Source organism: Scyliorhinus canicula, chromosome 7 (assembly GCF_902713615.1).
Source record: "Scyliorhinus canicula chromosome 7, sScyCan1.1, whole genome shotgun sequence".
Lineage (NCBI taxonomy): Eukaryota > Metazoa > Chordata > Chondrichthyes > Carcharhiniformes > Scyliorhinidae > Scyliorhinus > Scyliorhinus canicula.
In genome coordinates, this window is record NC_052152.1 from 92,179,147 (window position 1) to 92,251,235 (window position 72,089).

Sequence of the window (72,089 nt, forward strand, 5' to 3'; positions counted from 1 at the left end):
CTCTGGTATACTCTCAGATTCCTCTTCCGTATATGCTTTCTGATATATCCGTTTTATTTCTACATCTTTCTGTTGTAACTTCGCCAATTTTTCTGAACTAAAAATATCCGCCCCATCCTCCACCTGTTCTTGTTATTTTTCAACCATCTGATCAAAAATTGTTTCTGATAATTGCACTTCAACTTCATCTTCACTCTTTGATTTCTCCTCTTGTCTTAACCTGTGACTTTGTGACCGGGTAACTACACAATACGGAAAAATCCCAGGATATTCGTCCTTCAACACTTCAGTTGTCTGATTTTCTACTGGCTTATCAACCACAGTCGGCATCACTCCCACCTGCGATCCAGCTATATCATTACCCAAGATAAACTGTATTCGTGGACAAGATAGTTTCTCTATTACTCCTACTACCACTTCACCACTCTTCACTGAACTTTCCAACCATACCTTATATAATGGAATGCTACTCTTCTCACCCTGGATTCCCCATATCACCAGCTTTTCTGGCAACATTCTTCCCAAACTACATAATTCCTCATCTCTTACCATTTAAGATTGACTAGCCCCTGTATCTCTTAAAATTGTGACTTCTTTACCTGCTCCTCCTGATACACATGAGTAAACTTTACCCACACAAGTAAATTATTTAAAGACATCTGGCACCTTCTTAACAATTACTTCTTGAACAGGCTGTACAATCCTTTGCACCTCCTTCGCTTCCCTTGAGCTTTCCTTTACCACTCTAACAAATCCCACTGTCTTATCCTGTTTTATCACATCAGCCTCCCCAGTGTTTTTCTTCAACCACCAACACTGTGACTTTACATGGCCTAGTTTATTACAGTGAAAACATTTGAAACTTTTCATTTCTTTTCCACCCTCCTGGATTTATTTTTTAATGTGAGGTACACTCTCTTTATTGTCTCCTATCAGATCATCTTTACCTTTACAACTTGAGTATTTCTCATGTCACCAGTTTCTATCCCTCCCCTCCATGGCATCCAGCAGGGTCTCAAGTTTCGTATCGGCAAAACTGGGTGTGCTCTTTGGGTGGCCGTCTTCTTGGCTGGAATGAGTGTGGCTGCGACTTATCAGGCTCTCAAGTGCCAATCCTGACCCTCTGAATCGGACGCTATTATGGATTGGAAGTGAACTAGTTCCACGTGGCGCCGGTTCGAGCCCATTAACGGATCCTGAATTGCTGGTGCCGCTTTTGAGGTTGTAGAACTCCACTGATTCAGTCTGACATCAGCATTTAGGGCTGGATTTTCTGCAGCCTCACGCTGAAATCTCGTTTGGTGGGGGGGCGGAGAATTGACTTTCACAACGAAATCGGGCCTAGCGCCGGTCCAGCGATTCTCCGGGCCCTGAAAATCAGGGCGTTCGTGTAATACTCCGCAAGGCTCAGGGGCCATTGCCAGAGGCCCGCCCAGCAATCCTCCACTCCCAACCGGCCAAATTCCCGACGACGTGGAACTAACATGGTATTGCCGGTCAGGATTCTCACGTGGCGCCTGCGAACTCAGTCCGCGGCCGCCCTAGTGGAGAGCGGGGAAATTGGGCACCGAGGGAAGACTTATGGGTGGCTGGGGAGTGCTTGTATGCGGGCGGATCTTCGGGCGCGCGGCCGATCGGGGGGTCTATATCTTACAGCTGGCTCCAAGTCCGTCATGGCGCTTGCGCGGCGGCTGGAGGCCGCCACCGTGCGCTTGCGCGGACTCGAAACCGGAGGTTCGGGGGCTGGTATCCGCAGCTAAAGCTGCGTGAAGGACTCCAGGTCTCTGCTGGGCCCCTGCAGGTGAGTGAATCGACTGCCATTTTTTTGAGGAAGCCCGGGAGTGCAATGCCAGCGTTTTTGTTACGCCGCCGCGGGGACATAGCCCCATTTTGGGAGAATCCAGCCCTTAGTCTCTCAAACAGAGAATCCTGCTCAAGTTATTTGAACGTAGTTCTCATAGAACCCTGGTAGCTTTGATCCAGATTAAATTAGGCCTGGTTTTGATGGTTTGCTGCCATATCTTTAAATTTGTAAAGCCATTGGGCCAAAGTGCAAGAGGATGCTGCATGATACACTTGATTCCAGACAGATCCAGCTCCCAAGCACACAGGACATTGGGTTTAGCTGCCGGCATGATTCCTCTGGGTGCACGGCATCATCAATGTCACTCATGTGATCAACAAGGCAGCACCTGGTCACATTCCTCAACAGAATGACTTCCATTTTCAGCTGGTCAGTGACCATAACACGAGCTTCCTCCATTTGTGTGCTCGCTTTCCAGGTAGTTGCCATAACGTCTTCACTCTCTGCCAGTCCATGATGTCACAACACTTCATGCCACCCTAACCCGTTCCAACCAAACACTTCATTTCAGGGCACAGGGGCAGCATGGTGGAGCAGTGGTAGCACTGCAGTCTCACGGCGCCGAGGTCCCAGGTTCGATCCCGGCTCTGGGTCACAGTCCATGTGCAGTTTGCACATTCTCCCCCATAACCCGAAGATGTGCAGGCTAGGTAGATTGGCCACGCTAAATTGCCCCTTAATTGGAAAAAATGAATTTGGTACGCTAAATTTATTTTAAAAAATAGATTTCAGGGCACAAATGGCACAGAGCCATATTGAGGGGTCAATAAGTACCCTGAGAAGGGCAGCACGGTGGCCTAGTGGTTAGCACAACCGCCTCACGGCGCTGAGGTCCCAGGTTCGATCCCGGCTCTGGGCACTGTCTGTGTGGAGTTTGCACATTCTCCCCGTGTCTGCGTGGGTTTCGCCCCCACAACCCAAAAATGTGCAGAGTAGGTGGATTGGCCACGCTAAATTGCCCCTTAATTGGAAAAAATAATTGGGTAATCTAAATTTTTAAAAAAAAAGTACCCTGAGCACCACCTGTTCTCACGTTCAGGAGCAGTATGCAGCCCAAAGCTCCTCAGCTGGTATGCCTCCTACCCAGAGGGTTGGGAGAATGTATCAGATCATTGAAGTTCTTCCGAAACTGGAGTCAGCTTCTCGGCCTACATTTCATCCACTGGCTGTGGTATCTCTGCACTCCTTAGTCTTGGTGGGTGGTTTCCTCCAATGCCTCTCCTAAGGAGCGGATTTCTTATGGCCTTGAGTAGTGCCTCTAGGTCCACTACTTCCCTGCTCCGAGCTGCGGGCCCCTAATCTAATGCCTTCTAAACTGAAGCTGCAGCACTCAAACAGCAGTGCAGTCGTTGCTGCCATGGTCTGTTTAAATCAAGCTCACATCTGAGTAATCCCACAGCCACTGACTGAATGCCAAACCTGCCTCAATGTCAGTCAAGCGAGTTGATGTGACCATCAATTCACTCGCAACACGATTGGAAGTAAACTGTGGTTTTAATAGACTTACAACTGAGCCTGCCTGCGACCAGAAGAACTGAGGGCAGGCTCGCAAAGCTGCAGCACTTTATACTTCCGGTAGTGGGAGGGGCCGAGGGTGTAGCCCTGTACAAGCTCCTCATCTCCCCTTGTGGGCAAAGCTGCGCAACGGCTCACAGACAGATCCCACAAGGACACAATACAATAGTGTGAACACAGAGCCCACAAGGACACAATACAATACAGTGTGAATTACATTCACCACATTCACCCCCTGTAAAAAAATCAAGTCCGGCGGGGGTAACAGGTCTGCAGGTTGAGCCAGTCCGGTGGCCGAGTCGTCCTTTGGGATCGGCGGAGCACCGGGGTTGCAGCCTCTTCAGGTGGCTGGGTGGTGACGGTCGGTGTGGATATGGGGGTGGACTCCGGGGGTGTTTCGGTCCGAGCTCCGTTCCTGACCGATGTGATGGGCGCAGGGGGTGCGCAGGAAAACTATAGGCATGGGGACGCAGGGCGTGGGGAGTTGGGTGGGGTGTAGTGTGAGGGGTACCTTGGCGGTGGTGGTGGTGGTGGTGAATCCTGCAGTGGGTCCATTTTGTGTGTCCGGACGTCCTTCCGGAGGAGAACCGGGCCCGGTGTCCTCAACCAAGATGGGAGCGAAGCCCCCGTGGTAGTGCCCTTTGTGAAAACAAATAGTCGCTCGTGAGGTGTCTGGTTAGTGGCAGTGCACAGGAGGGACCTAATTGCATGGAGCGCATCAGGGAGGACCTCCTGCCAGTGGGAGGTCGGGAGATTCCTGGACCGGAGGGTCAGTAGGACGGTCTTCCAGACCGTCGCGTTCTCCCTCTCCACCTGCCCGTTACCCCTGGGTTTATAGCTGGTAGTCCTGCTCGAGGCGATGCCCTTGTCGAGCAGGTATTGACGCAGCTCGTCGCTCATGAAGGACGAACCCCTATCGCTGTGTACGTAGCTGGGGAAACCGAACAGGGTGAAGACACTGTGCAAGGCTCTGATGACTGTGTGGGAGGTCATATCGGGGCATGGGATGGCAAAGGGGAAGCGGGAGAATTCGTCTCTGACGTTGTGGAGAATGGCCCTTTGAAAACGATGCTTAGGCGTTCACCTTTACCAGGTGGGCCTTGTCTGGTCTATAGAAATGCGGTTTGCACTCCCTGCAGATCGGGTTATCCCTGGTGATGGCTTTTACCTCCTCCGTGGAGAAAGGCAGATTTCGGGCTTTGACGTAGTGGGCGAGCCGGATGACCGGTATACACCGTGGAGAATATGCGGTACTGGGCGATCTGGTTGACCATGTCTGCAATTCTGGGAAGGGGGTACGCATCGAGGTGCATGAACAAGTTAATGGTTTGGCTGTAATCAACCATCATCTGGAACTTTTCCCTGGTCTTGACGACCACCACCTGAGCTCTCCAGGGGCTGTTACTGGCCTCTATGACTCCCTCACGTAGGAGCCGCTTGACTTCGGCTCGGATGAATACTCTGTCCTGCAGGCTGTACCGCCTGCTGCGGGTGGCTACTGGTTTACAGTTAGCCGTTAGGTTAGTGAAGAGTGGAGGGGGGTCGATTTTTAGAGTCGCTAAGCTGCATATAGTGAGAGGAGGTAGGGGTCCGCTGAAGCTGAGTGTGAGGCTCTTGAGGTTGCATTGGAAATCGAGCCCGAGTAAGAGTGGGGCGCAGAGGTCGGGGAGTACGTACAGCTGGAAATTAGAGTAGCTGGCGCCCTGAATCGTTAGGGTCGCGACGGTGCGCCCTTGTATTTGGACCGAGTGCGAGCCCGAGGCGAGGGAGATAGTTTGCTGTGCAGGGACGATAGCGAGCAAACAGTGTCTTACCAGGTCAGGATGTATGAAGCTCTCGGTGCTCCCGGAGTCGAAGAGGCATGGTGTCTTGTATCCGTTGATTTGGACGGACATCATCGAGCTCTGGAGGTGCTTCGGACGCGACTGGTCCAACGTGACTGCGTTGAGTTGCGGGTAGTCGGCGGCTCAATCAGCAGTGCTGGAGTGGCCCCGTGATGACTGTCCACGGAGGTCGTAGTCGTCGAGGTGAACATTGGGTGATGGCCAATATGGCGGCCCCCATTGATCGCATGTGGCGGGTGATGAAGAAGATGGCGTCCAAGATGGCTGATCCCGTGGATCACACGTGGCGGGCAGCGAGGAAGATGGCGTCCAAGATGGCAGCCCCCATGACTCGCACATGGCCGGCCGCATGGGGGAGGATTGCCAAGAATACCAAGGCCCCCATGAGTCGCACATGTCGGGCGGAGGCGGAGTCAACAGACACGCTGCAACATTACGGGGTCTGCGGGCCTGCAAATTTGGGGAGCGATTGTTCTGGACTGCGGGGGAGTTAGAGGGTTTTGATTTTGCCAGGCATACTCTGGCATAATGTCCTTTTCGCCCGCAGCTGCTGCAGGTCACATTGCAGGCCGGGCAGTGTTGCCGTGGGTGTTGGAGCTGGCCACAGAAATGGCCTGCTGGCGCTCCAGAGTGAGTGGGTGGCCGCGCAGCGCAGGCCTGGGGCAGTCGGTGGTTGGGGGTCCACGATGGGGTCGCTTGGTCCGCGGGGAATGGGTTTAGACTGCGGAACGCAACCTCCATAGTAGTTGCTAGCTCTACCGTGTCCTCCAAGTTCTGAGCCCCTTTCTCGAGTAGTCGCTGGCGCACATAGTTAGACCGGAGCCCCGCAACGTACACATCACGGACAGCGAGTTCCATATGCTGTGAGGCAGTTATAGCCTGAAAGTTGCAGTCCCAAGCAAGGGCTTTTAAGTCACGCAGGAAGTCGTCTAGCGACTCTGCGGGGCGCTGGCGGCGGGTAGTGAAAATATGCCGTGCGTAGACCTCATTTACCTGCCGCACATACAATCGGTCGAGCATAGCGAGGGCCTCAGTATAGGAGTCGGTACAATTAGGTTGCGTAGAGATGCGATGGCTCACCCGTGCTTGCAGTAGGCTGAGTTTCTGCTCCTCTATAGTCTCGGAGGTGGTCGATGCAGCCAGGTAGGCCTTGAAACACCGAAGCCAGTGTAGAAAAATTTCCTTCGCCTCTGCAGCCTGCGGGTCGAGTTCTAGTCGATCAGGTTTGAGGGCTGATTTCATAGTAGTTTTCTTAAGTCTATTAAATTGATGTGACCATCAATTCACTCGGAACACGATTGGAAGTAAACTGTGGTTTTAATAGACTTACAACTGAGCCTGCCTGCGACCAGAAGAACTGAGGGCAGGCTCACACGGCTGCAGCACTTTATACTTCCGGTAGTGGGAGGGGCCATGGGCAGGGCCATAGGCAGAGCCGAGGGTGGAGCCCTAGAGTCCTCATCTCCCCCTGTGGGCAGAGCCGCGCAACGGCTCACAGACAGAGCCACACAATACAGTGTGCATACAGAGCCCACAAGGACACAATACAATACAGTGTGAATTACATTCACCACACAAGTGCAATTGAGATACTCAGAGACGATTACCGCTTCCCCACTGGACGAGAGTTCGGCACCCAGGAATCATCCTAATTTCTGATTCCCTTCTCTGCATCAAAAATCTTGCCCTGTGTGTCATGTTTCCGCTGCTCTCTGTAGAATATTGAATCAGCAAATAAAGGTAGTTCAGTTTCTTTAGACTACAAATAATATTAAGCACAAGTACAATTCAACATTTTCCCAATTTTGCTCACTCGTTTAAGATTTGAGAAAAATCAACAATCAAGAGTTGGGAAACTTAATGTGCGCATTATAAACAGCCCTTAAAATCATAGCTACAGTTTATCAACCAAGCAAAACGTTCTAGTTCCTGCTATCTTTGGAGAGGTGGAACTAGCTATTGAGTTTCAATTTCATTCTTCTGATACAAGCGAAACTTTATCTGAAGTGCATGCTTACTCCTGGATATCACTGCTCCTAGATCGACAATAGGTAATACTCCACAGGCACTCGACAAAAACGTTCTTTATTTGCAAATAGGATGAGGTAACATTCAAGACATTGTTGTTATTCGAAGAATATTCGATCAGTTTCTTTTGAAAGGAGATGGAAATTTACTGAGACAAACGTGGAACATCTTAGCAAGAACAGAAAAAATGGTAGGTGTTGTATCACTTCCACTTTTTTTACCATGTGTTATTCTTTCGGAGGTTTTAAGTAATCTAGTGTATTTTACATTTTAAAAATATAAGTATTGGGCTTGCTAGTGATGTTTTTTACCTCTGTTTTTGGCAATGTTAAATTTAATTTCAGAAGTATCTTTTTGGCAATGAATGTTCCTTATGTTGTATGTTTTCTCAATATGATACTTTAACAGAGTCTGTTTCTTTTTGTATAAGAGAATGCAAGTTGTTCATTGGTGAACAGAAGCACAATAAACAGGGGCCTTCTAAAATAATGGTCATTTCTCTTTAGCACAGAGAACTTGTGTTAAATGAATGTATGCTGAATGTCTGCTCTGAAGAATGAGTGGTTTAAATAGTTATCTAATTTCTTACCGCTGCATTGCATGGGGCTGGACTTTGCTATATTTAGAGTCCATGTCCCCTTAAATAGAGAGAGGAAGGTCAGCGAAAGTTCTCCATCCTGAATATTATCAGTGACCTCGACTGGAAACTGTGTGTGTGGAGGAGAGGTGAAGGCAGGTTAAGGCTTCGCTGCAATGCCCTCAGGATTGACAAGCCAACATTCAGTGCCTAGACTCACGTGAAGAATTATCACTCCAACAAAGTGGGCTGGATTCTCCTTTTCTGAGACTTGGGGCGGGATTCTCCGCTTGCCGACGGTGAAATTGTATTCGGCGATCGGGCGGAGAATCCCTTTTGATGCTGAAATCGGGGGCGGCATCATCGGTGGGTACGCTGCACACCATTGGGAAGGCCTCAGGACGTCAGCTGGGATGATGGGCCGACTTCTCGATGGCATGGGAGACGTGTGTGCTGAATGTTTGTCATGTGGTGGCTGTGGCTGTGTCCAACAGTCGGGGGGAAGGGTGGGGGAGAGCTGTTCCACTGGCCGGGGTGCTACAGCGGGGGGACTGGAGGGGGGTGGTATGGGGGTGGGAGGGGCGGTTACGGGGGGACACTATCTGGCAGGCCGATTCGCACACGGCCGGCGCCATGTTGTACGTCGCGACCGCTGCAAGTCGTCGCTGTGCGCATGCGCAACCATGGAACTGCCGATTCTCCGACTGTTTCTGTCCGGAACGCCGGGGGTTTTACGTGAAGTGGCTGCTAGCCCCCTCTGGGCTGAGCATCGGTGCGGGGGCACCACTGACTTTTTCAGCGTAAATCTAGTCACTTCCTCCGGACATAGCCGCAAAATCGGAGAATCCAGCCCTAAGTGTTGACATCAGTGACAGAAAGATGTGTGCCAAACCTGCACTGATTCCGATACCACTAATGGGCTAGCGCTACCGCAATTTGGAACACAACCAATTCTACTAGAAATGGTGCTGGATTCGCTGGGTTTGTGTTTGACACTCAGGAGGCTGACAAGCTGCAGCCGCAGATAAACAACTCTCCCCCCACAAACACCGTCCCAGCCAACAAGATGGCTGGAAGGAGAGCAGCGCCATGCTTCACCGATACCGAGCTGGAGACCCTCCTGGATGCAGTGGAGGAGAGGCGGATGAACCTGTACTCTGCCCCTGGGCACAGGTGTCAGAGGCAATCAGCACAGTGGGCAATGTCGTCCGGACCGGCATGCAGTACAGGAAAAAAAGTGCACGACTCCTCAGGGCGGCCATGGTGAGTTGGCAGCGCTGTGCCCCTGACACTAAACACCCCCCCGGGAGGAAAGCCAGATCCCCTGCCAGCACCCATATCAGCTGCCATGGCCAGGTGTCCAGGACACTGAGGCCACCAGCTACCCACCCCCTGGGCTGCATGTGTCAGACCGTCTAAAAGTGTTGTTGTTGTGTGTGTGTGTTCCCCAGGAGAAGGCCGCGCACAACCCCATCAGCGGGAGAAGACCAGAGGGGGACCAGCAGAGGGCCTTGAACATGTGCCGGCGGCCCAGAGTGCGGCCACGGGCGAGGAAGTCAGACCCCGTTGAGTTGTGATTCCCCATGACACTTGTGTTGAGACCCCCACACCAGCCTCACCCCCCACATCAGCCTCACCCTCACACCACCCTCACCCTTCACCACCAACCCCTTCCTCACGCCCCCCTAGTCCGCTGTCTAATCATACTTTGTCTTGCAGGACCTGCCAGAGTTGGGGCCGGTCCATCCGGCAGCCCCCACCCACAGCCAGTGCCAGAGCCGGTGCGCCCCCCCCCCCCTCCCCCCAAGACAGCTGAGCACTGTTGGGGAGAGCAGCCCGAACACCAGCCCTCCGCCCGATACTCAGGACACCCCGGAGCTCGGGTCGGAGGATGACACTGACCTTCTGTCATAGCTGTCTCCTACACCCTCCACCATCCCAGAGATGTTCACCTCGGTTACCACTATAGTCAAAGGGCTCCTAGGACACTATACTGTACACCACACAGTTGATCCGGTACAGCAGGTGGAGGTAGGAGCAGCTGAGGTGCCGGACGACCGGAGGGCAGGCCGGCCCCAGGAACTCGCTACCGTCCTGGGCTTCTGGAACATTCAGTCCCAGCCACAGTGCAGATGGAGTCAGAGAGCCAGGGACTACCTGAGGGGTCGTCGTCGAGCATCCAGCACCTGCGGGCGCAGTTCAAGGAGTCCAACCACGAGCAGGGTGTAGTGCCGACCATGTGTGCCACCCAGGCCAACACCGCATGGGTGGTGTCTGTGGTGACAGCATTGGGGGTGATGGTTTCGGCTAAGGATCAGCATGTCCAAGGCCTGGGGCATTCTGTGCAGGTGGTGGCCGAGGTTCAGGACAGGGCTGCCCTCTCACAGGCTGCCATGTGCCAGAGCCATCTGGACATTGCAGTGGCACGCCTTGGCGTGGCCCAGTCACAGCAGGCCATGGCTGAGAATATTGGCGGCAGTTCCCAGGTGCTGGCCAGCACTGCACAGACAGAGGGAAATGGCGCAGTCACCTACTGATGTAAAACAGACCCAGAGGGTGGTAGCACAGTCAAAGCGTGATGTGGCATAGTCCCAAATGGAGATGGTTTAGTCCCTATGTTCCATAGCCGTCAGCATACAGACCCTGTCTGAGACCAGAGCGGGCCTGCCAGCAGCACGGTTTGGGGTAACCCCAAAGCCCCCCAGCCCTGGCAGGGCACCTCCCATCCCCAGGCCAGCACAGGATATGTTGGGCCGGCAGCCCGCAGTTGCTTCTCTCCATGACCTTCCTCATCTCTCTCTGTCTCAGCAGCCAGCATGCCTTGGGTCACGATTTCTGAGAGCACACATGGATCGCGCCGTCGGGAACACAGCCCATCAGAGGACAGTGTGTGGCGCATTTACGCCATTTCCGGGGTGCCGGAGAATCGCGATTTGGAGTCAAACCAGTGCCTGCCGCGATTTTGCCGTCGGAGGCTATTCTCCGCCCAATCGCCTTTCCCGATTTCAGCATCGGCCTGTACCTTCTTGTGAGCTAACGCTTGTGAGCTCACCCTTGTGAGCTAACCCTTGTGAGCTCACCCTTTCTTTCTACAGCGAAAAGAAAATATGAGTTTCAAATTTATTTTCAGATAGATTGGACTCTACCCACCAAGGACAATGGAAGGTTGTCTCACTTTTTTCATTTAATATCAAAACTTTGCAAAACATTATAAAAACAGTAGTAATAACCAAAACAATAACAACACCATGACAAGTACCACAAGCTGCCACCACGTCTGTGACAGTAGTTCCAGTTCTCTCATATCTTTATATTAGGGCGTATCATACCCTATTTTTAAAAAAGTGTTCTTATTGGGGTTTTTAACGTTTAGTAATAAGAATTACACCCAATTTTACATATGTATTTACAATTACTGCCAGAACACTTTATATTGTTTATAACTACATTTGTGCGTATGGGTGTGTGTGGGGGGGGGGGGGGGGGGGGGGGGGGGGGGGATCCGTGTCCCCTCCTGCGAATGGCCTTTCTCCCCGTTGCTTCTCTGCTATACGGGAGCTCCCTTTCATCCCAATCGGTCCCGGCACTTGCCCTGGTTGCATGCAATTAATGCATTCCACGATTTCACCCAGCTCTAGCAGTGCTTCTAGCCCTTGTTTCCTGTCCTCCCCCACCACCGGTATATCTAGTCTGTCAAGGAACTGCTCCACCACCGAGACCCCCTTCAGGGATTCAGAGGTGTTTAGCCCTCAGTAATAGTTTGCAAATGCCTCGTTGACCGCATTTGGGTCTGCTACCAACCTACCATTTCTGTCCCTAACTTGTGCTATCTTTTTTGCTGCTGCTTGCTTTCTTAGCTGGTGTGCCAGCAAGCAGCTGGCCTTTTCTCCGTGTTCGTGGAAGGCCCCCTTGGCCCGGTGGAGCTGGTGAAGCTGGTCGACTGCCTTCCTGCTGAGAGCAGATCAAATTCTATCTGTAGCTTTTTCCTTTCCGCCAGCAGTTCCATGGTGGGGACTATGGAGTACTGTCGATCCATCTCCAGAATAGAGTCGATCAGCCGCTGCTTCGCTGCCCTTTCTTTCCTGTCCCTAAACGTCCTATACACTATGATTTTTCCCCTGATCACTGTCTTCAGTGCATCTCAGAATGTAGCAGGTGAGACCTCCATGTTCTGGTTGGAGGTTACATAAGCCTCGATGACATAGGATTTCTTTGTATAGAATTCCTCATCAGTGAGGAGAACTGAATCCAATGTGGTTGGAGATTACAATTGCGGACTACTCTGCCTTTGTTATCCGTAGAAGCATTTTTTTCCTACAACTAAAATGTCTATACGTGAGGAGGCCTTGTGCATGTGGGAGAAGAAAGAGAATTATTTTTATCTGGAATGGTTTAACCTATATGGGGCTACCCCACTCCCCCGACACAGTTCCTGTCCTGGGGTTGGATCTGTCCATTGTTGGTCCTGTATGTAGCTAAAGTCCTTCCCTATGATAAGTCTCCGGGTATCTAGGTCCAAGACTTTGGCCATCATATATTTGACGAATCCTGTGTCGTCCAATTCAGGGTGTATATATTTACTAAGACTACGGGGGCAACTTCCAGGGTCCTGCTGACCATAACGTATGCTCCCTCCCCCCACCACCAACACCCCCTCCCCGCGGCCCCTCACTCGCCACCGTGAATGAAACTATTCTGTTGATTAGAATGGCCGTCCCCCTTGTCCTCATGTCAAAACAGGAATGAAACATGTGTCCCTCCCAGCCCTTCCTTACACAATCAGTCCCTCTCTCTTCCGTGTGTCTCCTGTTGGAAGGCTATGTCCAACCTCAGATACTTGAGATGGTCAAGGTCTCTGGATCTCTTCACAGACCCATTGAGGCCCCTCATATTCTATGATTGGTGAGGGGGGGGGGGGGGTGGGATTGGGTGAGGGGCTGTTCTCCATCCCCTTCTCTTGTGGGTCAACTATACTCACCGTGTGGGCCTGACCCTGTTCGTCCGGCCTGCCCTTGCTCACGGGACATTCAAGATGGCTGTCAACTACTTCCTCATTTTTGCCATCTCCACATGTTGTCTGTTGCAACCAGCGCTCCACTCTTCCCCCCTCTCGCTACCTCCCATTTGTTTCCCCCCTTGTATTCCCCTACCCTTGTGTTCCTCCCTCCTCGCCCCTCCCTCCTTCCTTGGCTTTACCCTCTTTTCTACCTCCCCGTCCTCTGCCTTTTCGCCCTTTGTTTCCTCTGAAGTTTTGTTTTTCACTTCCCCTCTGCCAGGTGCTCCCTCACTCCCGGGAGGCACGCTGTGGCCTCCTCCTTCGCTGTACTTCCCTACAAATGTGTTGGCATCAAAGTAGTGCTCTTTACCCTGGTATGTGACCCATACCTTGGCAGGGTTCATACCCCACTTTTGGACAGCACTGATTTGACACCATTGAATTCTGCACAGTGATGCAGTGGTTAGCATTGCTGCCTCACGGCGCTGAGGACCTGGGTTTAATTCCGGCCTCGGGTCACTGCCTGTGGACAACCCAAAAGATGTGCTGGTTAGGTGAATTGGCCACGCTAAGTTGCCCCTTAATTGAAAAAAAAAAGAATTTGGCACTCTAAATTAAGAAAAAAATGAATTCTGCCCGGCGCTTGGCCAGGTCAGCACCAATGTCTTGATACATGCAATGTACCCTGCTGCACCCTCTTGCGCACCTCATCCACCTCAGGATCAATAATAAAATCTGGAATTAAAAGTCTAATGATGACCATGAAACCATTGTTGATTGTGGTTAAAAACTAATGTCCTTTAGGGAAGGAAATCTGCCTCCTTACCTGGTCTGGCCTACATGTGACTCCAGACCCACAGCAATGCGGTTGACTCTTAACTGCCCTCTCAGGGCAATAAATGCTGGCGCAGCCTGTGACTCCCCACATCCCATGAAAAAATTTAAAACAAGGATCCGCCCTTTGTCCTGGTATTTGTGCAGCTTCACGATTATTGCCCGCAATGGTTCCCCAGCCCTGGCCGCTGCCGAAGTGACCTGTGGGTACGATCTACCTCCGGGGGCTTGGCAAAGCCCTCCTCGCCACCATCTTCCTAAGCATCGCTGCTATGAATTCTGTGGGCTTTCTCTCCTCCGTTCCCTCCGGCAGCCCTGTGATTCTGAGGTTTTGCCGACGTAATTGATTCTCTTGGTCGTCGACTTTATCCTTTAACCCTTTCTGGGTCTTGACCAGGCTCGCCACCTCGGCCTCGAGTGTCACGATCCAGTCCACTTGGTCCGTAGCAGCTTTTCTGAGGTCCAATGTTGTATTTTTTAGACCTCTAGCCTCCGCTTCATATTGTCCATTGCCTCCCTCATGAGGGCCGTCACAGCCTCCACTGTCACCTCAATGGCTATCGGGAGGTCTTTTCTGGAGCTCAGAGGTGATGAAGCCCGTCAATTTGTCCATCAGCGTCTGGGTCTGCGCTCGGAGCTCTGCAGGGTCGACCCTCGTCGGTTCTGTGTTTCCACATGTGGTTCCCTCCTCAGAGGCTGAAGTTTCTCTCCCCTTGTCTTTACTGGCTTTTCTGCTGGGTGGCTGACTCTGTCCAATTCTGCTTGGCATTGCGATCGATTGTGATTAGTCTGGGGGATTATGAGTACTTTTGATGCCCGTATGATGGGGTTAAAAGGCCCTTGTCAAAGTTCTTCGATGAAAGCCATCTTTTATGCAATCGCTCAACTCATAACCACCACCTGATATCTATAGGCCCCAAAATGTTGTTGATGTTCCGCATTGACAAGACACCGAGCTTTAGCTCTCAGTTGTTCCACTTTTGCAGATCAGACTTAACCTCATCCACCAAATGTGTGACGTACAGGTTATGCAGCCAGGGCCAATCATGGGCCAGCTGAACTCCCAGAAATCTGAAGCTAGAGCTGGCCAAGAGAAAAGGCAACATCCCCAAGCTGACTGCCCTCCCTGGAGGTGGCCCGGGGTGTGGTGGTGGGGGGGGGGGGGGGGGGGGGGGGGGGGGGGTGTAACTGCTAAATGTTCACTGTTTTCCTGATTCAGCTTGTATTCCGAAAGTGAACCAAATTCTCAATAGTTCCATTATATCACCCATAGTGGGGACCGGGTCCATGACATAAAGCAGATAATGACAGATAGTTCACATGTAGAGACACCCTATGCTCCACCCTCCTCTCTTTATCCATTCCCACTCACCCAAAGCCCTCAAAGTATGGCAAATTGCTAATTCAATTGCTAATGTAAATAAGAGGAGAGACAATGGACACCGCTGTCTAGTCCCCCTTTTCAAATGGAAGTGCTCGAAACTCAAGGTATTGGTAAACACTAAGGCGGCCCTATACAACAACCGTACCCATGAAATCAATTTTGGCCCTAGACCGAACCTTTCCAAAACTTCAAACAGGTGCCTCCAAACCACCCTGTTGAATGCCTTCTCGGCATCTAAAGATAATCACCTCCGGTGCAGGCTCCTCAGAGGGGCAGGGAACCACATTCTATTGCCTCTGAATGTTGCTTGACAACTGCCGGCCCTTGACAAAGCCTGTATGATCCTCTACAATCACCTCAGGGAGACAGGGCTCCAGCCTTTACCGCCAATACCTTAGCCAAGATCTTGGCATCCATATTTAATAGCGAGATAGGCCTATATGGCCCACACTCTGTTGGGTCGTTTTTCTTTTTTCAATAACAGCGAAATGGAGACCTGCAAAAGTGTCGGCGCCAGGGATGCCCTGGATAGAGAGTCGTTAAACATGTCTACCAGTAACTGAACCAGCTGATCTGCAAACTTCTTATCGAATTCCACTGGAAACCCATCAGGCCTAGGAGCTTTCCCCATTTGCCTCAGCCCAATACCTGCCAAAATCTCCTCTGGGCCTAATGGGGCCTCCAATAATTTCACATCTTTCAGCCCCCACCTCCAAAAACAACATCTGTTATTTTAATGTTAGAGCAGGATTTGCATTCTCAAAACTGTCTGGTACATTATGAAGTAATCATTGGGAAACGTCCACCTCGTGAATCCCATAACAACATAAAATATAACCTGAAAATAGTGGGCATGCAGAGAAAGTAGTTGCAAGAATGGGGTATATGCATGTCTGGTCACCAATAATTCATTCAACATTGGGCAGCATTTACCGGCTGTGCACACCGGCAGGAAATTCCGGTACCAGGACGGTGCACGCGTTTCCCAGCGATGAAGGGTGCTGTCACCGGGAAATCCTGTTCAATATGGCGGGGTCGGTAGATCCCGCTGACGGGTTGCCTCCACCACCAAAAAGCATGCAGGTTACTGATGGTCAGTAAATCCCGCCCATTGAATTTTGTTAGGAGCTAGCAGCTCTCTGATAATGGATGCTCAACAGCCAATGTGCTTTATATTTTGAGCATTATGACATGAAATCTGAAGAGAAAACATCTCTGTCCATAATGTCATTAAATTATAAACTCCCTCTTTCTAAATGGCTTTAATATTTGTTAGGCATGGTGCATAGAGGAAATCTTCCCGTACTGTGAAGAGGTCGCTGTAAGTTTATCAAATATTAGCAACGGTTAAGGATTCATGCTTTCAGGAGAACAATTCCTCTGATTTTTGTGTGTTAAAGACATTGTAAACCTAATGGGAAAACCTGCCATGTTTGCTATTTCTAACAAAATCAGAATATATTTGTAGTTTTGCCAGAGATAAAGAAAGGCCGCGATTCACTGGAAAATATTCTAGGTCCAGTTTTGTGCGCGTTTGGCAGGATGTTTCTCGGCAGCTGCAGTGCCGGGATCGACACCGCTATTCAACAGCACTTAGCTGTTTTTTTGGGCCTTGGAAAATTTCTGCCCATCGAAGCCACACTTGGAAAGATTTCCTGCAATAGGGAGCTCAGCTCGCCAGCAGGAATGGCTCCTCACAAATGGGGTGCCATTTTGAAAGGCTGCCCCAATTTATACACCCCCCGTTCAGGCACCCTTCCCCCTCCCCCTGCCCCAACCTCCTTGGCCCCCTCAAGCCACCCTTCACCCCCCCTCTCATGCATATGGCCCCAGCCCTTGGAAGTGCCAATCTGGCAGCCAGGCACCTTGGCAGCGCTAAGCAGGCATCCTGGCGGTAACCAGGTTGGCCGTGTCAAGGAGCCCAGGTGCCAGGGGAGTGCCAGGGTCTACACTGCCCTATTCCCAAATATCTGGTAATTCTAATGGCCTGCATGACCCCCTGAGGTGCCATCATGTCTGGTCCACGATTGTGGAAACCAGTGGTAAACAACGGCCAGTTACGACCTCGCAGGTGCAGCCATTGACTTCTGGGTGCCGGGTGAATATGGCGACCAGATATTTAAATGAGCTATAAGGCTCATTTAAATATCATTATCTAGATCACACCCAGTGATGCCGTTATCCAGTTCGTGCCGGGCACAGCGAGTCGGGTGCCCGATTTCGGTCACTCCTGCGATTCACCCGACATCGGGCACGACACAGTGGGAATATCACACCCTAAATGAAATCTTCCTCATGGCTAGTTTATACTGTACAGAATGAATAAGAGGAATAATTACCAGAATACATACTAACATACAAAATAAGCCATTTGGCCACACAAGCCTGTTACATCTTTCAATAGGATCATGAATGATCTATTTCTATTTTGAATTCCACGTTCCCATCTATCCTCAATAATATTTGATTCGCTTGCTTAACAAGAATCTATCTAACTCTGCCGTTAAATATTCAATGGCCCCGCCTACACTACCTTCTGAGGCAGAGTTCCAAAGTCGCAAATCCCTCAGAGAACATATTTATCCTCAGCACTGTCTGATAGGGTGACCCGTAATTTTAAACAGTGCCCCCTTATTCTGGACTCCCCCACAAGAGGAAACATCCTTTCTACATCCAACTTGTCAAGACCATTCAGGATGTTGCATACTTCAGTCAAATTACCCCTCACTCTTCTAAAATCCAGTGGAAAAAAGCCCAGTCTTTCCTACCTATCCTCATAAGACAAACTGCTCATCTCAGGTATCAATCTAGTAAACTTTCTCTAAACCACCTCCAATGTATTTACATCTTTCCTTAAATAAGGAGAACAAAACTGCTTACAATATTCGAAATGTAGTCTCACCGATGTCCTGTATAACTGAAGCAGAACATCCGTACTTTATGTTCAATCGCTCTCTTAATAAGGAATGGCTTCCATTAGCCTTCTTAATTAGTTGCTGTACCTGCAAACTGGCGTTTTGTGGCTCATAAACTAGAACACCTAGATCCCTCTGCACCTTGGAATTCTGCAGTCATAAAATTCTGCTATTTTTATTCTTCTTGCCAAAGTGAACAACTTCACATTTTCCCATGTTATACTCCATCTGCCAGACTTGTGCCCACTCATTCAATCTATCTATATCCCTCTGCAACCTCCTTATGCCCTCTTCACAACATACTTTCCTTCCTATCTTTGTATCATCTGCAGATTTGACTACCATACCTTTGCTCTCCTCATCTAAGTCATTAATATAAATAGTAAAAGGTTGAGGCCCCAGCCTCAACAAACCCCTGTGGGACTCCAGTATTCACATTCCATCAATCAGAAAAATACCTGTTTATGCATACACTGTTTTCTGCCAGCCATCCAATTTTCTATCCATGCTAATACGGCACTCACTACACCATGAGCTTTTGTCCCCAATAACCTTTGATGTGGCACCTTATTAAATGCCTTCTGGAAATCCAATTGAACACATCTACAGCCTTCCCTTTATCCAAAGTGCATGTTACAAGTCCCAAAAAACGTGCTGTTAAGTAATTTGGACATTCTGAATTCTCCCTCTGTGTACCCGAACAGGCGCAGGAAGATGGCGACGAGGGACCTTTCACAATAACTTCATTGCAATGTTAATGTAAGCTGACTTATTATTACAAAAGGGAAAATGCTGGAAAATCTCAGCAAGTCTGGCAGCATCTCTAGGGAGAGAAAAGAGCTAACGTTTCGAGTCCGATGACTCTTTGTCAAAGCTAACAGGCAGAGAGAGTGGGAAATTTTTATACTGTGGAGTGAGAATGAAAGATGAGTCATAGCCACAGAAACCCAGGGAAACTGGGTGCTAATGGCCACAGATACCAAGGGGAAAGAGTGTTAATGGCAGTCCCCAGAGAGGACTTATTATTACTCCTTTAAATAACTCATGTAAATTAGTTAAACATGATTTCCATTTCACAAAACCCTGCTCACTCTTCCCGATTGTCTTGAGTTTTTCTAAGCCTAGCTACAACCTCCTTAATGATCAACTCGTACACCTTTCCCACAACAGACGTCAAGATAACTGGACTTTAATTTCTTGTTTTCTTCCTCCCTCCCTTCTTGAATAGAAGGGTTATATGTGTTATTTTCCAGTCTGATGGAACCTATCCTGAATCAAGTGAATTTTGGAAAATTAACACCAATAATCTAATACCTCACTAGACACCACTTTTAAGACCTGACGATGAAGTCCATCAGGGCCTGGAGACTTGTCAGTCCACAGTTCCAACAAATTGCTCACTACTGTTTCCCTATGATTGTAATTTCATCAAGTTCTTCTCTCCCCCTCACCCCTTGATTTACAGCCGCTATTGGAATGATTTTTGTATTCTCCATAGCAGTGTTTTTCAAACTTTCTTTTCCCGGAATCACTTTTGCAAACCAGCCGAACTTCATGACCCACGCCAGCTGACCTTCGTGACCCATGCCACGTTCACTGCCCTTTCATGTGAAAGGGGATCCTGCTTGGTCCTCATTATCTCATTCCAATCAGGTTCACAGGAGGAGAGGGCAATGTGCTTATCAGGTGCAGAGTTCCTATATGAAAATGGAAAATCCAACCTCTCACGTGTAGGTCGTCATGAAGGGCAAGAGCGACAAAATGCTTATTTTACTCAGCACTGGATACTCCTGGGAGATGCTACGCCACAATGTTGAAGCCTCATAAGTTTTTGGCGTGTTTTTAATGTGCTGTCTTTTCATTTGTAGTCAGCTGTAAGTTAATAATGTACTCTGGGGTCTCAACCTCAAAAGGAAGTTTTCATCACCACTTCTCTTTCAAAATCTGAAACTTCTCCTCTCATTTGCCAGTACTTCCCTGCATAACACTCAAGGGACATGCATCCTTATTTATATTGACGCAGTTGACAAAACCGTACCTCAAGAAATCTTCTTTATACTTATTTATTCCCGAGTTAAGTTTCTTTTTTTTTAGCCTATTAACAAGAGGTCCTGAAGTTCTGTATAGAGCTAACACTGGTGCTGCTTTGTCCTGCCCTGCATTCTCCTGACAGCTCTCTCTATCAGAAACAGATGTGAGATCCTGGCCAGTAGGTACTCTGCCTATCTATGCTGCTGGCCGTCTCTTTCTTTCTTTCTTGTAAGAAAATAATTTATCTTCACAGTGCTCTTGCTTTGCTCGCGAGCAGCTAGAAGATGGAAGAAGCTCTTCTTTGTGATTTTGCACCAAAAGCTTGTACTTACAGGGCCCTTGAGATCAAGTGTACGTGCAGAGCGCATGACCGGCTCACTGCTGCCGGATTATGATCAAAAGACTGCACACAGCCTAATTTTTTCTCATTTAAAAGCTGATAATGGCCGCCATTCTCGATTTCAATGGTGGCAGCTGCCGTTGGGCGTTATTGCCTGTGGTGAATGTATTCACCATAATATAAGTTGTATAGTACTGGGGCCTATGGCCAGTGAATGGTAATATGATCTCCTTCCATGTGTTGTACTGGAACCCTGGTGGGCTCTGCCTCTGGCTCCGCCCCCCCGGACGGTATATAGATCGGCCACCTGGGGGCGGTGCTCATTTGTTACAGCAGTCACAGGCAGGCAAGTTCTTGGATAATAAAGCCTATGTTCACTCGCTCTCATCGTCTTGTAGTGAATTGATGGTACATCATTCCCACGATCGAGAACCTACTCATACGAGTTCTTGTTTAGTGGGCTCTATGTACCACTTTTAGTTGCTGCAGGCTGAGCCTTGCGCATGTGGAGGTGGAGTTGACCCTATGCAGTGCTTCGCTCCAGAGTCCCCACTCTATTTCAATCCACACGTCTTCCTCCCATTTCTTTCTTGTTGCGTCCAGTACGGTGTCGGCCCTTTCTACCAGTCGGTCATACATAGAATATAGAACATAGAACAGTACAGCACAGAACAGGCCCTTCGGCCCTCGATGTTGTGCCGAGCAATGATCACCCTACTCAAACCCACGTATCCACCCTATACACGTAACCCAACAACCCCCCCCCTTAACCGTACTTTTTTTTAGGACACTACAGGCAATTTAGCATGGCCAATCCACCTAACCCGCACATCTTTGGACTATGGGAGGAAACCGGAGCACCCGGAGGAAACCCATGCACACACAGGGAGGACGTGCAGACTCCGCACAGACAGTGACCCAGCCGGGAATCGAACCTGGGACCCTGGAGCTGTGAAGCATTTATGCTAACCACCATGCTACCGTGCTGCCCCATCCATACATTTCGCTACGGTTTATCTAGGATGCTTGCGTCCAGTAACTCTTCCAGTAATGTCAGTCATGGCAGTAGTGGGTACGTCCTTGTCTCCTTTCATAGGAAGTTTTTGAGTTGTAGATACCTTAGCTCGTTCCCCCTGGCTAGCTGGAATTTCTCTGTCAGTTCGTCCAGTGTTGCGATCCTGCCGTCCGTGTATAGGGCCCTGACTGTCAGTGTCATTCTGTCCTGCTCCCACTTTTTGAAGGTGGTATCAGTCAGCGCTGGAGTGAACCTATGGTTGTTGCAGATGGGAGCTTTGTCCGACATTTTGGTCAGGCCAAATTGCTGCCGTAGTTGGTTCCAGGACTGGAGGGTGGCTATCACCACCGGGCTGCTGGAGTGTTTTTTGGATGGAGATGGGAGTGCCGCTGTGGCGAGGGCCCGGAGGGAGGCCTCCTCCGCACGCACCCACTCGGCTTCTGGCTCTTTGATCCATCCCCTTATTCGCTCGGCTGTCGCCGCCCAGTGGTAGAATTTTAGGTTTGGGAGGGCTGGCCACCCCCTAGATTTTGTCTTTTGTAGAACCTTCTTTGGGTCCTTGCATTCTTTCTCCCCCCCCCCCCCCCATACGACCGCCATGATTAGTTTGTCTAGTGCTTTGAAAAAGGCCTTGGGGATGTAGATCGGGATAGATCGAAGTAGGAAGAGGTACCTGGGCAGTACGTTCATTTTGATCGTCTGGACTCTCCCCGTGAGGGAAAATGGGTCTGTGTTCCATCTTTGCAGGTCCTTCTTTACTTCCTCTGTCAGACTGGTGAGGTTCCATTTGTGGATCCCTTTCTAGTCAAGGGCTATTTGGATCCCCAGGTAGCGGAACTTGTGTCGGGCTTGTTTAAACGGCAGTCCCATTAGTGCTGCCCCCTCCCCCCCCCTCCCCCCTACTTGTGGGTGTACCGGGAAGATCTCGCTTTTTCTCATGTTGCGTTTGTAGCCTGAGAAGGTGCTAAACTCTTTCAGGAACGCGATGATTCCGTCCATGCTGCTTTGTGGGTCCGAAATGTAGAGGAGCAGGTCATCTGCATAGAGTGAGACTCTGTGCTCTCTGCTGCCCCTTCGGATTGGGTGCTCTTCTTAAGGGCCGGTGCAGATTCGATGGGCTGTATGGCCTCCTTCTGCATGAACCTGAAAACTCTATGATTCTATGACGCTTCTGACACCTGTGCGCGAATCACCTGCAGGTTGCAACCTGCACTTTGAAAAGCCCTGCTCTATAGCGAAGATAAGCAAAACATTTGTTCATTTTTTCCACCATTTCCTGTTTACAATTGACATTCCATCGTTGCTGGAAGACCGACACTAACTTTACTTCTCTTTTCCTTTTTAAATGCCTGCAGAAATCCTTGCCTTCCACTTTTACATTTCTAGCCAGCTTCCTGTTATACTCTAATTTCTTTCTCATGATTAACTTTCAGTTATTCTCTGCTGTTCTTTATATTCTGACCAATCACCTGACCTGCCACTCGTCTTTGCGCAGTTATATGCATTTTGCTTAAGTTTGATGCTTTCCTTAACTTTAGTTTTTTTTAAAATTTAGAGTACCCAATTAATTTTTTCTAATTAAGGGGCAATTTAGCGTGTTCAATCCACCTACCTTGCACATGTTTGGGTTGTGGGGGCAAAACCCACGCAAACACGGGGAGAATGTGAAAACTCCACACGGACAGTGACCCAGAGCCGGGATTGAACCTGGGACCTCAGCGCCGTGAGGCAGCAGGGCTAACCCACTGAGCCACCGTGCTGTCCTCCTTAACTTTAGTTAACCACAAATAGTGGGTCCTCTCCTTAAAATGTTTCTTTATGGTAGGAAGATTTTTTTTGTTGCAAAAATATATATCATACACTATCTGAAAGAGACATCACACATTGTCATAACAAGAAAGTACAATGATATTTACGTTTTCTCCAGAGATCAAGATGCACTCTGGGGTGCTTCAATTCAATAATGAGAACATTACAGACATTTCAATATTTTTCTTGCAGAGAATACAATCCTATTCAATCTAAATCGGTCATATTGCATTCTTCAATACAGTACATATGGTTATGATTAAGTGCACAGTCTGAGGGGTTTTACACAGTTACCAGCCTCTTCGTGTACATTGGCTGATAGTGGTAATATACCTGTACTGAGTATTCTGAAATATCCCCTTAAATTTCTGCCACTGCTTGTCTGTTGATGTATCCCCTTGCTTAGTGAAGTGTTGGCTAGTGTAGACTTGAGAGATGAACAGACACTTCCAACACTGATGAAGGTTCAACTCAATTTTATTAACTACTTCTAACTAACTAACACACGATGACTGTGGGTCTAAATGGCGCTAACTTAAACTAGAGACCTAAGCCTTGTCCGAACCAGTTGATTCTCTCAGCACGTGGTGTGAGTCTGTGCTGGGCTGGATGAGTTCTTGTTACACTCAGAGGCAGCACCCAGAATGAGCGGGAACCGTGGTGCCCTCTGCCTTTATAGTGTGTGTATTCTAACTGGTGATTGGCTGCGGTGTTTGTACATGTTAATTGGTCCCTGTGTGTGTCCATCAGTGTGTGTCTGCACCATGATATACTGGTGTATATTATGACACTTAGTATTGCAGTTTATTTCAGCTCATTCAGTGTTCATGCCCAAATAGTTGCCTTTAAGTTCAAAATACTAGTCTGAGACCCACTTTTTTCCCTTTCAAACTGGATGTAAAATTCAACCATATTGTGGTCGCTGCTACCTCAGGCTGCCTCCATTCTGAGGTCATTAATTAATCCTTTCACATTGCACAATAGCAAGTCTAATATAAACGGCTCTCTGGTTGGTTCCAGAAGGTGCTGCTTTGAGAAACTATCTTGAAAGCATTCTGTAAACTCTCATCCAGGCTACAACGGCCAATCTGATTTTTGCAGTTTATATGTAGATTAAAGTTATCCAGAATAATTGCCATTCCCTTATCATGAGCACCCAATAATTCTGCCTGTGTACTTTTCCCTTCATTGTGGTTACTGTTTGGAGAGTTTAGGGGGTTTGTAGACCACTGCCACGAGTGAATTCCTCTCCCTACTATTACTCACCTCCAACAAAATGTGTGGTTTGAGGGTGGCATGTGGCGCAGTGGTTAGCACTGCTGAGGACCTGGGTTCAAATCCCGGCCCTGGGTCACTGTCTGTGTGGAGTTTGCACATTCTCCCCATGTCTGCATGGGTTTCACCCCCACAACCCAAAGATGTGCAGGTTAGGTGGATTGGCCACACTAAATTGCCCCTTAATTGGAAAACAAAATTGGGTACTCAAAAAATAAAAAATAAAATATGTGTGGTTTGTCTTTTTCTCATCCCTCTTGAGTTACTGATGAGTTTAGCTTCCTGCTGCAGTCATTGACAGCATTTGAACAAACTGCTTTCAGGTGATTGACAGTTAACTGTCGCACCCCACTGTTCTCCACTTAACAAACGATCTTAATTTACTTGAAGGTTAGTACAATTTCAGATCTTGATTCTTAACCTATAGTTAAACCTGAAAAGGACTTGGCAAAACCAACCACATGGACCTAATTCACTACTCACTTGATCTCTGTCTCACTCTGACTTTTACTGATCAGCTTGAATATTGTTAACAGCTAATCCTGTTGTTTATACAGTCCCACAAACCTGTCACATTCCCTAAGAATTGTTCATTATCGGTACATGTAGTTGCTGCATTTTCTACCTCAGCTGCTATCAGACACCATTATTCACAATTCCAATGTATAATGGGAAGAGGTATATTATGCCACAGTACAGCTACAGAAGGATCAATTGAGAAAAAAGTTACCCCTATTCTACAAAAGAATAACATTTGTATTCACGTTTTATGAAGAAGAAGAATGGATGCACAAGGCCCAGTGGAGTTCCAAGTTGGTACAATTTGTACACCTGTGTAAAATTAAACATAAGTCCCAAATTCAGATTGTCTTTGTATGGGTCCATTTAGTACAGACTTAGTTTGGAGGTGGAACAGGGATTGGAACCATTTACTGTAATAGAATTAGGTTCTGAAATTAATCTTTCATGGATATAGAGACAATGGGCGCGATTCTCCGCCCCCCCACGACGGGTCGGAGAATAGCGGGAGGGCCTTCCCGACATTTTTCCCGCCCTCCCGCCGCTATTCTCCCCCCCGCCCAACTCCCGACACGAATCGCTGCCGCCGTGTTTTTACGGCCGGCAGCGATTCACAGCTGATAGATGGGCCGAAGTCCCAGCCCTTTACGCTGTTTTTACGAACGGCAAACACACCTGGTCTGGCCGTTCGTAAAAACGGCGGGAACAACTCGCTTTTTATAACCATGGCAGCGATTGGCACGGCAGTACCACGGCCGTGCCAAGGGTGCCATGGGCCCGCGATCGGTGGGCACCGATCGCGGGCAGCGGACCCGATGCCCGCGCACTATTTCTCCTTCCGCCGCCCCGCAGTATCCATTCGCGGGGCGGCTGAGGGGCATCCCGGCCCGCGCATGCGCGGGTTTCGCGCAAATACGCGATGACGTCATCCGCGCATGCGCGGGTTGGAGTCTTCCAATCCGCGCATGCGCGGCTGACGTCATATGACGCGTCAGCCGGCGCTAACTCCGGCAAGCGGGCTTAACGAAATTCGTTAAGCCCGTGATGCCGGAGCTTACGGCGTCGGGCTGCTAGCCCCGACCGGGGACCAGAATCGGTTCCCGGTCGGGAAGGGGCGCGCTGGCGTCAAACCTGCCCGGGTTTGACGCCAGCCTTACGATTTCTCCCGTTTTGGGAGAATCGCGCCCAATGTTTGCAATTGTTATGCGACATATATTGATTATTTTCTGCTAAAGTTGAGGGATGTTGCCACTGGAAAGTGGAACAATTTCCAATATCCAGCAACAGCATTTCTGAATGAGATTGCCCATCTACTGGCAGTTTTTTTCATTCTGGGCTGCTGTCCACTAGGAATCAGGCGTGGAACATCCTTTTCACGGAAACAGACTGTTGTCCCATCAGACTGAGTCAGTTTTGAAACCCAATCATGAGGATGAAGGGTCAAGGAGGCACTGTGGTTGGCACTGCTGCCTAACAGTGCCAGGGATCCAGGTTCGACTCCGGCCTTGGGTGACTGTGTGGAGTTTGACATGCTTCCCGTGTCTGCGTGGGTTTCCTCCAGGTACTCTGGCGTCTTCCCACAGTCCAATGATGTGCAGATTATGTGGATTGGCCATGCTAAATTGCCCCTTAGTTGTAAAAGGTTAGATGGGATTATGAGGTTAGGGTGGGGGTCATGAGAATAGGTAGGGTGCTCTTTCAGAGGATTGACGCTGTCTCAATGGATGGAAAAGCCTCATTCTGAAATGAAAATGAAAATCGCTTATTGTCACGAGTAGGCTTCAATGAAGTTACTGTGAAAAGCCCCTAGTCGCCACATTCCGGCGCTTGTCCGGGGATCAAACCGTGCTGCTGGCCTGCTTTAAAAGCCAGTGATTTAGCCCAGTGAGCTAAACCAGCCCTGCAGGGATTCTATGTTATTCTATGAAGGGCCACATTATCAACCTAATATAAGAGCAAACACTGTGGATGCTGGCGTGGGATGGTTTCAATGGGAAGTCCTGTCGCCTACAAATGCAGCAGAGGAACACTTGGCGGGGGAAAAGGAGAATCCTGCCCCTAAAATAAAAACAGAACGTACTAGAAAAAGAAGTCACCAGGTCTTCTTTGGGGTTGAAACAATTCATATTACTGAACTCAAATGTTAACTCTGTTTCTCTCTCTCAGCGCTTCCTGTTTTTATTTCGGATCATCCACCTACTGCAGCAGCACCTTGAAATACCTTTAATCTGAGTGGACCAGGCCCAATACATTTAAATAACTGTGATTCAGGTGGCTGAGTGGGTTAGACAGTGACAACCATTAGATATAGCCCTTGGGTTGAAAGTTTTAAAGAGAGGTCAAGGCCTTGAACATTAAAAATAGCTATGATAAGGTAAATTTTGGGTTGCTTCCACTAATTCGTGAGGTAGTAAAACAGGGCACAAATTTATGATAATCACAACGAATCAAAGGGGAAGTTAAAATAACTATGTAGTATGTACTTATAATGTAACATTTTTTGCCACAAACAAGGATATAGATACTTGCTTGGATTAGAAGTATTATCTCGTTATGGAGAGCAGATTGTGGGTTTAGATTTGGTGGCCCATATGGACAGAAATACCATTGCAGCTTGATGGGATAAATAGATCATTCCTGTGCTGTAAGTTCTATGATTCAGTGTCAGAACCACGGCATCTCCAATTGTTTGTTGAATTTGTAACGACAAATAAAATGCAGACAAGTGTAAAGTACTGGAAAATGCACAACACTTATTCCCATGAACGGTTTTGAGGGAAATGTTGAACGGAACCAAGAAATATTAATCGACTTAACACTCAACATATTCAGTAACTACAAAGCAGCAAGCAACAAAGCCTATAGTGTAGCCAAAATCATAGAATGAAAGTTGCAATTAAACTGAGGTGTTCTAATCCCATTACACCATGATTCCTCCTCCTCCTTCAGGTACCATGCCCTGGCAACGATGAACTTCCATTGAATTGGTCCACGGTTATCCTCAGCAAAGTACTGCAGTAGTTTGACGTTGCCTTCTGCAGTGTGGCTGACCCAGAAACTTTCCCACTCTTACCATCCACTATCAGAAAGCAATTACAGGCCAATAATCAACTGTTTAGCCAGGTTATGAATGTACCTCCCATGGGCATCAAGATGGAACGGGACTCGAACCCAGAGCTTTCAGCCCTTCTGGTCCACTGCACCACAAGTCCTCATGCACCGCGATTACTGTTTCCAAACCTGCTCGTTGGGAAGCAAAGAATAGACACAGCCACTCTAAGAGATGCAAAGGAAAGCAATGAAGCTGATCCTTAGCATCGATGGTTTGAGTTGTGACAAAAGATGAGAATCATTCCAGACTGAGGGAGACACATCTGAGAGGTAAGCTTTAGTAGTGAATGGAAAGGTAAAGAAAAGGACATTGGCCCAGATTTTGCTGTGGTAATGTTGGAGAAACTGAAAATGGTAGCAATTTTGGAAGTCCACACATGCACAGGAAATTGAAATGTTGCTGTCAGTGAGTTTACATTTCTCTGTACAATGTGTGGCAAACATTCCCACAGACTGCTATCTCCATTACAATCATGAATTACAAAGAACAAAGAACAATACAGCACAGGAACAGGCCCTTCGGCCCTCCAAGGCTGCGCCGACAATGGTACCTGCCTAAACTAAAACCATGTGCACTTATGGAGTCCGTATCCTTCCATTCCCACCCTATTCATATATTTGTCTAGATGACCCTTAAATGCCATTATCATACTGGCTCCCACCATCTCACCACGCAGCGTGTTCCATATATTTACCACCCTCTGTGTCATAAAACGTGCCTCGCACATCTATTCTAAACTTTTCCCCATGCACTTTAAACCAATGTCCTCTAGTACTTGACTCTCCTACCCTAGGAAAGAGCATCTGACTATCCACTCTGTCCATGCCACTCATAACCTTGTAGACCACTATCAGGTCGCCTCCAAACCTCCGTCGTTCCAGTGAAAACAGACCGAGTTTAGCTAACCTCTCCTCATAGCTAATGCCCTCCATACCAGGATACCAGGCAACATCCTAGTAAACCACTTTCGTACCCTCTCCAAAGCATGACTTGCCAATTTTTATATTCAATGCGCTGTTCTGTCTGATGAAGGCCAGCATACCGCATGCCTTCTTGACCACCTTATCCACATACGTTGCCACTTTCAGTGATCAGTAAACATGCACGCCCAGAACTCTCTGCCTGTCAATACTCAGAAGAGTTCTACCATTTACTGTGTAATTCTCTACATGCATTGGACCATCCAAAGTGCATGACCTCACACTTGTCCGGATTTCTCCAACCAGTTTATATCCTGCTGTATCCTCTAATAATCCTCTTCACTATCCGCAACTCCACCAATTTTTGTGACGTCTGCAAACTTACTAATCAGGCCAGCTACATTTTCTTCCAACTCATTTATATACACTGTGAACAACAAAGGTCCCAGAACTGATCCATGTAGAACGCCGCTCATCACAGCCTTCCATTCAGAAAAGCACCCTTCTACTGCTACCCTCTGTCTTCTGTGCCAAAGCCAGTTCTGTATCCAACTTGCCAGCTCTCCTCTGATCCCATGTGACTTCACCTTTTGTACCAGTCTGCCATGAGGTTCCTTGTCAAAGGCTTTACTGAAGTCCATGTATACAACATCTTCTGCCTTTTCCTCATCTATCATCTTTGTCACTTCCTTGAAAAAACTCAATCAAATTCGTGAGTCACGACCTCCCCTTCACAAAACCAGCTGTCCATCATTAATAAGTTCATTTGTTTCCAAATGTGAGTAATTTCCAATAAATTCCCTACCACTAATGTAAGGCTCACAGGCCTATAATTTCCTGGATTATCCCTGCTGCCCTTCTTAAACTGGCTACTCTCCAGTCCTCTGAAACTTCACCTGTAGCCAATGAGAATACAAAGATTACTGTCAAGGCCCCAACAATTTCCTCCCTTGCCTCCCTCAGTATTCTGGGGTAGATCCCATCAGACCCTGGGGACTTATTTACTTTAATGCTTTTTAAAATGCCCAACACCTCCTCTTTGCATGACTCAGAATGTCTATACATTCTACCCTATACTCCTCATCCACCAAGTCCTTCTCTTTGGTGAATACTGAGGCAAAGCATTCATTTAGTTCTCTCCCATTTCCTCTGGTTCCATACATAGATTCCCTCCAATATCCTTGAATGGACCCATCCTGGGCTGGATTCTCCATTTTGGAGACTAAGCTGGTGTGAAAACGGTGGTTTTTCACGCCAGGAAAACTGGCGCAAAACTTCCACCGATTCCCCATTTTGCTGGGGCTAGCAGGGAGGCAGCGTATAGTTTGCAGCTCTAGCTGCCGATACGGCCCTGAAAATGTCTGGTTCCGTGGCCGTGCATGCACACGGAGGTGGCTTGCAGCGGCCGCACCGTGCTTCATAGCGGACTCAGCCCGCGGACCCGGACCGCATAAAGTAGTGCCCCCTTCGGCTGCATGCGCGCCCCGGAACGCTCACCCACATTGCCCCCAGCCCTGAATGAAGCCCCCCCTGCCAGCAGATCAACCATCCCCCGACTGTGGCAGCACTGGACTGAGTCTGCAGCCGCTACACGAGGTTCCCGGAGCACATGTATGAGCACACGTAACCCATGCCATCGGGAACTTGTCCGGTTGGGGACGGAGCATCGCGGGCGTCAGGCAATGGTCTGAGGCCGTGGATAATGGTGGATTACGCCGCTTTTCATGGGCGTCGCTCCCGATATTGCCGTCAAACGGATTCTCTGCCCCCTCGCCAAACGCGATTTTGGCGTCGGGGAGTGGAGAATCCAGCCCAGGGTCCTGGCTACCCTCTTGCTCTTTACAGATAACGCATTAGGATTTTCCTTAAACCAGTTTGCCAATGACATTTCATGACCCCTTTAGCCTTCCTAACTCCTACCTTAAGTTCCTTCCTACTTTCTTTATATTCTTCAAGGGCTTCATCTGTCCTAAGCCTTTTAGACCTCATGAATGCTTCCTTTTTCTTTTTGACAAGGTTTATAAGATCCCTCGTTATCCAGGGTTCCCTATACTTGCCACCCTTATCTTTTGTCCTCATGGCGGCACGGTGGCGCAGTGGTTAGCATTGCTGCCTCACGGCGCCGAGGTCCCAGGTTCGATCCCGGCTCTGGGTCACTGTCCGTGTGGAGTTAGCACATTTTCCCCATGTTTGCGTGGGTTTCGCCCCCCCCACTCCCACTGATACCAATCAATCCAGGTGAAACGGTAGTTTTTTTAAATATAAATTTACAGTACCCAATTCATTTTTTTTTCAATTAAGGGGCAATTTAGCGTGGCCAATCCACCTAACCTGCACATCTTTTTGGGCTGTGGAGGCGAAACCCACGCAAACACAGGGAGAATGTGCAAACTCCACACGGACAGTGACCCAGAGCCGGGATGGAACCTGGGACCTCGGCGCCGTGAGGCAGCAGGGCTAACCCACTGCGCCACCGTGCTGCCCTCCGCGAAACGGTAGTTAACAAGAACTGTGGTTTTAATCAGCTAGAATGTGCCCACCAGTAGCTCCTCCCGCACTGAGAGGCTGTCCCGGATCATTGGGTTATATACTTTCTCAGAGGGGCGGAGCCACAGGCGGAGCCAACAGCAACATCAACACAACAACAGTAACCGTGAGCAAATACAATAATATATACAACAGCCAAACGTGGCTCACCGAATTCACCCCCTGTTAAAAAAAAGTCCGGCGGGGGTGAAGTGGACTCACAGGTTCAGTCGCACAGAAGGGTGTATTGTCCGCTGTGAACGTCGCAGTGTAGGCGGTGGCGTCTGATGCATTATCAATTACAACGATGAGAGTAGAGAGTAATCGAGGCTTTATTAAGCAGAGATGTGTAGCCTCCTGCAGCTGCTGCCGAAATGTCTGCATCTCGGAGAGCCCACACATTTATACTCCGCCTACTGGGCGGAGCCAGCAGGCAGGGATCTACCCCCGTACCTGTAGTACAGGAGCCTTACCGTATTACACCTCATATGTGATATATATACAACAGTGGTGACTACCACAGCGTCGAGACCTTCGACTCCAGGAGCACGTCGTCCTCACCACAGGGTCCCGGACAGGGTGACGGCGCAGGGGCGGTGCTAATGGACCCCGGGTGAGTTGATGGGGTAGATAGGGAGGTAGAAGGAAACAGTGAGGTGATGGTGGGCGCAAGGGTACCCATAGGGGTCAGGTCCCTGAGGGAGACTGTGTCCTGCCGCCCGTTGCGGTGTGTCACGTAGGCACACTGAGGGTTCGCATGGAGGAGGTGAACCCTCTCAACCAAGGGGTCGGACCTATTGCTCCTCACGTGCTTCCGGAGGAGTGCCGGCCCAGGAGTCGTGAGCCAGGTAGGAAGCGAGACCCTGGAGATCGAAGTCCTGGGAAAGACAAATAGACGGTCGTGAGGGATCTCGTTAGTGGCAGTACACAACAGTAACTGGATGGAGTGGAGCACATCAGGGAGGGCCTCCTGCCAGCAGGCGACTGGGAGACTTCGAGACCATAAGGCCAGAAGGACGACCTTCCAGACCGTAGCATTCTCCCTCTCCACCTGCCCGTTCCCCCGGGGGTTGGAGCTGGTAGTCCTGCTCGAGGCGATGCCCTTACTGAGCAGGTACTGCGCAGCTCATCGCTCATGAATGAAGATCCCCGATCGCTGTGAATATAAGTGGGGACTCCGAACAGAGTGAAGATGCTGTGCAGGGCCTTGATGACTGTGGCAGAAGTCATGTCAGGGCATGGGATGGCGAGCGGAAAACGTGAGTACTCATCAACAACGTTGAGAAAGTACACGTTACGATCGGTGGAGGGGAGTGGCCCTTTGAAATCCATACTGAGGCGTTCAAAAGGGCGGGAGGCCTTCACCAGGTGGGTCTTGCCTGGCCGATAGAAGCGCGGCTTGCACTCCGCACAGACTTGGCAGTCCCTGGTCATGGCCCTGACCTCCTCTATGGAGTAGGGTAGGTTACGGCCCTTTACAAAGTGGAGAAGCCGGGTGACCCCCGGGTGACAGATGTCGTTGTGGATAGCCATAACCAATAGCCTGCGCGTTGGTGCAGGTGCCACGGGACAGAGCATCTAGGGGCTCATTGAGCTTCCCAGGACGATACGAGATGTCATAGTTATAGGTGGAAAGCTCGATTCGCCACCGCAAATCTTGACGTTCTTAATCTTGCCCCGCTGCGTATTGTTAAACATGAAGGTAACCGACCATTGGTCAGTGAGGAGAGTGAGTCTCCTGCCGGCCAGGGAATGCCTCTAGTGCCGCACAGCTTCCACAATGGCTTGAGCCTCCTTTTTAACAGAGGAGTGTTGAATTTCGGAGGCATGGAGGGTATGGGAAAGAAAGGCGACAGGCCTCCCTGCCTGGTTAAGAGTGGCTGCCAGGGAAAGTCGGACGCATCGCTTTCCACGTGAAACGGGATGGATTCGTCCACGGCGTGCATCGTGGCCTTGGCAATTTTGGATCTGATGCGGTTAAAGGCCAGGCGGGCCTCAGCCATCAGGGGAAAAGTGGTGGACTTAATGAGTGGGCGGGCTTTGTCCGCGTAGTTGTCCACGTAAATCAGTGTTTTTCAAACTTTCTTTCCGGGGACTCATTTTTACCAACTGGCCAACCTTCGGGACCCAACCCGGCCGATCTTCATGACCCACGTCGGCCGACCTTCGCGACCCACGCCGGCCGACCTTCAGGACCCACGCTGTCTGATCTTCGCACCCCACGTTAGCCAACCTTTGCGACCCACGCCAGCCGACCTTCGCGACCCATGCCGGCCGATCTTTGCGATCCACGCCGGCTGATCTTCGCAGCCCACATTAGCCAACCTTTGCGACCCACGCCGGCCGACCTTCGCGACCCACGCTGGCCGATCTTCACGATCCACGCCGGCTGATCTTCGCGGCCCACGTTAGCCAACCTTTGCGACCCACGCCGGCTGACCTTCACGGCCCACGCCGTTTGTGGCCATTTTGAAGGCCGCTTGCAGCCTTCAATATTAAAAGCCGGCTGCTGCAGCTGTTGCGCGCGGATTTGCGCGTTCGAGAGCGCCACGACGGACAGCTCTGCGGCACTCCCGACACCCGCCCACGATCCACCCGCGGGTCACGCCCCCAACTTTGACAATGCCTCCTCTAAATTTTTTTTTTTTAATCTTTCGTCCTCACAGGCATATGCTAGTCCTGAATTCTAATCAATTGACATTTGAAAGCCTCCCACATGCAGGATGTTGATTTTCCCTAAAACAGCCTCGCCCAGTCAACATTCTCCAGATTCTGCCTAATGCTGTTGTAATTAGCATTCCCCCAGTCTAAACCCTTCACCTGAGGACCCCTCTTGTCCTTTTCCATAAGCAGCGTGATACTTACAGAATTATGATCACTATTCCCGAAATGATCTCCTACTGAAACTTTGATCACCTGGTTGGGCTCATTCCTCAGCACCAGGTCCAATATTACCCCTTCCCAAGTTGGGCTACTTACATATTGTTTCAAGAAACCCTCCTGGACCTCCTTACAAATTCTGCTCCATCCATGCCTCTAGCAGTAAGTGTGTCCCAGTCAATATAGGGAAAGGTAAAATCACCCAGCACAACATCCCTATTATTTATGCATCTTTCCAAGATCTGTTTTATATCTGCTCCTCTATCTCCCACTGTCTGTTTGGAAGTGTGTAGTACCTTCAACATTGTGACAGCACCCTTCCTATTCCTGAGCTTTACCCATATTGCCTCGCTGCCTGAACCTTCCAAGGTATCCTCCCTCAGCACAGCTCTGATATTCTCCTTAACCAATAATGCAACTCCCCTACTCCTTTGCAACCCGCTCTATTCTGCCTGAAGCATCTAACTCCTGGATTGTTTAGTTGCCAATCCTGTCCCTCTTTCAACCAAGTTTCTGTAATAGCAACAACATGGAATAATTCCATGTACTAATCCAAGCTCTAAGTTTATCTTTTTTACCTGAAATACTCCTAGCATTGAAACTAATGCACTTCAGCCCATCAGCCCCGCTGCATTGAACAACCACTCCCTGCCTGCTCTTCATCTTAATGTTACAGACCTTAGTCTGTGGCTCTCCCAGTTATTTCTTCCGCTGACGTACTGCTTTGGTTCCCACCCTCCTGCCATCCTCAGCAGTTCAATCTGTCAATCAAATTGATACTAATTTCCAGGCTAATGCTATTTATTAATCCTGTTGTAGAAACCCTTGTGTTGAATGTGGTGGGCGCGATTCTCCGCTTCCCACACCGCGTGGGAGAATCGCGGGAGGGCCCCCCGACTAATTTCACAAACCCCTGGCGCTCCTCACGATTCTCCCACCCCCCTGCTCGGAAGAATCGCCGGTCGCCGTGAAAAACGGCGACCGCCGATTCTCCGACCCGGATGGGCCGAGCGGCCTGCCGTTCGCGACCGGTTCACGATGGCGGCAACCACACCTGGTGGCTGCTGTCGTGAAAACTCCGTGATATGCCCGTTTGGGGCTTGTAGGGGGCCTGGTGGGGAATGAGCACCACGACTGTATTCGGGAGGGGACAGGCCCGCGATCGGTGCCCACCGATCGTCGGGCCGGCGTCTCAATCAGACGCACTATTTCCCCTCCGCCGCCCCGCAAGATCAAGCCGCCACGTCTTGCGGGGCGGCTGAGGGGAAAGACGGCCACCGCGCATGCGCGGGTTCGAGCTGTCAGCCGTCGTGACGTCAGTCGCGCATGCGCCGGTTGGAGCCGGCCAACCTGCGCATGCGCGGCTGATGTCACATAGGCGCCGCCGTCGCCTCACTCTCGGCGCGCCGCCCGGCGGCCAAGAGTTACGGAGCGCCGCTCCTAGCCCCGCTGGGAAGGGAGAATAGGGGACGAGGAGCAGCCGCTGAGGCCGTCGTGAAACTCGGCCGAGTTCACGATGGCCCTCCCGATTTTTCCCGGGAGCGGAGAATCGCGCCCACCGTGTATCTTGCTTTTTACAGCATAATTACTGCGAATCATATTCTCACTGGCTTTGAAAATCTAATTTTACATTGGTGGAAGGTTGGGACTTCAAATATCAAATTTCACCAGAGTAAAGAATTACCAATATTTAATTTTTTTAAATATTTATTTTCTTCTTTTTCTTAGTTTGCTCATTATTGTTTCAGCTTCTATCCTAATCCTATCATTGTTACTCACTTTACTTTCAGAAAATATAAATTAGAAATGAAGGGATTCAATGGTTGCAGTTGCTCAAAACTAATCATCTCAGCCCCAGGGCATCACTGCAGGAGTTCCTCAGGGTAGTGCCGAGGCCCAGGCATCTTCAGCTGTTTCATCAATGACCTTCCCTCCAATATAAGGTTAGAAGTGGGGTTGGTCGCTGATCATTTCACTAGTCTTGCAACCACTCAGACATTGAAGCTGATTTTCCTCACATGCAGAAAGACCTGGACAACATTGAGGGTTGAGCTGATAAGTGGCATGTAACATTTGTGCCACACAAGTGCCAGACAATAACCAAAACCACCAAGAGTGAATCTAACCATCTATCCTCAGCTTTTAATGGTATTATCATTGCTGAATTCCCTGATTATCAACAACCTGGCATTAACATTTACTAGAAACCTAATGGGACCAGCCATATAAATTCTCTGGCTACAAGAGCAGGTCACTGATGGGGAATTTTGTAGTGAGTAGCTCACCCTCCTGACTCCCCAAAGCTTGTCCATCATCTACACAACGCAAGTCAGGAATGTGATGGAATACTCTCCATTTACCCGGATGAGTGCAGCTCCGACAACACCCAAGGAACTTGACACCATCCAGGACAAAGCAACCAGCTTGATTGGTACCCCATCTATCTTGAACATTCCCCAACCTTGCATGGTGGTGGCCCTGTGTACCACGTACACGATGCACAACAACTCACCAAGTCTCCTTTGACAGCATATAAGAACATAAAAAATAGGACCTGTCGAACCTGCTCTGCTAATCGACATGATCATATTTGACTTGGGCTTCAACCAAAAATATGTCGATCAAGCTTTAAATACATTCTTTCCCATCTAGGTGGTAGGGGTCATGTGTTTCGAAGGTGCAGTCAAAGGAGTTCCTGCAGTGTCTCTTGCAAATAGTACACACTGCTGCCTCTGTGCATCGATGATGGAGGAACAAATGTTTAAGGTAGTGGATGGGGTGCCAATCAAGTGGGTTTATTTGGCCTGGATAATTTCAAGCTTCTTCCATATTGTTGGAGCTGCATTCATCCAGGCAAGTGAAGCATATCTCATCACACTCCTGATTTATACCTTGTTGATGGTGGACAGGCTTTGGGGAGTCAGGTGAGTTTCTTGTTGTAGGATTCCTAGCCTCTGACCTGCTCTGGTAGCCACAGTATTTATATGTTGGTCCAACTCATTTTCTAGTCAATGGTAACCCCCAGGAAGTTGATGGTGGGGAATTCAGCGATGGTAAGATCATTAAATGTCAAAGGAAAATTATTAAATTGTTTCTTGTTGGAGGTTTGGCACAAATATTACTTGCCACTTATCAGCTCAAGCCTGAACATTATCCAGATCTTGCTGCATGCCGGCATGGTCTGATTCAATATCCCAGGAGTTGCAAGTGATACTGAATATAGCAATCATTAGCAAAGAACTCAATCTCTGACTTATTATGCTTGGGAAGACCATTGATGAAGCTGTAAATGGCTAGGTCTAGGACACTGCCCTGAGGAACTCCTGTAATAATGTCCTGCGGTTGAAATAACTGACTACTGGATCTCCCATGGCATAACGTAGGGGGTGACGTGTACGAGGTGGCTCCCGCTAGATTACTGCACGTTTTGCCCTTTTATCTCAGTTTCAAGGGGTATCTATTTTTGAAAACCCACATAATTAATGGGATTAATCCTGTATGATTGAAATGCTCAGACAAGTCAGGGTAACTAAGGTGGACAGCAGAGGTTTGTCAACAGAATCGGAGGCCTCTCAGAGGTTGTCGGTCTATAAAATGGCGGAGGCAGCCTCTGGGGCTCCAACCATTCCACGAACGGCCGAGGTGCTTTTGAGTACCATGCTGAAGGAGTTTGATAAACACTGACAGGTTATGTCAGAGGACCTCTGAAAATCAAAGGAGGAGACTTTGGTCCCCATCCAATCAGCTCTCGAGAAGACCAATGAAATTTTGAAAGCCTTTGGAGCAATGATAAAAAATATGGAAGTGGCGCTTTCGAGGCACAGTTATCTAATTGACTCACTGACAGTGGAGATGTCTTTGGTGGCTGAAGTAAATAAATCATTGAAGGCCAAGGTAAATAATCCAAATAATCAGTCCAGGAGGCAAAACGTTCAAAATGTGGGGCTGCCAGAGGGGATAGAAGGTCCAATGCTCACCGAGTATTGTGCAGTGATGTTGAGTAAGAAGGTGGGGGAGGGTGGATTCACATCCCCTGAGTTGGACCTAGCCCACCATACACTCCAGTCTCATCCTGAGGACCCACCACATGCAGTAATAGTGATGTTCCATAGCTTCAAAGAGAAAGAGCGGTTCTGAGATGGGTGAAGGAGCATCAAGGCTTCAAATGGGAAGGCCATGCCATCAGGTTTTATCAAGACGTGAGAGCAGAGCTGGTAAAGAATGAAATGAAATGAAAATTGCTTATTGTCACGAGTAGGCTTCAATGAAGTTACTGTGAAAAGCCCCTAGTTGCCCCGGCCCCGGCGCCTGTCCGGGGAGGCTGGTACGGGAATTGAACCATGCTGCTGGCCTGCTTGGTCTGCTTTAAAAGCCAGCGATTTAGCTGAGTGAGCTAAACCAGCCCCAGAGGGCTATGTTCAATAAAACCATTGCTGCCCTGTACCTAAGTGGAGTCCAGTTCAGTGTGGGGTCCACAGCTTGGCTTTGAGTGAATTACAATGGAAAGGACTATTTATTTGATGCACCGGGAGAGGCAGACTCCTTTGTTAAGAAACGCGGCTGGGCACAGTATGATACAGTTTTTTGGGGTTTTGGGGACAGGCAAGTTGAATTGTTGGGGCTCCATGTTTATTCTTGCATTTTCCTGTTCTTGTTGGGTTAGAATTTTCACAGTTTGGGCTTCGGTTTGTGGTTCAATTTCATGTGGGGTTCTGTTATGTTTGCGATGAATATATATATAGCTCCCTGTGGGAGGGCAATGGTTTATGGGGTTTTAGTATTTTGTGGTTCGTGACCATTTTTCTTATAGTAGTTTTTTAGACAATGTGATTGAGTTCTTGTTTTGCTTAGGTTTGTCAGTAGTAGATTTTAGTTGTTTGTATTTGCTTTGCCTTTGTTTGTATGTGTATTTGAGTGTAATAGTATTCAAGGGTGATGGCGAGGGGGCTGGTGGAGGGTGGGGGTAGTTTGCTGGTGGTACCTGCAGATTTTTCTTTGTTTAGTCTTGTGAGTTGGTTTGGTGGCCATCTTGGGTGGGCCTGGTTGTCATGCCTTTTATGTATCTTTTGGATAATCTCTCTTGGTGGAAATGGCTGACTCCAGATTAAGGGGATGTGGGAGACCCCCAATTCATTTGGTTACCTGGAACGTTAGGGGGTTGAATGGCCCAGTGGGAAGGTTGAGAATATTTGCTCACCCTAATAGTTTCAACTCCAACGTGGTGTTATTGCAAGAGACTCATTTGCGGGTCAGTGACCAGACAAGGCTGCGGATGAGATGGGTAGGATAAGTCTCCTAGTTTCAATGGGAGGACCAGGAATGTGGCAATATTAATTAATAAAAGGGTTAATTTTCTGCTCCTAATGTCTTGGTCAACCCTAATGGCAGACATGTTATTATCTCTGGCTCTCTGGTGATAAACTCTGTTGGTTCTGGTTAATATCAGTGCCCCAAACTGGGACAATACTAATTTTATTAATAATCTGCTGGCCTCCCTTCCCAATTTAGATTTACATCAGCGTATTCTGGGTGGGGACCTAAACTACATTCTGAACTCTAGTCTAGATCAGTCCAAGCCCAGATCTCTGACTCCACCAAGGACAGCCAGAACTTTGTTATTTTTCATGGAGCAGATCAGGAGGGGGATGGGAGGGGTAGATCCTTGGCGCTTTTTGCACCCAATTAATAAAGATCTTTCATTTTTCTCGCATGTGCATCAGGTATACTCACTGATCGATTTTTTTTGGGGGGGGGGTAGGGAAGTCTCTCCTCCCTTCTGTGGTGGCTGCTAAGTACTCAGCGATTGTGATTTTGGACCATGCCCCGCAGTCTGTTGATTTGGCACTTGAGTCAGGTCTCTCCCAGCGTCTCTCATGGAAGTTGGACACTACATTATTAGTGGAAAATACATTTTGTGAACGCATGTTGACAGCCATTGAGGTTCACTGCCATTGGGGACTATATAAAATTTAATAAAAGTGAATCAGTCAATCTCACCTTCCACCTTAAGGCGGTCCTCAGGGGGGAGATTATCTCTTATAAAGTACACATGGTGAAGACAGTGAGGGTGGAGCAGCAGAGGCTGGTGGAGTACATTCTTGAGGTGGACCACCAGTACTCACTTGCCCCTACCCCAAGGTTATTGGAAGTAGGAAAAAGCTGTAAACTGAATTTGAGCTATCTCAGAGGATCAAGCAGGCTTTGTTAAGTGTCAACAATTGTCGACCAATATACGTCGCCTGCTAAACGTTGTCCTTCTCCCCTCCTCGGGAGGTGATTGTTTCCCCGGATGCCAAAAAGGCAGTTGATAGAGTGGATTGGGAATATCTGTTTGTGGTTTGGAATTGGGCACAATTTTATTTCCTGCATTCAACTATGTAGAACCTCCACTGGTAGTGTTCGTAAAAACGCCCTGAACTCTGGTTACCTCTTGTCGAATAGGGACATGAGACAGGGGAGTCCAATGTCTCCGCTCCTGTTTGCTTTGGCAGTAGAACCGTTCGCTATAGCATGAGGTCCTCTATTAATGGAGTGGGTTAAATCTGAGAGGGGTGGAGCATCGGGTGTCCCTTTACGCGTATGACCGACCTCTCTATATTACGGACTCCGTACGCCCTATGGACGAGATAACGAATCTGCTCAGGATTTTTGTCTCTTTCTCTGGTTACAAGTTGAACTTGGACAAGATAGAATGCCCAACTGTTTGCCAGTTTTAAGGAGGAGTTGGTGGAGAAATTCCAACTGTCTGTTTCCAGTCTTTTCAGGTACTTTCAGATTTGCGCTATTTCGTGCAAGGCTTTCCCCTCCTTTATTTTGGCACCACCATCTTCCCTGTTAAAGATAATTTTGTCTTTGGCCCGGTCTGATGCAAGGGACTAGTTTGGGCATATATGGCCATATTGTCTCAGCAGACTCCGCTCCACTGAGTGAGCTGAGGATGAAATGCGAGAGTGAATTGGGTCCCATTTTGGATGGCGAAGTGTGGAATGAAACCTTTGCGGGGTCAAATGCGCATCTTTATATGCTTGTCTAAGTTTGTTTCAATTCAAGGTGGCGACACAGGGCGCATCTGACTAAAATTAGGTCGAGCAGATTATTCTCTGTGGTGGAGGACAATATGAGCGTTGCTATCGGGACTGAACAACCACACTTATATATTCTGGTCTTGTCCCAAGTTGGTCGGCTTCTTGCTTCAACACCATAATCGGAGGTACTCAATGTTGATTTGGATCCATGTCTGCTGGTGGCCGTATTGGGGCATCAGTCTCGCACCGGTGTTTCAGTCAGGGGTGAAGGCAAATGTCCTCGCCTTCACCTATTTGATAGCCCAGAGACAAATTCTGCTTGGAGGAGGCCTCCTACTCCCCCTAGATCCTCGGCTTGGTTGGGTGACCTTGTATCTTTTCTACATTTGGGGATAGTTAGGTACACCATTAGAGGATCAGTGAAGGGGTTCCACCCAAGGTGGTATCCATTCATTTCCTTTTTTAAGAAGCTGTCAGTTGTTGGGGGATTTAGTTTAGTTTTTTGGTTAAAGTTAATATGTGTTTTTGCTTGCTTGTCTCTTTTTTCTATTGTGTAAATGTGGTTAATTGTTTTGGATGCTTTTGTTTAATATGAAACATTTTTACTAAACATATTTTACAAAAAATAAATAAATAACCATCAACAACCACAATCATCTTTCTTTATACTAGGTTTGACTCCAATCAGTGGAGACATTTTACCCATTTTCCATTGACTCAACTTGACTTGATGCCACATAATCACATGGTGCCTTAGCAGTCACTCTCACTTCACCTTTTGTTCTAGTTTGGACCAAGGGTATAATAAACTACAGCTCAGCTGCCCGGGCAAAACCCAAATGAGCATCGGTGAGCAGATTATTGTTGAGTAAGTGCCAATGGATGACAGTGTTGATGATACTTTCTAACACATTGTTGATGATCCAAGTGTAGACTGGTGGGGCAGTAATTGGCCAGATACAATTTGTCCTGCTTTTTTGTGGACAGGACATACATGGGCATTTTACCAACTTGTTGGGTAGATGCCAGTGTTGAGACTGTACTGGAGCATCTTGATTATGGGCATGACTATCAGAAATCTTCAATACTACAAACATACAAATTAGGAGCAGGACGAGGCCACTCAGCCTCTCAAATCTGCTCCGCCATTCATTAAGATCATGGCTGATCTGATGCTGTCCTCAATGCCACTTTCCTGCCTGCCTCCGATATCCTTTGATTCTCTTGTTAGTCAAGAATCTATCTACCTTAAAATATTCAGTGACCAACATCTATTACTCTCTGGGGAAGAGATTCCACAGACTCATAACCCTCTGAGAGAAAATAATTCTTCTCATCTCCACCGTAAATGGGAACCCTCTTATTTATAAACTGCCCCCTAGTTCTGGTCTCTCCCACAGGGAGAAATCTCCTCTCAGCATTCACCCTGTCAAGTTCTCTAGGGTCTTGTATGTCTTGTATGTTTCAATAAAATCCCCTCTCATTCCTCTAATCTCCAATGGATAGAGGCCCAACCTGTTCAATCGCTTTTCTTAGGACAGCCCTCTCATCCCAGGAATCAGTCACGTGAACCTTCTTTGAACTGCTTCTGATGCAATTATGACCTTTCTTAAATAAGTAGGCCACAATTGTACACAGTCCCCGAACAAGTGCCGGAATGTGGCGACTGGGGGCTTTTCACAGTAACTTCATTGAAGAGTACTTGTGACAATAAGTGATTATTATTATTGTGTGGTCTCACCATTTCCTATTCAATTGTAGCAAAACATCACTAATTTTATATTCCATTCTCTTGCAATTAATGACATTCAATTTGCCTTCCTAATCACTTGCTTCTTCTACATGCTAACTTGTTGCAATTCATGTACTTGGACACCCAAATCCCTCTGTGTCACCAAATTATGTAACATCTTTCTATTTAGATAATATGCTGCTTTTCTATTCTTCCTGTCAAAGTGGGAAAGTTCACATTTTCCCACATTTTACTCCACGTGCCAAATTTTCACCCACTCACGTAACCTATTTCCCTTAACATACTCCTTATGTCCTTTTCACAACTTACATTCCAACCTATGCATCAGCAGCAACTTTAGCAACTATACATCGGGGCTGGCACAGTGGTTAGCATTGCTGCCTCGTGCCAGGGACCTGAGTTTGATTCTGGCCTTGGGTGAAATTTGTACATTCTCCCAGTGTCTGCATGGATTTCCTCCGGTTTTCTCCCACAGTTCTAAGATGTGCAGGTTAGATGGATAGGCCATGCTAAGGGCAGCACGGTAGCATTGTGGATAGCACAATTGCTTCACAGCTCCAGGGTTCCAGGTTCGATTCTGGCTTGGTCACTGTCTGTGCGGAGTCTGCACATCCTCCCCGTGTGCGTGGGTTTCCTCCGGGTGCTCCGGTTTCCTCCCACAGTCCAAAGATGTGCAGGTTAGGTGATTTGGCCATGATAAATTTCCCTTAGTATCCAAAATTGCCCTTAGTGTTGGGTGGGGTTATTGGGTTATGGGGATAGGGTGGAGGTGTTGACCTTGGGTAGGGTGCTCTTTCCAAGAGCCGGTGCTGACTCGATGGGCCGAGTGGCCTCCTTCTGCACTGTAAATTCTATGATAAATTGCTCCTTAGTTACGGCGATAGGGTTATTTATGCCGACTCTCAGTTTACTGCTAGCTAATCAATCGTGTATCCATGCTAATATGTTACCCTTTGCACCTTGAGCTCACATTTTGTGTAGTAACCTTTGATGTAGCATCTTGTCAGATGCCTTCTGGAAAGCTAAATACGCCACACCACAGGTTCCCCTTTCTCCAAGGTGCTTGTTACTTCCTCAACGAACTCTAATAAATGGTCAAACATGATTTCCGTTTTACAAAACTATGTTGACTGTGCTGGGTTGCACTGAGATTTTCCGAGTGACCGGCTTTCGCCTTCTTAATAGTGGATTCCAAGAGTCCGCAAGTAACCAATGTTAATGTCTGGCAGTTTCCTGCTTTCTGTCGCCCTCTTTTCTTGAAAAGAGGAGTTACATTTGTTATTTTCCAAACTGATTGTACCTTTCCATAAACTAAGGAATTCTGTAAAATCAAAACCAATACATCCACTATCTCCGTAGCCACCTTGATTAAGATCCTAGAATAATGTCCAACAGCACCTGGAGACTTGTTAGCTTTTAGTTCCAATAGGTTTTTCAGTACCCTTTTCCTGGTGATTGTAATTGTTTTAAGTTCCTGCTTCCCTTTCACCTCCTGATTCACATATATTCTGCCATGCTTATTTGTATGCTCTACACAGTAAAGACAGGTACAAAATATTTGTCCAATTCATCCGCCATTTCCTTATTTTCCATTACTAATTCCCTGGACTCAATCTTTAGTAGACCAGTGTTCATTTTAGCCATCCCTTCCCTTTTTCAATTCCTGATTTTTTTCTTACTAGACAGACCTAAAAATGGTGAAGCTACAATACAAGATAGTATGTATGCTAAACAATGAAAGAAGTATACTGATTTGATCTTTCTAGGTAGCTTTCTCTTGTACTCTAATTTCGATCCCTGTATTATTATTTTAGTCATTATTTGCTGTTTTTTAATATTCTGTCAAGTATCACTAAAAATATATATGCTGTTGAAGTTTTTCATCTTGCACTCATCAGGACAGATTCACAAGTATACCAATTCTAAAAGGAACAACAATTTATAACAAACAAACGCTTGAGGGCAGCTATTCCCTGGTTCAATGACTTGACCAATCAGAGTCATTCTGCCTGCTTTGAATTTAAGGAGTTATTTCGTAACAGTCAGGAAAGATATGTTCCAGTGAGAAAGAAGAACTCTAGGGAAGGATGCACCAAAAAGGAAGTTAAAGATAAGAGCACACAATTCCGCAAAGATTAATGACAGGCCAGAAGATTTTACAGAATTGTTATTTGGTAGTACAGAACTTAATGATCTTATAGAGGGCAGCACGGTAGAATAGTGGTTAGCACAATTGCTTCACAGCTCCAGGGTCCAGGGTTCGATTCCCGGCTTGGGTCACTGACTGTGCGGAGTCTGCACATTCTCCCCATGTGTGCGTGGGTTTCCTCCGGGTGCTCCTGTTTCCTCCCACAGTCCAAAGATGTGCAGGTTAGGTGGATTGGCCATGCTAAATTGCCCTTAGTGTCCAAAATTGCCCTTAGTGTTGGGTGGGATTACTGGGTTATGGGGATAGGTGTGGGCTTGGGTAGGGTGCTCTTTCCAAGAGCCGGTGCAGACTTGATGGGCCGAGTGGCCTCATTCTGCATTGTAAATTCTATGATTCTATAGTCATTACAGAGACATGGCTGCAAGATGACAATGTCTGGGAACTAAATATTCAACAGTACATAATGTTTCAGAAGGACAGGGAGATATGAAAAGATGAAGGCATAGCTCTGTTAATTAAGGATTTCTAAAGATCAAGGTGTAGAATCAGCTTGGGTAGAGATAAGAAAAAGTAACGGTAGGAAGTCACTTACCTGCACACTTTATAGGCCCCCAATTGTTACTACATTGTAGGATGGGTATACAGGAAGAAATAATGCTTGTGGGATCATTTAGCTCTTGTCCACAAAGAATGATTCTTTGATTGTTTAACATACATACTGAACTGTGTTGTAGCTTCACTGGCTTAGCACCTCATGTTTTGGTATGTTTGGTGCATTCTCTGGCGTGGCCTCGATACTCTTTATTAAACCAAAATTGTCCCTGGCTTAATGATATAAGGGGATATGCCAGGCCATGAAGTTATAGATTGGGGCGCAATTCTCTGGAAAAATTTCTAAGAGTGGCAGCGAGCGGGAATTGCGGTGAGCTTCCCGCCGCTCTGACCCGCAAGGCCGGCAACCCAATCAACATTAATTGGTCCACTTAACGAGGCCTCATGGGCCTCTCGCTACAAATTCACCGGCACCGTGCTCGCCAGCCACTCGCTAACAAGGTTGAGCAGCACATTAGCTGCACTTGCTCAGCCAACCCCAGCCAGCTCACAACAATGGCACTGAGGAGACCGGCCATAAGATTCAGGAATGTTGACCTGGGGTGGCTGCTAGACACTGTGGATGCCAGGAGGGATATCCCATTCTCCCGAGAGACCCGGAGCATCAGCAACAAGGAATCCAATGCTGCCTGTGATGAGGTGGCGGCAGCTCTGAGTTTGGGGAGTGTGACCAAGATAGTTGGCCTCCAATGCAGGAAGAAGGTTAACGGCCTACACCGGGCAGCACGAATGAGTAGACACCAATGCCCCCACCTCCCCGTGCGACCCCCCCCCCCCATCCCTCCCTCCACACCATCCCTTCCCACCACTGTGGCATGTGGCTAATGATGCCCCTCTGTATCTCCTCGGGAAAAGCTCTACCATAATCGTTGGGAGAGGGCCCTGACTGGCGGGTGCCAGACGTAAGAATCCTCACCTCCTTCGAGGAGAGGGCCCGGAGGTTACTGGGGCTGCTGAGGGCAGATCAATCACCCACGCGAGGTTGGCGGATGCCGCAGAGGTGAGGAACCACTGGGCTCCACCCAGAGGACCTATCGAACGTGAGTTGTTATTGCCTTACTGACTGACCCATCCCTCCCACTGATCACATGTCCATTCTCCCGCAGGTCCTCCAGCCGACGGCGCCAGCCCATCCAGGGCAGCACCTTCTCCTGACTCCGAGGAGAGCTTCTCGGAGCTCTGCAACCATTATAGTCACGGCACAACCGTCATCACCAGCCTCCACCAGCACAGGTACACACACCTCGGTGGGACATATTAGTGGACAGACTTCGGGGGCACAATCTGCTGAGCACCACACTGCTGATGATGCACATAAGGTGGAGGCAGGAACCCCCAGGCAAGAAAGAGTCGGAGGTCTGCTGGATCGCAGGCCCAGCCGGATCCCACCCTGATGCTGAGCCTGTGGTACAGGGGTACTCTGAGTTGATGGAGATGATAGGGAGCAGCCGGAACATTCAGAGGGAGATGTCAGCGACACTCCAACAAATCCATAGCCAATTGGAGCAGACCCAGAGGCTACGGGCACAGGAGATGGCACCGGCAATGTGTGGCACCGAGGTCAACACTTCCAGGGTGGCCACCGCAGTGGAAAGCTTGGTGCACGACGTCGGCACCATGAGTGAAGGTTTCCAAGGCATTGCGCAGTAGGTGACAGCCATGGCTGAGGTTCTTGGCAGAATGTCCGACTCGCTGGGGTATGTCACCCAGTACCAGGCCGACCTTGCTGAGGTTCTGCGGAACATGTACCACTCTCAGATGGACATGGCCGAGGCTCTGCAGAGCTTGTCCCAGTCACAGGTGGGCATTGCCGTGGCGCTGCGGAGCATGTCCAGTTACCAAGGAGCGTAGCTCAAGGCATCGATATGATGGTGCGGACTATGGGGAGAGAGCCAGATGATGCAGGGGAGCCGGGGCTAGAACCAGCATTCCTTCATTCCATGGTGAACCTCAGGGCCCTGACCGGGAGGGGACGCTGAGTGCCAACTCGGAACCATCCTATGGATTGGCGACGGTAGCCACCAGTTCCCCCGAGTTCCTCCCCTTTGATAAGGCGCCAGCGTGACCACTTGCTGGGCAGGCCGCTGAATGACAGGAGGCCGTTGGCTAAGGGGTAGCTCCCGTTAATTGTATGGAAATTGGGCTTAAGTCATGGCAATTGGTTTCTCGCCACGCAATGGCGAGATCCCAAATTCGCCTATGGGAGCGGGTTGGTTGCATCACAACTGTTTGTCAACTGGCGCGATTCTCGTTTTTGGCCTCTCCCAGTTCACTGTCATCGTTTTGCTTGAGCGGGTAACGATGCAGGAGAATTAGGAGTTGAATAAAACGGTGCTATTGTTGTTGACCCAAAATACCACATGGAGGCCCAGCTTTGAGCTGCTGGATCTGTTCTGAATCTGTACCATGTAGCATGGTGGTAGTGTCACACACTATAAAGCGTGTTCTCAGTGTGAAGATGGACTTTGTCACAAGAACATTGGGCGCAATTCTCCGCCCCCCACGCCAGGTGGCAGAATAGCGGGAGGGCCTCACAACATTTTTCACGCCCTCCCGCTATTCTCTCCCCCCCCCCCCCCCCCACGCCACGAATCGCCACTCGCCGTAAAAATCTAGGCCAATGGGCCGGGCCTACACGCCTGTTTAAACACGGCAGCAAACACACCTGCTCGCTGCCATCGTGAAACGGGCGCCAGATGCCCGTTTGGGGCATCTGGGGGCCCGATTGGCACGACAGTACCGCGCCCGTGCCAAGGGGACCATGCGTCCGTCTCCGCCGCCCCGTAAGATCAAGCCGCCACGTCTTGCGGGGCGGTTGAGGGAAAAGGCGGCAACTGCGCATGCGCGGGTTGGCGTTGTCCAACCTGCGCATATGCGGCCAACATCATCGGCCGCGTCAGCCGGCGTGACGCTTGACGTGCAGCATTGACGACCGTCGTCACGCCGTGACGCACGGGGCCGCGCTCCTACCCCCTCCCAGGGGGAGAATCGGCCCCGGAAGTGGGCGTGAAGGCTACCGTGGGTCACGGCCTGTCCCACGGCAGCCTTTATGATTCTCCGCATTTGCGGAGAATCTCGCCCTATGCATTAGTCACTTCTCCCCGTCATTGGAAAAAATGAATTGGGCCTTTAACTTTTTTTAAAAGTGGTGTTCAACATGGAGGAGTACTGATTCATCAGCTGAGGGAGGGTGGGAGGTGATGATCAGCAGGAGGTTTTCTTTTTAAAAAAATATTTTTAGAGTACCCAATAATTTTTTTTTCCAGTTAAGGGGCAATTTAGCGTGGCCAATCCACCTACTCTGCACAACTTTGGGTTGTGGGGGTGAAACCCATGCAGACACGGGGAGAATGTGCGAACTCCACACAGACAGTGACCCAGCGACGGGATTCAAACCAGGGTCCTCAGCGCCATAGTCCCAATGCTAACCACTGCGCCGCGTGCCGCCCTTGCTGGAGGTTTTCTTGCCCACATTTGACCTGACACCATGAGAATTCATGGGATCCGGAGATGAAGCATTGCTATGGTCAATCCTTCCCAACTTTATACCACTGTCTGCTGCCACCTCTGGGAGAGTGACACTCTTGTTAGACTTATCTGTTGGCCAGCCTTCCAAATTTTGTCATAAATTCCCAGATATTAGTCAAGAGGACTTTGCAGGATAGACTGGGCAGGGCAAGTCTTCCTTGTTTCCAGTGCCTAGGTCAATGGCTAGTGGTCCATCCAGTTTAATTTTTATTAAACAATTCCATCACAACACAACTAAAAGTGGCCTTGCCTGGCCATTTCAGAGGGCAGTTGAGTCAGTTGTGCTGCTGTGGATCTGAACTCACTTGTATTGCAGACTGGGTCAAGATGCAGATTTTCTTTCCTGGAGGGCATTAGTAAAGCAGATGGGCTTTTAAAACAATGCGGTCATTATTAATGAAAGTGCCATTTTATTCCAGATTTATTAATTAATTAAATTTAGACTCTTCCAGTTGCCATGGCGCGATCTGAACTCACTGGGTCTCTGGATTACTAATGCAGTAACATTACCACAATGCTACCAACCCTACAACACAGTGTCTTTAGATTGGAGGTGGAGGCATTGGGTGGGGGTGGAGGAGGACAGGGATAGTGAGGGATCTGAAGGGATGTTGCAGAAGTAAATCTGAAACAATACTGCCAGATTTATCTGACAGCTGGACAAAAGGGCTCCAGTTCAAAGTTGGGACAGACATCAGGAAGAATTTCTTTATCTCGAGAATGATGGTATGATTGATAGGTGGAAGATGCGAAGAGATCAGGAACTGTCTTTATGGGAAAAATGAAGGTGCATTCTGGAAGAACGAACTGAAATGTTCTCTCTTCATCCAGAAATGCTTTGCTGCTTTGCAGTTTCAAAACATCTACTGCAAAGCGATTACGTCTTTTATAAGATAAAAGCGGATGCTGAAATTTGAAACAGCAACAGAAAATACTGGACAATCTCAGGAGGTCTGACAGCATCTGTGGAGAGAGAAGGGAGCTAACGTTTCGAGTCTGGATGACTCTTTGCCAAAGCTTGTTCCTATTCCTTGTGGTCTTATGATCTTCCTAGATCCTGGAATTATTACTTTTTGCAGGCCATTTCTTAATACAAATTTATTCGGTCTTCTTTTTTATTATGATTCTTCTGTGAAATAGTTTTCCACCAGGCTTGCTGGCAATCTATTTCATAATTCCATCGCAGCATTTTCTTTTGACATCTTTAAACTCTGACTCCTCATCAGAGATATTTTAAGACATTGAGGATGTCTTCCAATTGCTCCTAACAGCACTCCAGTACAGATATTGAAAGTTGGTATCCAGTGTCAATGATGTCTCAGAGAACCAGTGGATGTGGTATATTTGGATTTTCAGAAAGCTTTCAGAAAGTGTGCAAAACTAAAGCGTATGCAATTGGGGGTAATATATAGGCATGAATTCAGAATTGGTTTGCAGATAGGAAGCAGAGAGAAGCAAAAAATGGGTGGGCGCGCTTCTCCGCCCCCCATGACGGGCCGGAGAAAAGCGGGAAGGCCTTCCCGACATTTTTCCCGACCTCCTGCTATTCTCCCCCCCCCCCCCCACGGCCGCCCCATGACACGAATCGCAGCTCGCCGTTTTTTTACGGCGAACAGCGATTCCCCCCTATCCGATGGGCCCAGTTCCCAGGCCTTTACGGCCGTTTTCACGAATTTAAACACACTTGCTCTCACCATTCGTGAAAACGGCCGCAAAGTGCCGTTCTGCACAACCATGCCACCGATTGGCACGGCCGCACCACGGGTGGCATGGGCCCGCGATCGGTGCCCACCGATCGCGGGCAGCGGGTCCGATTCCCACGCACTCTTTGTCCTTCCGCCGCCCCGCAGGATCAGTCCGCGGGGCAGCTGAGGGGCATGACGGACCCGCATGCGCGGGTTTGACGCATATGCGCGACTGACGTCATCGTGCGCGTCAGCCGCCGTGAGTCTTGGCGGCCGGGCTTAGCGAACGTTCGCTAAACCCGCGCTGCCATTCTTCCCGGGGCTGCGATGCTAGCCCCGACCGGGGGGGGTGAATCGGGTCCCGGGAGGGGCGCGGAGGCTGCTGTGAAACACGGCCGGTTTCACGGCAGCCTTTACGACTCTCCGCATTTGCGGAGAATCGCGCCCGGTATTTTTCAAAATGGAAGGCAGCAACTAGTGGGGTCCCATAAGAATCAGTGCTCTGGCCCCAGCTATTCACAATAGATATCAATCTCTTGGATAAGGGGCCCGGTACCAAATGTAATATTTCCAAGTTTACTGATGATACAAAACTTCGTGGGGATGTGAGTGGGAAGGATGTTAAAAGGCTTCAGAATGATTTAGACAAATTGAGTGAGTGGGCAAATACATGGCAGATGTGGTACAACGTGGATCAATATGAAACTATCCACTTCGGAAGGAAAAACAGAATGAGAGTATGATTTAAATGGTGATAAATTGGGAAATGTTGATGTACAAAGAGACCTGGGTGTCCTTGTACACCAGTCACTGGAAGCAAGCATGTGGTAACAGCAAGTAGTGAGGAAGGCAAATGGTATGTTGGCTTGCATTGCAAGAGGACTTCAGTGTACAGGAGTGAGCATATCTTACTGCAGCTGGACAGGGTTATGCTGAGGCCACTGCGTGCAGTTTTGGTCTCCTTACCTAAGAATGGATACGCTTGCCATAGAGAGATTGTAGTGATTTCATCAGATTGATCCCTGGGTAGGATTGTCATAGGAGGAGGAATGGGATCAACTGGGCCTGGATTCACTGGAATTTAGAAGAATGAGAGAGAATCGCACTGAAATGTATAACATTCTGACAGTGAGGAATAGTCTGGATGCAAGGATGTTATTTCCTCCGACTGGGGGGGGTCTAGAACAAGGGGTCACAGTCTCAGGATACGGGGTAGGACATATAGGACTGAGATGAGGAGTAACCTCTTGACTCAGTGATGAACCTGAGGAATTACCTACAACACGAGGGCAGTGGAGGCCAATCACTGAATATATTTAAGATGGAAATAGATAAATTACGAGACTCTATCAAGCGGCACAGGCAGAGTTTGGGAGTATGGTGAAGATCAGCTATGAACTTATAGGGGCAGCACGGTGGCCTAGTGGTTAGCACAACCACCTCACGGCGCTGAGGTCCCAGGTTCGATCCCGGCTCTGGGTCACTGTCCGTGTGGAGTTTGCACATTCTCCCAGTGTCTGCGTGGGTTTCGCCCCCACAACCCAAAAATGTGCAGAGTAGGTGGATTGGCCACGCTAAATTGCCCCTTAATTGGAAAAAATAATTGGCTAATCTAAATTTATTTAAAAAAAGCTATGAACTTATTGAATGGTGGAGCAGGCTTGATGGGCCGAATGGACTACTGCTGCTCCTATTTTCTGTATCTCAATATGTCTCACCTGCTATTTAAATAAAATGATACAAGGTCAGCGAACCATTACAGATCCTGGGACTGTACGTCAGAAATTGTCATATATCGTGGAACAATTTAACAAAATTTCCAAAAGAAGACTCCAATCTAAATTTATGATAGTATTTTGTCATTTAATGTTACCCATGTGTGGGTCCAATGATTTGAAGAGGTGGGGTGAGTTATTTAATGGAGCATTCTTGGTTCCTCGGATACTGTTTTGGCACACGGAATAAAGCTGCTCAAATGGATGTTATATGGTAAAAGTTAGGAAACAAACTCATTTTCCATTAGGTGACACCTCTTTTACAGTTAACTACCCCTGCAGTATTGGCAGAATTTGGCTGATTCTTATTTGTGAGACCCGACTGGTCCGACAGAGTAAATGCGGGAAATTAAAAAATGTTCCCACTCACAAAAGGATCCAGATGCAGAGGGCACAGGTTTGAAGTGATTGGCAAAAGAAATAAAAGCCACATCAGGCAAAAAATAAACCTTTTTCCACGCAGGTGTGTGATTGGGGGTGTCAGGAGTGCCCGGTCTGAGAGTGTGGCACAGGCAAATTCAGTCCAGACATGCAAAAGGGAATTGGATTGTTATTTGAAAAAAAGAGAGAATTTTCAGGAGGGGAGTGGCACAAATGAAATTGTTTGTTTGGAGATCTGGTGCAGTCACGATGGGCTGAATGACCTCCTACTGGACTGTAACAATTCTGGTGGAGGGGGGAATTGGTGGGCAAGTTTACAACAGCTCATATAGTCAGTGGCACAGTGGTTAGCACTGCTGCCTCAGCTCCAGGGACCCGTCTTCAATTCGGGCCCAGGGTGACTGCGTGGAGTTTGTAAGTTATCCCCGTGTCTGCGTGGGTTTCCTCCAGGTGCTCCAGTTTGCTCCCACAGTCCAAAGATGTGCAAGTTAGATGTATTGGCCATGATAAATTGCTCCTTAGTGTCCAGGGTTACAGGGATACAGCAGGGTGTGGGCTTAGGCAGGGCACTCTTTCGGAGGCTCTGGGCAGACTTGATGGGACGAGCACTGTAGAGATTCTATATATTTGATAAAACCATCCTATCCCTTACCCTGAAATCTTACAACAAATGGGAAAGTTGCTTAAATCACCGTCTTCTTTCTATTCTAGGTCTTCCTGAAGTGTGAATCTGCCCACCTCTTCTTTCTACTGACCTCAGTTTCAGCATCGGCTGCAAGCAGATGGTTTCCAAGAAGTCTCCCGTGTGATGTGACTAAAAATAAGAGTGCAGTGCTTGTGGACTGCAGCGAGCGAGGACTGGCCCAGGTACCCAGTGGCTTCCCTGCCAATGCCACCAACATCAGCCTGACCATCAACCACATCCTGGAGGTGCACAGCCACTCCTTCCCGGGGCTCAGTAATCTCACTGAGGTTGACCTGCGGTGCAACTGCATGCCCGTCAGGCTGGGTCCAAAGGACAAAGTGTGCACCAGGGCTCCCCAGATCTATCCAGGAGCCTTCGCCGCCCTGCCCGCCCTGAGGTCGCTCTACCTGGACGGGAACCAGCTCCGGGAGATCCCGCAAGGTCTGCCCAGCACTCTCACCGTGCTCAGCCTGGAGGCCAACAGCATCTGGGTCTTGGCCAAGGCCAACCTGTCCAAGCTCACCACCCTGGAGGCCATCTACCTGGGCCAGAACTGCTACTATCGCAACCCCTGCAACACCACTTACCAGATCGAGCAGGATGCCTTTTACAGCCTGGGGCGTCTCTCCATCCTATCCCTCAAAGATAACAACCTGACCCATGTCCCCGGCAAACTGCCGGGCAGCCTCAGGCAGCTTTACCTCTACAATAACGTGATCGAGCGGATCGGCGAGGAGGACCTGGCTGAGCTGGCCGGCTTGGAGATCCTTGACCTGAGTGGCAATTGTCCCCGCTGTTACAACGCCCCTTACCCTTGCCAGCCCTGCCCTTCTCCGGGGCACATCCAGATCCATCCCCAAGCCTTCCGGGCACTCAACAACTTAAAGGTCCTGCGCCTCCACAGCAACTCGCTGCAAGAAGTGCCCAGCTCCTGGTTCAAGAACACCTCCAAACTGAAAATACTGGACCTGTCCCAGAATTTCTTACTCAAAGAAATAGCCACGGCCCCTTTCTTAACCTACTTGACCAAGCTGGTGGAAATAGACCTCTCCTTCAACTATGAACTCGAATTGTACGCCAAGTATCTGAATCTGTCCAAGACTTTTTCCAAGCTGGAGTCTCTGCAGAGTTTGAGAATCCGGGGTTATGTGTTTAAGGATCTGGAGATACGGAACCTGGACCCACTGCTGGAGCTGAGGAACCTGCGGCTCCTGGACCTGGGCACCAACTTCATCAAAGTGGCCGACCTGCAGATTTTCACCAAGTTCCAGGCTCTGGAGGTGATCAACCTCTCGGAGAACAAGATCTCACCCAGCTCCAGCTCCGAGTCGCTGGGTGCCTGGTGTGGGGGCAGCTCCCACCGCCAACGGGGCGACAATGCCTTCTACGGCTCTGCGGAGCAGATCCACTACTTCCGCTACGACGACTTTGGCCGGAGCTGCAAGTCCGCGGTGAGGGAGTACTCCCCCTTGGTGCCCGCCCGCCAAACAGAGTGCAGCCGCTACGGCTCCACCTTGGACCTGAGCAGGAACAACATCTTCTTCATCAGCCCCGCGCAGTTCAGTAACCTCTCCTTCCTGCGCTGCCTCAACCTGTCCGGTAATGCCCTGAGCCAGAGCCTGCAAGGCACTGAGTTCCAGGCCCTCCCCGACCTCCACTACCTGGACCTGTCCAACAACCGCATCGACCTGCTCTATCAGTCTGCCTTCCGCGAGCTGAGGCAGCTGAGGGTCCTCGACCTCAGCAACAACAACCACTACTTCCAGATGGAAGGCCTGACCCACAGGCTGGAGTTCATCCAGAACCTCACCGCCCTGTCCAAGCTGAGGATGAACGAGAACGACATCCACTCCTCGGCGGACCTGGTGCTGAGGAGCAAGTCCCTCAATGTGCTGGAGTTCCGGGGGAACCGCCTGGACTACATGTGGCGGGACGGCAAAGAGAAATACATCCATTTCTTCAAGGAGCTGGACAACCTGACCCGCCTCGACCTGTCGGACAACCGCCTGACCTTCATCCCGCCCGGAGTCTACGAGCACCTCCCACCCGGTCTGAAGGAGCTGCTGTTGGCTGGCAACCAGCTGTACACCTTCAACTGGGGCAGGCTTCACCTGCTGGCTGCCCTGGAGCTGCTGGACCTGAGCGGGAACCAGCTGGCCACCGTGCCCCGCGAGCTGGCCAACTGCACGCAGACTCTGCACACCCTCATCCTGACCAAGAACCATCTGAACCAACTCAGCCCGCACTTCCTGAGGGGCGCCACCTTCCTGCGCTACCTGGACCTCAGCTACAACCGTCTGAGGACCATCCAGGCCTCCAGCTTCCCGGAGGAGGCCCTGGGCCGCCTGCAGCAACTGCTGTTGGCCGGCAACCGCTTCCTCTGCACCTGCGACGCCGTCTGGTTTGTCTGGTGGGTGAACCGCACCTCGGTCCACATCCCACGGTTGGCCACCGACCTGACGTGCGCCTCGCCGCCGGCCCACCGCGGCCAGAGTGTCATCCTGCTGGACCTGGCCTCCTGTGAGTCGGACTGGCTGGGCGTGGGCCTGTACAGCGCCACCTCCAGCCTCATTCTGGCCCTGTTGCTGCTCTCCACTGGCCGCCACTTCTTCTCCTGGGACCTCCGCTACGGCTACCACTTCTGCCTGGCCAAGTTCAGGGGCTACCGACCACTGCCCGCCCACGGCAGCACCTACGGGGCCTTCGTGGCCTACGACACCAAGGACTCGTCGGTGGCCGAGTGGGTGCTGAAGGAGCTGCTCACCAACCTGGAGCAGAGGGGCGAGAGGCGCTTCATCCTGTGCCTGGAGGAGAGGGACTGGCTGCCCGGCCAGCTGGTGATGGACAACCTCTCGCAGAGCATCCACCAGAGCAGGAAGACGGTGTTCGTCCTCACCGAACTGTACGTGGCCACAGGCACGTTCCGGACTGCTTTCTCCATGGCCTACCAGCGTCTGCTGGACGAGAAGCTGGACGTGATTGTGCTCATTCTGCTGGAGAAGGTGTGGCAGCGTTCCAAGTACCTCCGGCTGAAAAAGAGGCTATGCAGGGGCTCGGTCCTCGAGTGGCCCTGCAATCCCCGGGCTCAACCCCTTTTCTGGCAGCGTCTGAGAAATGCACTGGACACTGACAATCACATGTCACAAGGGAAACTCTTCAACGAAATTATATAGCTGGCTGCAATTGAGGAGGGGGAGAGGGTGTGTGTGTGTGCAGGTGTGCCGGATACTGTCTACTTTCCATTAATGCCAAGTCATCATCCATCAAAAGATTTTCAACAAAACCTAAAATGTACAAAGTTCCACTTGATAAACTCTCAACAAATGATCATCCTATAACCCACAGTGTAAATCCATGGAAGGTGGTAGTTTTGCATCACCTACCTAGTTATCAGCTAGTTTGTACACATTAATTGCCACTAATGTTTATAATTCAATTCTCACTGTGGAACAGCGATTCATAGTATAACAACCCATTGTAGCGATGACTAAAATGTTCAACAATATAAGCCAAAAGGTGTCAGGTTTATATCATCATTGCTAACAACCCCTATTTATATTCAACTTGATTTTTTTTAAATTACAGGAATTGTAACTCCCCAATACCAAAATATTCACAGCTGCCTTGAGTCCTTGTAGAATGATACTATTGAATGAATATTGCAGAACACTTTGTGCTATGTTAGTAAATAAACTTGTTTGATATGTGATTACGTAATGGAATGTTATGGTGAGCAATACAGCATCAAGTTATTTGCTATCTTAAATATCACTGATAATTCTGACCCATTAATAATCATGGCATATGTGACCCCCAATATTATTAGATTTGGGACTACGGATGCCTCATTCAGACGAAGTCACTGGTTGCAATGTTTTGGACTACACTGTTGCCAGTATTCAACATACACAAAGTCAGACTGAAGAGATCTCATCTTGGATTACTTAAAGACAAAATGTTTAGATCTAAGTGCATTGCTAAATTAAGCAGTGTTACAGCTTTCTAAGACACAGTTGTATTAACAAGTGAAACCTTTGCGTACTTCTTAATTGAGTCTTCCAGCGGCAATTATCTTGCAACTGATTCATTTTTGAAAAATATCATAAATTTCATTCCAGCCACTGTCTCACTTGAGACCTTGAACATTTTTTGAATGGGTAGTTCCAGCACAGCAATTGTAATATACCCATGCCCCAAGGTATATGATCAATTGGATTTTGAGTTTAGTTTTGTTGTAGAATAGAATACAATAGAATCTCTATAGTGCATAAGGACGCTATTCAGCCCATCGAGCCTGCACCAACACCCCAAAAGCGCATCCTACGTAGGTCCACTTTCCCCCCAATCCCCGTAACCCCATAGCCCACCTCACCTTTGGACACTAAGGGGCAATTTAGCGTGGCCAATCCACCTAACCACATTTTGAATTGTGGGAGGAAACCCACACACGCACAGGGAGGACATGCAAACTCCACAGTCACCCAAGGTCGTAATCGAACCCAAGTCCTTGGCGTGTAAGGCAGCAGTGCTAACCACAATGCCACCCCTATGTATATTCATTGTAAGGATTAGATGCCTGTAATATTAATATGATTTATTAACCAGACAAGGCACTACAGGAGTAAAAACAGAAAATGGTGGGAAAACGCAACAGTTCGGGCAGCATTTGTAGAGAGAGAGACAAAGTTAACATTTTGAGTCCATATGACTTCTTCAGAGCTAAAGAGAGGGAGAAGCTTGATGGATTTGATACAGTTTAAGAGTGGGTGGAGCAAAATAGAGGTTCTGGGATAGATGGGGGCTCAGGAAGATTTCACAAATATGTCATAGGCGCAAGACAAACGGAGTGTTAATGGTAGTGTTAAAGACTAAAGAAGGTGCTGATAGTAGCATAAAGGCAAGATAGCAGAAAGTGTTAATAGTAGAATAAGGATCAGTGCTCTGTGAAAGCAAAACCTCAGAAAAAGTAACAGATAGTCCTGCGGGAGGGGGGACAAGAAGAAGTTGGGAACAAAAAAAAGAATTAAAGGAGGTCAAAATGAAGGAGAGAGTTCATGGTCTAAAGTTGCTGAACTCAATGCTAAGTCCAGAAGGCTGTCGAGTGCCTTCTCTCCTTCAAATTTTCCCTGAGCTCCCACCAGTCAAATTTTCCCTCACTTTACATTGGAAGAAATGTTAACTGTTTCTCTCTCCGCTAATGCTGCCAGACCTGCTGAGATTTGCCAGCATTTTCTGTTTTTATTTCAGATTTCCAGCACCAGCAGTATGTTGCTTTTATACCAAGGCATTACAGGGGGCAGATAGAAAACTCACAAGCAGAAAATATGACAAAGAACTTGCATTTATATAGTACCTTTCATTTCTTCAGTGTATTCTGAAGTGCATCACACTTAATTAATTACATTTGAAGTGTCACTGTTGTTTATTTTTCGAAAACCATGGCGTATAATTTATGCAAAGCAAGGTCCCACAAACAATGATATCAATTACCAGTTGGTCTGTTTTGGGGAATGCTGATTGAGGGATGAAGTTAGCCAGGGAACAGGAAGACCTTGCTGATATCTTTCAAAATAAATGCCATCAGATCTTGCACCTGAACAAGAAGATGAGGTCTCCATTTAACATATCATCTGAAAGCAACAAGTTCTTCAAGACAGCAATCCTCATTGCCACACTGATGTTCCAGCATATACTATGTCCCGGTTTGGTGTTGGCATTAGAACGCTAAAACTTTCTCATTCTGAGAGGAGTGTACTAGCATTGGATCATGTATATGCCTGTATCTCTAATATATTGAAAGTCATTAGCTTTCACATTTTCTGTCAGTGCCATTTGACTTCCTGGTGTCATTTTGCCAAACAAATTCTTGTGTCCATATTTAGATAGAAAACTGCTTGTATAAACTGTAGTGATGACTCTGATTATGCAGACTGGTTGCTGTGTTCCTGCTATTCTCTCAATGGTTTCTGAAAATGATTTTCAATTGCCAGTAACACTAATTTCGAATGCCCAAAATAAGTGTTCAACCAAAATATTAAAATACCTTTTTCCCAATAACATAATTCTATTTATAATTGATTCATCTTGAGTGTGTGTGTTTTAAGCATGTGAGGGAGTCAGGGAGAATGAGAGTGTTCTGATTACACATTAACTTTGTTTTGTGGTTCATAAACCTTAAGAAAGAGAGTTGTAATAGGAGAAAAGGGGGTTGGAGAGACAAAGGAAGGAAAGGACATGCCTTTCTTCAATTGAAAATAATTCAGGCTATCTACCAATGTTAATGGCTTACCCCCATAAGAAAGAGGTCCCAATTTCTAACATTTATAAATCAATGAAAGTGAGAGTCAGAGAGAAAGGCAAGCAGATTGTTTCTTTCCTCATCCCAATTTAACTTTTTGGGAAAGTATTAATTTCATTCTTAAAAAAACTTGTTTGATGAAACAGGATTAATAGCTAGAACTAGAGAGGTTTACAAGGATTAGGCTAGATGTTATCACCATCCGGAATGATTGAACAGGCTGAGAATGATTGAAGGGGTTGAGATCCTTTTCACCTGAATTTAGGGATAGAAAGTGACAACTAGTGTCTGTTTCACTTACCATAGCAAGGAATAACATTCACTACTTCCCACCTGAAATGAAAGCAGAGAAGGCTAGGTGGATAAAGAAGAAGAGTTAAGGAAATAGAAGTAGAAGAGAAACAGAACAAGAGGGGAGGATACCGAGATAAAAGCAGTGACACGAAGACAGTAGAGGCAATTGAGAGAAAGACCATAGTTTCTGGCTTACCAAGTTAAACCTCACAAAAACTTGGCTTACATAGAATTACATAAAGCGTGCAGCACAGAAACAGGACCTTCGATCAAACTGAACACTGATGGTGTTAATGCTTCTCACAAGTTACAGCCCCCCCACCCCATGTCTGTTCATCATAACTTTTATTTCTTTCTCCCTCTTGTGTTAGAACATAGAACAGTACAGCACAGAACAGGCCCTTCGGCCCTCAATGTTGTGCCGAGCCATGATCACCCTACTCAAACCCACGTATCCACCCTATACCCGTAACCCAACAACCCCCCCCATTAACCTTACTTTTTTAGGACACTACAGGCAATTTAGCATGGCCAATCCACCTAACCCGCACATCTTTGGACTGTGGGAGGAAACCGGAGCACCCGGAGGAAACCCACGCACACAGGGAGAGGACGTGCAGACTCCACACAGACAGTGACCCAGCCGGGAATCGAACCTGGGACCCTGGAGCTGTGAAGCATTTATGCTAACCACCATGCTACCCTGCTGCCCCTAATCCAGTTCTCCCCTAGTTACATCGATGCTATTCACCTTAACAATGGGCGGTACTGTAGCACAGTGGTTAGCACTATTGCTTCACAGCGCCAGCGTCCTAGGTTTGATTCCTGACTAGCTCCCCCCCGTGTCTGTGGATTTCCTCCGGGCGCTCTGGTTTCCTCCCACAAATTCCGAAAGATGTGTTTGTTAGGTGAATTGGACATTCTGAATTCTCCCTCAGTCTACCCGAACAGGCGCCGGAGTGTGACAACTAGGGGTGTTTCACAGTAACCACATTGCAGTGTTAATGTAACTCTACTTGTGACAATAATAAAGATGATTATTGCTCCCTGCGGTAGCATGTTCCACATTTCAAACCTTCTCTGGCTAGGGAATTTCCTTCTGAGTTCCCTACTGGGTTTATACATTATGGTCTTATATTTCTGAATCTTAGTTTTGTCCTTCTCCAAAAGAAACATCTTCTCTATGCCTATCCTTTCCCGAATCTTAAAGAATCAGATTCCTCTTCAGTCTTCCAATTTCTAAAGAATACAATCTCAGCCTGTTCAATCATTCTGGATGGTGATAACATCTAGCCTAATCCTTGTAAACCTCTCTTGCACCTTCTCCAGTGCCTCAATTTACTTTCCATAATATGGAGACTAGAACTGTGTACAGTACTTTAACCAGTGTCTAAACAAGTTTCCAAACAATTTCAACATAGCTTCCCTGTTTTTCAATTCCATCCCTTAGAGATGAACCTCAACGTTTGGTTTTCTCTGACACGGCCTTATCATTCTGTGTCACTAATTTTAGTAAGAAGAAGTCTTACAACACCAGGTTAAAGTCCAACATGTTTGTTTCAAACACTAGCTTTTAGAGCACTGCTCCTTCCTCAGATGAAGTGCTCCGAAAGCTTGTGTTTGAAACAAACATGTTGGACTTTAACCTGGTGTTGTAAGACTTCTTACTGTGCTCACCCCTATCCAATGCCGGCATCTCCACATCATGACTAATTTTAGTGATTTATGTCAAATCTCAAGATTCCTTTCTCGCCATTTAGCCTTTTATTTTACCAGCAGAATATGGCTTCCTCATTCTTCTTGCCACTTTCTACGTTGTAGTTCAAATGCCAATTGCAGTGCCCATTTTGCAAACTTATGAATGTCTTTCTGTACTTTGTTACAGCATTCCACTGCATTAACTACAACCCATGTTAATCAAAAATAGTGGGCAGCCATTCTCCCACTCCTCTTGTGGAACATGGTTTTAACCAATGTGCCAAATTATCTTCAACCCTACACTTGTTTTGAAGCCAGCTTCCTATTCATTCTGCTACCTTCGAGAGAAATTAATGGGGAAATTTGTGAGGTGTGGTGGACAGCTACTGTGAGAGTTCTTGCACAATGGTGAGACAGCAGTTCTATAGATTAGAAACAAGCTGGCATACCTAAATTCAGAAAGCCCAATTAAAATATCCATTTGTCTTGTGCAAAATACAAAATTGATCATCAGAAATAAAGTGAGGCGAATCTGTATAATAACCTAGTAAACAACAATCAGTGTGAATTAGAAGGGAAGATACGGTCTGACCAACTTTCCTAACTTCTTTGAGGAAGCAGACATCTAAGTGGACTGTGAAGCCCTTCAATGGTGCATCTGGACCTCGAGGTACTTGGCCACATTTCACACCAACCAATTGGGATTAAAGCTGTGGGCAAAGTAAGTTCTAGGAATGGCCAAAAAATGGCTGAAGGATGGAAAACCATGCACACTCCTTCGAGGGATAATGTTTGGATGAGGGAAGTTCTCACTGAATTGGATGCCCAAGGAATCATTGTTGGAATCACTCACTTTAATATCAATGACTTGGATTCAAAATTACAGGTGACCATGAACTTGAAGGCACAGTGGAATCAGGAGATGCAATTCAGAATTCACAAGACGACCTAGATAAGATCTGCCTTTTGGCCATCCCCGGCTTCCTTTCTCCTCCATTGGTTGCCATCCTGTTAGCTAATGTCTAGGCCCAAGCGCTGGAAATGATTGCCTGAATCCCTTTGTCTCTCTAGCTCATTCTCCTTTGGAATCTACCTCTTTGACCAAGCTTTTGGAAGCATGTCCTACTGTCTCCTTTGGCTTGGCACCAATTTATTATCAATTACTGTACACTATTCTGATGCATCTGTGGATATTTTTCGATGTCAAAGCATTGTAATATCAAGTTGGCGTTGTTAATATAAGTTTGTTTGAATATCCGAACCATCGCCTTACTTTTGGGAAGCATAACAAATTGTGTGATGTTATTTTAACAGATTTCTTTTTTTCCCTTAATTTCTTTTTCAAGGAACTGAACATTGTAAGTTGAACCAGGAAAACTGGCAACACTTTAACAACCATCGTTATTTTTTAAATGTTGATTTTTTAAAAAGTAAAAATCATACGTGGGCTTTCATACTTGTACAGGATCGGTGTAAATTGAACATTGGTGGCCTAATTGTGAAAACTCAGTTTTTGTTTAAAATGTAGAATATATGAAACATTCATTTAGATTTTTTGGGGGAATAAAGCACATTATATGCATTAAATTACTTTGAAATGCCGTCAACATTGTTACACTCACCTGATGAAGGAGCTACGCTCCGAAAGCTCGTAATTCCAAATAAACCCGTTGGGCTTTAACATGGTGTTATAAGATTTTGAACATTGCTATACAGATGATTGCAGCAACCACATTGCTGTTTGAGGGACATTATTGTAAACAGTGAGATAAATAGCATGGGCTGGATTCTCTGCAGCCCGAGGACAAAATCAGGATCGGCGATCGGGTGGAGAATGGATTCCCACGCCGGAATCAGGACCGGCACTGGCTTGACACCAGTCCACCATGCTCTGCCCTGTTCTGCCCTCTCTAAACCGGTATCATTGGGATGTGTACCATGCGCCATTGCAACGCCATTGGTGTGTCATTGGCTAGCCTACCCGCGATGCTTCAGCCCCGATGGACCGAGTTCCCTATGGCATGGGCCACATTTGGTCCCAATGGTCGAGAACCCGGCATGCCGGCTGCAGACATGTCCAGCGCTACCGCATTCATCCGGGTCCCATGCCGCTGGCCGGTGGGTCTTTTTCTACGGCTGGGAGGACTGCTGGGAGTAGGCCAGGGGTTGGGCTGTGGGGTCACGGTTGGCGGGTTAAGGTTCGAACATGGCCGGCACCATGTTTTCGGGGTGACCATTGCAGGTCATCAGCCCTGCGCATGCACGGCCCGGGACCCGACGATTCGCCGGCTGTTCTCGGTGCGATCGTATTTCACGCAGCACCGGTGCTAGCCCCTCACTGGGATTGGAATCGGCGAGGGTTTCATGCCGATTTTCCTGTTGTGAATCTCCCACGGATTCTCCATTCGTGCCAGCACTTAGCCTCAGGAACGGAGAATCCAGCCCAGGTTGTTTTGGCTCAGGTATGCATGTTTGAAGGCTTTGATTTTTATCACAGGATCTTTTAAATGGTGACCCAAACAGGTAGTCAGACTCAGTAATAAATCGGTGATTTAATAATAATCTTTATTATTGTCACAAGTAGGCTTACGTTAACACTGCAATGAAGTTACTGTGAAACATAGTTGCCTGTTCGGGTATACTTTGCGAGAATTTTGTAATGTCCAAATTACCTACAGCACGTCTTTCGGGACTTGTGGGCGGAAACTGGAGCATCTGGAGGGAACCCACGCAGACACGGGGAGAACGTGCAGACTCCTCAAAAAGTATGTATTAATGCAATTGACAATTGACAATCAATATTGACAGATTTGAGAATAAGGTCAATATTGTACACCAGAGGGCACTAAGTAACTTTTCACAGGGTGTAAGTGCTGACACTTTGCATTCATCGCTGAAATGCATTATTAACGTTTAACTAAAATGGATTTTTACAGAATTTCCAAACCATAGAATTTCTAAAGAGCAGACAAATGCCATTCACCCAGTCAAGTCTGCACCAACCCTCCTGAAAGAGCACCCTACCTAGGCCCACATCACTGCCTTGTCCCCGTAACCCCATCTAACCTTTGGGGGACAATTTAGCATAGCCAATCCACCTAACCTGGACATCTTTGGACTGTGGGAGGAAACCAGAACTCCCCCAAGAAATCCACACCTAGGTAGGCCTAGTTAGGGTGCTCTTCTGCCCCCCCTCCCCCGTGGTTCGCCCCTCCCTCCTCAGGTTTAGCCGCCCCCGTCCCCCCAGTCCATCTCTCCCCTCCATGCCCCGGCTACCTTCCCCCGATTCCCGACCATTTTCCCCTGATTCTTGCCCACCCGACTATTCTTCCTCTTGTTCGTTGGCCACAAACAGGTCCCGGAACAGTTGCATGAATGGCTCCCACGTTCTGTGGAAACCGTCGTCTGACTCTCGGATGGCGAATTTGATTTTCTCCACTTGGAGAGATTCCGAGAGGTCGGACAGCCAGTTTGCAGCTCTGGGTGGTGCTGCTGACCGCCAGCCAAACAGGATTCTACGGCGGGCAATCAGGGAGGCAAAGGGTTCGCCGTCCTCCCCAGGAATAGATCTGGCTGGTCCAAGACCCTGAAGACCGCCACTTTCGGGCATGGCTCCACCCTCACCCCCACCACTTTGGACATAGCCTTGAAGAAGGCTGTCCAGTACTCCACGAGTCTGGGGCAAGACCAGAACATGTGGGTGTGATTGGTCGGGCCTCTTTGGCACCATTCACATCTGTCCTCCACCTCCGGGAAGAACGTACTCATACAGGTTCTTGTGAAGTGGGCTCTATGTACCACTTTTAGTTGCGTCAGGCTGAGCCTTGCGCACGTGGAGGTGGTGTTGACCCTATGCAGTGCCTCGCTCCAGAGTCCCCACCCTATCTCAATCCCCAGCTCCTCCTTCCATTTCTTTCTTGTGTCCAGTACGGTGTCGGCCCTTTCTACCAGTCGGTCATACATGTCGCTACAGTTCCCTTTATCTAGGATACTTCCGTCCAGAAGGTCTTCCAGTAGTGTCTGTCGTGACGGTTGTGGGTACGTCCTTGTCTCCTTTCGGAAGAAGTTTTTGAGCTGCAGATACCTTAGCTCGTTCCCCCTGGCTAGCCGAAATTTCTCTGTCAGTACATCCAGTGTTGCGATCCTGCCGTCCGTGTATAGGTCCCTGACTGTCAGTGTGCCTCCGTCCTGCCTCCACCTTTTGAAGGTGGCATCAGTCAGTGCTGGTGTGAACCTATGGTTGCAGATGGGAGCTTTGTCCGACATTTTGGTCAGGCCTAATTGCTGCCGCAGTTGGTTCCAGGATTGGAGGGTGGCTGTCACCACCGGGCTGCTGGAGTGTTTTTTGGGTGGGGATGGGAGTGCTGCCGTGGCGAGGGCCCGGAGGGAGGTTCCCATGCAGGAGGCCTCCTCCGCACGCACCCATTCGGCCTCTGGCACCTGGATGCATCCCCTTACTCGCTCGGCTGTTGCCGCCCAGTGGTAGAATTGTAGGTTTGGGAGGGCTAGCCCCCACCCTGGATTTTGTTCTTTGTAGGACCTTCTTTGGGATCCTAGCATTTTTACCCCCCCCCCATACGAACGCCATGATTAGTTTGTCCAGCACTTTGAAAAAGGCCTTGGGGATGTAGATCAGGATGGATCTAAACAGGAAGAGGAACCTGGGCAGTACGTTCATTTTGATCGTCTGGACTCTCCCCGCGAGGGAGAGTGGGAGTGTGTTCCATCTTTGCAGGTCCTTTTTTACTTCCTCCGTCAGACTGGTGAGGTTCCATTTGTGGATCCCTTTCCAGTCATGGGCTATTTGGATCCCCAGGTAGCGGAATTTGTGTTTGGCTTGTTTGAATGGCAGCCCCTTTAGTGCTGCCACCCCCCCCCCCCCCCCCCCCCCCCCTCTGCGGGTGTACTGGGAAGATCTTGCTTTTGCTCATGTTGCGTTTGTAGCCCGAGAAGGCTCCAAACTCTTTCAGGAGCGCAATGATTCTGTCCATGCTGCTCTGTGGGTCCGAGATGTAGAGGAGCAGGTCATCTGCATAGAGTGAGACTCTGTGCTCTCTGCCTCACCTTCGGATCCCCATCAGCTTTTTGCTGCCCTGAGCGCGATAGCTAGCGGTTCGATCGCTAGGGCGAACAGCAGCGGGGACAGTGGGCATTCTTGTCTGGTGCCGCTGTGCAGCTGGAAGTATTGGGAGTTGGTATTGTTGGTCCGTACGCTCGCCATGGGAGCGTTGTATTGGAGCTTTACCCAAGAGGTGAATCCTGTTCCAAGCCCAAACCACTCCAGTACCTCTATGAGGTATTTCCATTCGACTCTGTCGAAGGCTTTTTCTGCATCCAGGGAGACGATCATCTCTTGTGTTTTCTCCCCGGAGGGGGTCATTATCACGTTCAGCAGGCGCCTGATGTTCGAGGTAAGCTGTCTACCTTTGACGAAGCCCGTCTGGCCCTCTGTGACCACCTCAGGTACACAGTCCTCTAGCCTTTTGGCTAGGATTTTGGCGTCTGCGTTCAGCAGTGAGATGGGCTGTATGACCAACATTCCGTTTGGACTTTGTCTTTCTTAGGTATCAGTGAGATTGAGGCCTGTGCTAGCGTGGGTGGCAGTGTGCCCCTAGCTAGCGAGTCTGTGAACATCACCCGCGGGTGCGGGACCAGCGTTGACGCAAATATTTTGTAGAAGTCCGCCGGGAATCCGTCCAGTCCCGGCACCTTCCCCGTCTGCATGGAGCTAATGCTGTCCATGATCTCTCCCAGTGCTAGTGGTGCTTCCAGGTCCCGTTTCCTGCCCTCTCCCACGACTGGTATGTCCAGTCCATCAAGGAACCGGTTCATCCCAGCCTTCCCCGTTTGGGGCTCTGAGGTGTACAGCTCTTGGTAGAAGGCCTTGAAGGTTTTGTTAATCCTCTCTGGTTCTGTTTCCAACGTGCCTCTGGTACCCCTGATTTGCACAATTTCTCTGGTGGCTGCCTGCTTTCTCAGCTGGTGTGCCAACAGGCGGCTGGCTTTGTCTCTGTGTTCGTACAGGGTCCCGCGTGCCTGGCGGAGTTGGTGCACTGCTTTTCTGGTGGAGAGCAGGTCAAAGTTCCTTTGTAGTTCTTTCCTCTCCGCCAGGAGCTCTACAATCGGGGCCTCGGAGTATTTACGGTCTGCCTCCAGTATGGAGTCGATCAGCTGCTGCCTAGCCACCCTTTCCTCCCTATCTCTTTGCGCTTTGAAGGCGATGATTTCCCCTCTTAGTACGGCCTTTAGCGCTTCCCAGAACGTGGAGGGTGAGACCGCCCCGTTTTGGTTGTTCTCCGTGCACTATCCTTTCGCTGAAGGCCTTGTCAGCTAGTAAGGCACCGTCCAACCTCCGTGTGGGGCGCTGGGCCCTTCCCGTCTCCAGCCGCACGTCCATGTAGTGTGGGGCGTGGTCTGATATCACAATTGCGGAGTATTCCACCTTGTCTATCCCTGGAAGCACCGTTTTCCCCACCACAAAGAAGTCAATTCTGGTGTACACGTTGTGTACTGGGGAGAAGAAGGAGAATGCCTTCTCCCCCGGGTGGGCGCACCTCCAGGGGTCCACTGCTCCCATCTGCTCCATAAAGTGACTGAGTTCCTTTGCCATGCTTGAGGTTTTCCCCGTTTTGGGGTTTGATCTGTCCATCTTTGGATCCTGTACACAGTTGAAGTCCCCCCCCCTCCCCCATGATTAGTCGATGCGTCGCTATGTCCGGGATTTCTGTCATGGTCTTTTTGATGAAGCTCGTGTCGTCCCAGTTGGGTGCGTACACGTTGACTAGAACTACCGGTGCCCCATCCAGGGCCCCGCTGACCATGACGTACCCCCCCCCCCCCCCCCACCCGGGTCTGTAACCGTCTTTGTCGCCCTAAACATTGTCCTCTTGCTGATCAGTATCGCCACCCCCCGGCCCTGGTCCCATGGCAGGAATGGTAGGTTTGTCCCACCCAGCCCTTTCTTACCCGCAGTTGGTCCTGCTCCCTCAGGTGCGTCTCTTGGAGGAAGGCTATGTCGGCCCTCATATTTCTGAGGTGGGTGAGGACTCTGGATCTCTTCACTGGCTGTTAAGTCCCCTTACGTTCCAGGTGATTATCCTGGTGGGGGGGCTTCTGCCCCCTCGCTCCTGTGGGATTAACCATACTTATCTGGTGGACCTTTCCCTTCCCTGTCTTCTTTTCTTCTCCCCTTGTTTTTCTTTCCCCCCCTTTTCCGCTAACCTATTTTTATTTTTTGTCTCTTCCCTTTTTCTTCCCTCCTCCCTCCTTTCCTTTGCTACATTACTTTTTCCCCTTTTATACTACTCCTCTCAGGTGGGCTTGTTTTGGGTGGGAAAAGAGTGCAAAAAGAGAGAAAAAAACATATATATAAATTTCCCCCTCCCCTCTCTTTAACAGTTTTCTTTTGGGTTTTGGTTTTGTAAAAGTTCTTTTTTTCTTCCTTTCCCCTCACTCACCCAGGGTAGAGAGAGAGAGACTGGTTCAGAGTCTCTTTGTTCCTGCCTCGTGGTGGCACCTGCGGGAGATGTTCACAGCCGCTGCTGCAGCCGCCGGACCGCTCCGCCGCTGAGGATCCTCTGCCGGCAGATTCGTTGTGGGAGGGAGGGGGGGGGGTTCCCTTCCCTTCCCTGCCCTGCCCTGCCCTGCTCTGTTCTGTTCTCCCCGCTGCAGAGATACAGGCCCCGACCTTGTCACCCTGCGGGACCCCCTTTCCGTGCGACCACTCCGCTCGCCGCCCGGAAGTCGAATCCATGTAATTATGACTCAAAGGCTGATTCCATGATCCGGGATCAGATCGTTTTCGGGGTCCAGTCCAACTCCCTGCGGGAGCTGCTCCTCAAAATCAAACAGTTGACCCTCTCCGTCTCCATCGAAACGTGCGTTGTCCATGAGCATGCCAGGAATCGTTACTCCCACATCAGGGCGGCTGAAAATGCAAAACTAGTCTTCCACAAGGCAGAAAGGGTGCAGGCCACCAAAGAATTGCAAGGCCTGATCATCGAGGAGAGTGGCCGGTTTGCACGCTTTTCCTGAGTCCCTACGCATGTGGGCCATGACCGGGTGGACGACGAGGCCGAAGACCCTGATGCGCATGTGCGAACATCGGCTGACCGCACTGGGCATGCGTGATGGCACACGGAACGCGCTGACGTCAGCGTCATGACGTGTTCAAATTGTGGCTCCGCCCATTTAAAGTGGCAATGTCCAGCCAAAGGTAGGTGATGTTTACAGCGTGAAAAGCCTGGGCATTACGGGGCCTTATGCAGGTCCGCTCCACCAACCAACAGCCAGGAATCCCAGCTGCATCGCAGACTTGTCTGCTGCATACAACAAGGCATGCCGGATTCGGATCCCGACAGCCCAACGGACCCCGATGCTGACTGCCTCGAGTCACCATACCGGGTGGGCATAATCACCACGTTCGAGCTGGCTTCCACCGTGCCTGCAAACCGCCTTTCAATCCTCAGTGTGGATCCTGACGACGAGTGGTGTGCTGTTTGATGGACCATCAATTCGACTCAAGACACATTTAGGATCCGAACTGTGGCTTTAATCAGCTAGTTGTTAGCCCGGTGGTCGACTACAGAGAATGACCGACCGCCGGGAACTCTGGGTACTTATACCCCTGCCTCGGAGGTGGGGCCTACTTGCCTCTCGACCAATTGGAGAGCAGTCACATGACTAGTCCCAACCAATCGGACGAGAGGCACATGATCAGCCAGAGCCAATGGGAAGCCAGTGCTCTGCACCAATGGCAATGCTCGTATCCATACCACCACACTGTTGTCACAGTGAACCAGTCTCGCATCCGATTTAAATTGGACACTGGCACATCTGCAAACCTCATATCAGAGTCGGACCTCGACAGCATCCGAGACCAACCGAGCATTCTTCCACCAGCCTGCCAGCTCCTTGACTACAATGGCAACGGTATAGCTGCCAGTGGATCGTGTCGGCTAGGTGTATCTCACAAGGCAATCAAAGCGACGTTATGATTTGAGATTGACCGGCCTGACAAGGCATCCCTGCTTGGTGCTCGAGCATGCAAACTCCTGAATCTGGTCCAGCGCGTCCATGCCATGTCCTCGACACCGGCGACTGCCTCGCCCAATGTAAATTTCCACGCTGGGATAGACGACATTCTCACGCAATACCACAATGTGTTTGATGGAATGGGCACGCTCCCATATCGTTACAAGATATTGCTCAAACCGAATGCCATTCCAGTAATCCATACACCACGCTGGGTGTCGGCTCCTCTCAAGGATCGTCTGAAAATGCAGCTACAAGAGCTCCAAGACCAGGGTATCATCTCAAACGTCACGGAACCAACAGACTGGGTCAACTCCATGGTCTGCATCAACATCTGGTTAGCTCCGCATTTGCATTGATCCCAAAGACCTGAATCGCAACATCATGCGAGAGCACTACCTGATCCCAAAGCGAGAAGAGTTAACCTGTGAGATGGCTCATGCCAAATTCTTTAACAAACTGGACACCTCCCGTGGGTTCTGGCAGATACAGCTGGACGAGTCCAGTCGGAAGCTGTGCACGTTTAACACTCCGTTCGGCAGGTATTGCTACAACCGCATGCCTTTTGGTATCATCAGCTTCTGAAGTATTTCATCGCTTAATGGAGCAAATGATGGAGGGCATCGAGGGGGTGCGAGTCTATGTGGATGACGTGATCATCTGGTCCACGACACCCGAGGATCACATCGCTCACCTCAAACAAGTTTTCCAGCGGATTCATGAAAATGGCCTCCAGCTCAACAGGGCCAAATGCACATTTGGTACGTCCGTTATCAAGCTTCTGGGTGA

The 72,089-nt window shown here is 48.8% G+C and overlaps 1 protein-coding gene across 1 annotated transcript; it reads left to right on the forward strand.

Annotated features, from left to right (window-relative positions):
* Nucleotides 1-7,272: 7,272 nt before the first annotated feature.
* LOC119969192 (toll-like receptor 7) lies at nt 7,273-57,689 on the forward strand. The gene is made up of 2 exons (XM_038802452.1): nt 7,273-7,441; nt 54,004-57,689. Exons 1-2 carry the CDS (start codon nt 7,439-7,441, stop codon nt 57,148-57,150), a joined length of 3,150 nt encoding a protein of 1,049 aa, XP_038658380.1. The 5' UTR covers nt 7,273-7,438; the 3' UTR covers nt 57,151-57,689.
* The last annotated feature ends 14,400 nt before the right edge of the window (nt 57,690-72,089 follow it).